We start from the raw sequence: 72089 nt of genomic DNA, 5'->3' as shown, positions 1-72089 counted from the left end.
CGTCGAACCAGAAACCCTATAACCCTATAACTCTTTAATCCTACATATAGCCTCACAACCCTCTGTAACCCCATGCACAGCCCTATTACCCCACGAACCTTCAACCCTACAACTCTATAACTCTTCAATACTATGTAGCCTCACAAACCTATGTAACCCCACAACCCTATTACCCATCGAACCTTCAACCCTACAACTCTATAACTCTTCAATACTATGTAGCCTCACAACCCTATGTAACCCCACAACCCTATCACCCATCGAACCTTCAACCCTATAACCCCAAAACACTTGTTCACTCAACAAATCTCGTTTTATTGCGACTCGAAACATGTGGGGTTTAAATCCCGCGTTAACCTCAAGTCCCCCTAACGCAACCCTGGTAACAATCACAGACTTAAATTACCGCGCGCAATTACTGCGTATAAATGATAACAAACATTTGGGGACCTCCCGCGCATCCTGCCACAAAATTAATATAATTTTATACGAAGGACAATCCAATTAATTGTAATCAGATCTGTCAGAATACAGGGAAACAAGATGCAATTTGTATTCAAGCCAAGGTTTGTCGGTGAACTACAAGATATCAGCCAGCACAAAACATTGATTAAAATAATTTGCTCCACAATTAGAGTCACAAAAACTGTATACCACAGTTGTTAACAAACGGTCATCTAGGAAACTGTGCCAAATACGCGCAAAAATAAGGAAGGGTGTGACAAGCGACAGCGGTTATCGCAGCTCATCTTACTAAGGCAATTATCCCTAGACAGAGATCAGCCCGAGAGGTGCTATTGACACTACAAGTCTTCAGTTAATTATAAAAATATTGAATCCAGAGCCGTAATTCCGCGTAATTTGATCATCTGTATTTTTTTATCTTAACTCGAGCATCGGAGGCATCGTAAAAAGTTATAAGCAGTCGCACTCTATCAGGCGATCCCAAGATAACCCTCACTTTTTTTCAAGTAACTTAGCCCCGTTTTCGGGCAGGCATACCTTCATTAGAAGCGTTTTTTCCTCCTTCGGGCATGTTCCACCGAATTTTTGGTACGTATTCTTATATATCGGATATGTTTTACTTTTTTCAAGGTCTTTTCCCTCTGATATTCGAGTACGTGTTTCCGAATTTAAACGGATAAATATTACGTGAGCTACAATCCCTTTCGGACGGAAAAAAGTTTTAAATTGAAAGAATAGAACAGATTTGTGAACAAGTTTCGTGTGATACCAAACCAAGAAACGAGTCTTATATAAGATATCAAACTTTTCTCGAATATATTCATGCTTTGCATGAAATTTTCCCAGACAATATTCTACTTTTACTCGTCACTTTCGTCGTGATTGAAAATGGAAGCCAATTTAACCGATTAACAGAACTTTTTAAATATAAATGGCAGTAATTTTAAATATAAACGAAAGCGATTTTAACATAACCGAGAGCGATTTGAAACGACTGAAAAGAATTCAAATTAAATATTAATGAAAGTGATTTGAAGCGATTAAACGGAAGCGATTTTAGGCGATTAAATGGCAGCGATTATAAATATATAAGGAAGCGCTTTAAGACAATTAAATGGAAGCGATTTTGAATAAGAAAGAAAACAATATTAGGCGATTAAATGAAAGCGATTTAAACACAAAAGGAAGCAATTTTAGGCGATTAAATGGAAGTACCTTTAAATAAAATATGGAGCGATTTTAGGCAATTAAATGGCAGCAATTTCATATATAAAAGGAAGCGATTAAATGGCAGCAATTTCAAGATAAAATTATTGTCCCGGGATGGCCCAGCGCAGAACTGAACGGCTGCTGACGTGACCACGGCCCCCACACTCCCTCCCCTTCACTTATTCCCCCATCACACTCCCTCCCCTTCACTTGTCGACCTTCATTAATTCTTTGCTTTATCCTGTTTGACCTTCACCACCACACACATATCTGTTGCATCCCTTCGTCTGGCATACGTGCGTGTAACGCAACGCTGACGCGTGTTCATTTTGCGTACAACGCAGCGCAGACGACGTATTAATCTTGCGCATAACGCAACGCTGACGACGCATTAATCTTGCGTACAACGCAACGCAGACGACGCATTAATCTTGCGTACAACGCAACGCAGACGACGTATTAATTTTGCGTACAACGCAACGCAGGCGACGTGTTAATTTTGCGTACAACGCAACGCAGGCGACGTATTAATTTTGCGCACAATGCAAAGCAAATGGCGTGTTAATCTTGCATACAACGCAACGCAGACGGTAGCATATCTATATCGCCTTCCCCCATGCAGTTAACTGTATATACGCGGCATATAATGACCGTTACGCAAATTACATCCGCTGCGTATAATGCGACACGAGTGTACAATGAACGCATTGCTTACAGTAAACCGCGATGCGTACAATGAAGGGGGTTGCTTAACATTAAGCATGAAGCGTAAAATGAAGCATATAGCGTACAATGAAGCATATAGCGTACAATGAAACGCGTATAGGGTACCATAATAAACTATGCTTACAGTTAGTTTAGCGCATACCGTCCAAGAAAGCCAGTTGTTCACAATATACGTACAATATAGGCGTCGCGTACAATATAGGCGTTGCGTACAATATAGGCGTTGCGTACAATATAGGCGTTGCGTACAATATAGGCGTTGCGTACAATATAGGCGTTGCGTACAATACAGGCGTTGCGTACAATATAGGCGTTGCGTACAATATAGGCGTTGCGTACAATACAGGCGTTGCGTACAATACAGGCGTTGCGTACAATATAGGCGTAGCGTACAATACAGGCGTTGCGTACAATATAAGCGTCGCGTACAATATAGGCGTTGTAAGCAATGAAGTTCCTGCGGTACAGTATAAAACGCTTTGTGCACGATAAAGTAATTTGCGTATAATATAACACATTGCGTACTATAAAACGCGTAGTGTGGACTGTGCAGAGCTAATTTAAATACCTTACCACAGAGACCCTACGAGGTATTCAACCTAATTAATTTTTATTTTATGAATTTTTTATGATTTTTTATGAATTTTATTCAGTCTCGCGTTTCACTTGCAGGCACATTACCATAGTTGGCCATATAAGAGTTGATTGAATAAAATAAAAGTCTACAAGCAATTTCAATATTTTTACGGATAAGGAACAAAAATAAGACTCGTTCTACAAATTAAATCACATTGAAATTAAAAAAAAACAGATTAAAATATTAAAAATAATAGATTAGTGGTAGATTAAAAAAACAGATTAAAAGTAAAAAAAATAATGAAGAGTTGGCGTTTCGAAGAAACTCAGCCCTGTTCGCTCTGGAGCTGCCATGCAGCGAGCAAACAATGTCTTTGAGTTAGCGTTTGTTGCCATCATGCTTGTGCAAACAACTTGTTTGCAGGCGTGACAATGCAGGCAAACTTGGAAATTTTGCATAACCTTTACCTTAAATCCTGTTAAGAATTAAGAGCGGCATAAGGGCGGTCAACGGTAGCCCGACAGTGACAATGAACGATGTTTAATTTCAGACTTAAAATCTACATTGCTTCAATTTGAGAAGTCCAAGGGTAAAGTTTTAGATACATGTAAAATGAAATACAAAATTCTTGAAGAACTAATAAGTTTATAACGAAATTTTGAGTTCATAGTGAACTGGTGAGTTTCTATCAAATAAGTTAAATGCATCCTATTAAGAACGCTGTGACCTCATAAGTTCCCAGTAAACTCGTCAGTTCATTGTAGCATATCAAATTAATTGTAAACAAGGAAGTTCATTGTACCCTATAAGGCCTATATGAAGGTTCATTGTAACCCAGCAAGTTCACTATAACCCAGCAAGTTAATTGTACCATCATTGTCATTGTAGCAGGTTCACTGTAACCCAGCAAGTTCATTGTACACTAGCAGGTTTATTGTAACCCAGCAAGCTCACTATAACCAGTAAGTTTATTGTATCAAATACGAAGCAATTGGTCCGACGTCATTTACTGCAGTGCGCGCGTTGCAGTGACGGTACAAACGACGTCTGAGAACTGCTGCAGCAGACGAGACGAAGGCGAGGCGAGAGAGACAAGACAAGACGGAGGAGACAAGAACAGCGTCTGAGAACTGCTGCAGCAGACGAGACGAAGGCGAGACGAGAGAGACAAGACAAGACGGAGGAGACAAGAACAGCGTCTGAGAACTGCTGCAGCAGACGAGACGAAGGAGACGAGGCGAGGACCAACAGAAATGAACACTGCAATCACTCGATGAAAAAATAACAATATTCGATTGTAAAGAAAGACACGAAAGCAGGTCTGATGAAACAAATGGAGTTTATGTCTTAAAGAGCGAAGAGAAAAAGTCTTTTGACTTCTGGGAAAAAATCAAAGGAATAACTGATGAAGGATATATAATGAGTTAAGGAATAATAAGATAGGTATGTTATGTTCAGGGTTACATAATGAGTTATGGATGAATGAGAATAAATAAGGGATAATTATAAAATGAGTTAAGAGGAGCAGGATTAAATTACGGATGTAGAATTTCTAAAACAAATATAACTCAGTACCCACTGCAGTGAGTGACAGAGAGCGCATTTTCTCGTCGACGAAAACGCGAAGTCACGGACAGACGGACGGACGGACATGACGAGCACAATAGCGCATTTTTTCCATAAATGAGAAAACTCGCTAAAAAAAGAAGGTAAATAAAATTTAATTCTTAATAGAGGTAATCGCAATAATTCCAGACGAAGAAGATTCAAGAAGGCAAAGATACAGGTGGTATTAATGGAAGGAATCCCAAGAATAACGGATAAAGAAGGCATAGAAGATAACGGTCGCGCGGCGGCACAAAACGGGAAGCGCAGGATGCGGATACACGTCGTGGCCGCCGACCTCCGCCGCTGCGGAAGTGATAGGCAGCGCAGGGGCGAACATTGCAGGGGAAGTGATAGAGGAAGAAGTGATAGAGGAAGAAGTGATAGAGGAAGAAGTGATAGAGGAAGAAGTGATAGAGGAAGAAGTGATAGAGGAAGAAGTGATAGAGGAAGANTTGATAACGCGAGGAGAAGTGATAGAGGAAGAAGAGGAAGGGAGCAAGTAATATGTTGATAACGCGAGGAGAAGTGATAGAGGAAGAAGAGGAAGGGAGCAAGTAATATGTTGATAACGCGAGGAGAAGTGATAGAGGAAGAAGAGGAAGGGAGCAAGTAATATGTTGATAACGCGAGGAGAAGTGATAGAGGAAGAAGAGGAAGGGAGCAAGCAATATGTTGATAACGCGAGGAGAAGTGATAGAGGAAGAAGAGGAAGGGAACAAAATATATTTTTTTAAAGTCGAGCTTTCGTAATATAAAAATACACAAATTGACGCCATGGATCGGGTAACTGACGTCCAATCATACAACTAACACAGTAAATAACTTCACACATGCATACGACACAACACCTAACGCAATCAACACTATACAACACTCCACACATTCAACACAACACAAAACAACACTCCAAACAACACAAAACAACACTCCACACAACACAACACAGGACCAGGCTGCCGCAATTGCTGCCCACGCGAGGCAGCGGCTCCATATGAGCGCGGCGCGGAAGTGCAGTTAACGGAGTGCAGCCTGCAGTTCCGGCCTGCCTATGCCTGCAGTTCCGGCCTGCCTATGCCTGCAGTTCCGGCCTGCCTATGCCTGCAGTTCCGGCCTGCCTATGCCTGAAGTTCCGGCCTGCCTATGCCTGAAGTTCCGGTCTGTCTATGCCTGAAGTTCCGGCGTGCCTATGCCTGAAGTTCCGGCCTGCCTATGCCTGAAGTTCCGGCCTGCCTATGCCTGAAGTTCCGGCCTGCCTATGCCTGAAGTTCCGGCGTGCATATGCCAGCAGTTCCGGCCTGCCTATGCCTGCAGTTCCGGCCTACGTTTCGCACGAATAAATTCTCACAATTCTCTCATTATCAGTACAGATGAAACTTCCACTAGTCCACCGAAAAAATATAACCCTTCAAACATCAAACTTTATTTATTTCCCTATAAACTTCCTTGAATTGAAATGAAGACGCAAATTCGTGAGTGTATTGACGAGTGTATAACACACTGACATAAATTATGGATCATGGTGACCAAAAACTGACACACTCTGCCCGTAGCAATGATACGCCTTTTAGAGTGGGTCACGATGACGCGCACATAAACAAGAAGTGCATCATGATTTGGACAAAATCTCGCTCACTTCTTTGAGTGCAGACAATCATCTTTGCAGCAGTCCACGCTCACTGCGCGCATGGAACAGACCACCGCAGCAGTCCACGCTCACTGCGCGCATGGAACAGACCACCGCAGCAGACCACGCTCACTGCGCGCATGGAACAGACCACAGAGCTGCGCGGCCTTTAGGCGCGAGATGAAGAATGCGCACGTGAAGCGCGCGCCTGAGACGTCCCGGCGCTGGAAAGGTCAAGGCTGCGCGCACGGCGCCTCATGCGCATTGTTTTTATGCGCGCAACTGTGACGGGCTCAACTGTGACGGGCTCAACTGTGACGGGCTCAACTGTGACGGGCTCAACTGTGACGGGCTCAACTGTGACGGGCTCAGCTGTGACGGGCTCAACTGTGACGGGCTCAACTGTGACGGGCTCAACTGTGACGGGCTCAACTGTGTGACGGGCTCAACTGTGACGGGCTCAACTGTGACGGGCTCAGCTGTGACGGGCTCAGCTGCGACTGCGACTAGCTAAACTGTAAGCCTATATCAAGATGTAAGAGTGAGCTACGCGCTACAGACGCGTGGGTTGCCACGTAATACCTTATGCAACGAATCGTTTGGGGAGTGAGTTAACTGACCCAACCTTTATGGGTTAAGTAACGAATAGTTAAATATTATGTAATAAATGTTTATGGATAATGAACAGTAATTACTTATATAAGAATATTAATGAGTTATATAACTAACATTAATGAAGTATGTAATGAACAGTAATAGGTATCTTAGGTGACAAACATTAATTAAGTCTCTCATGAAGAGTATAATGACTTGATGAATGAATAATGCTTTATCCAACTAACATTAATGAGGTATGTAATGGACAGTAATGACTCACGTAATGACCATTAATGAGTTATGTAATGAACATTAATGAGTTATGTACTGAACAGTTAGGACGGCACTGGTATCTATGGCGTCGTGGCACACCTCACCGACGCTGGGCCAGGCAAGGACGAGTGCCGTTGTAATGTGAAGGGAAATCCACCACAGGGAAATACCCCTTCTGTTATTTAGACGCCCACGGAATGGGACAAACGACGGAGGAACAACAAATAACGTCGTTTTCGACAGTGACAATCTTTATTTTTCCTGTTTGGATATCTTTTACAGAAAGCTTGCCAACTATACAAGATTTTCTTATTGATTGTAAGGATGAGGGGTTTAGTTGCCTAGTACATTGTTAAGGATGACTTGTGAGTATCTTGCTTAGAAAACCATTCGTCGTTAAAATATTTATCAGGATATGCAGCACCATTTTTTTACCCCTAATAAAATTCGAGTACCACCTAGGTTTGTGCCCAGGAATCGCTACACTCGGGCTTACAGTTATTCTGGGTATGCTTGGTAGAATTTAAATGAGCTTCTCCTTCCCGTTTTTATAGTTGCCTGAGAGTATGAGAAGAGTTGGCCGAGCCGAGTCATACCGAGCTTGCAAGCTGCCCAGATATACTGTCCCTCAAACCCTGAGCCGAAGAGGACATACAACAGCTAATTTACGCGCTCCCCGAGCCCTACGCGGCGCCTATTGCAGAGTTGGGCAACAAATTTTGTTAGGATAGACATGGTTGTGAGTCGAGGCGCAACAAGTTGAGTTCTCTGATGCTGCAGGGAGAACATTTGCTCTGGCACCTACATCAACCCGACATCGTCACCTCCACCACCGTCATCCCAATACTGCCACCTACATCACCATCAACCTGAACGGTCACTCCCACCACCATCAACCCTACACTGTTTAGCTTGTACTCTTTGTAATATGATATCCTAGCCAGACCCTTCTTCGCGGAAACTGGTCGCTTTCAGGTGGCCGAGGAATGGCCAACGGTCGGCTATAACTAATTGGATAGGCCGACCACTGGCCACGTATTATTCTTCGCCCCTCATTGACTTCGCCTTTACCATGCCACCCGTTGTGAACTGACAGTTGAGTAATTTACGACGTCTCTTTCCCCTCAAACATAGCACAACGTCTCCATTTGAGCAGCTAGTATGCCGGGTTTTCCCTTCGCGTATCAGCAGACTCGATCATAAATATTTTTTGGTAGAAAATATCTATAACAAGGAAGCTGATCAAAGAATGCCGAATATACCATTCAATTGACAATAAAAATTACAACCCGTTAATATCTCGAAAAAAGTGTAAAAGTCGCAGACATGATGAACAATAATATTCAAAGTTTCTTGAAATTTCCTCTCATTAAAACTCTTTTAATACAATGTTTACATATTTTTTATTACTGGTCGACGCTTATAAATAAATAGCTGGGTAAGTATGGAAAAATCCATATCGCCATCTCATTTGCGAGTGGAGTAAAGTCTATCCTAATTAGTGAAGAAACGCTTAAGGAAGAGCCGAGCCTTTTCGAAGCCTCTCGGTTTTCAATCAGGGCCTTAAGGCTCAGGTTGAGAACCACGAACCTTGAGGCAGGCTCGGCTGGTGCCCCATGGAATTTTGTCACTACGTTGACTCGTTTTAACTAGGCTCTAAAACCACCAGCCTTAGTTCCATTTCTCAAAACTTCCGCTCAACCCCGCATGCCCCCAAATGCAGAGGTCCCAATGGAAAATGGTCCATTGCTTCAATGGTCCATTGAAGCATTAAAAAAACATTCACATAAAGCTCCGAAAGATGAGGCAAGAAATGCCCTATTCAAGAGCTCTCTATTAATATTGGCGAGCGATAGAATTATCAAGGCAGTTACTAAAATCGTAAGGAAAATTGTGTAGGCATATTTCTAAGCATTTATATAGCCAGAAAATGAAATTACTAATGTGTTTATTCTAAGCATACGAACATCTATCACATTAATTATAAGTGTACACATATCACATTTTCTTGGTTGTAAGCGTACGAATATCGTATACGGTATTCTTAATTATAAGCGAACGTATGTCATCTCCTAAGGTGAAATATGGTTGAGACGTCTACTGTTGATCGCAGCCTGCGTGATGTAACGATAGGTATAACTTTTCAATATCCATAAAATATGTTTCCTGCTCTGGCAGGAAAATTGACGTCAGTTGGTAATTCTGACTACTAAAACTACAAATTGGAAAATTATTCATTGAAAGAAAAATAGAAGATCACCCATAAATTGATAATATTGAGAGATAGCAAAAGCTCAAGGTCTATTAACAATTAGATACCAACAGCTACCATTTAATGTCACTTACAGAAGCCCATTACCAATTATTACCACGCAATTGACTAGGCCGTGACCCACATTAGATCTTAATGTAGAGCGGACACAGCTATGAACATCACTCAACACTCGTGAACACCTGGGGCAATGAGCGCCACTTGGCTCGACCGCCGCCGAACCGGAGCGAACCAGCGAACCTAACGAAGCTCATCCTGCCAAACCATGGCGCCCATGAGCTGGGTAGCGGGGCCAGGGGGTGGGAGATGATCATACTGCTCTGTCATGCCTTGGTATTATGTCAGATTGTAGCATAAAGTGGTCATGTATTGTGTATGTGAGATGGTCAAGCCTCATTCTTATGTCTGAACGTTACACAAGGTGATTATACCAGTAAGTTATCTCATCAAGTAGTAGTTATGTCTCGTCTTTAGCTAGATGCTTCTGGTAGGTGTAGGTGACATGTGATCATGTCACAACTGTAGTTGCTCTGCCGGATTTGTTCGTGACAAGTCTCGAGTCGTTACGCCGTTACAAGAAACCGAACCGTCATTAATCCGAGAAATCGTAGGCAAATAACTACGAGAAACAGGGCTGTTACTCATAAAACACGTAAGGTTGTTTGTTACTCGGCGCAACAATAAAGTCGTAACTCTTGCGCTACAGTAGGGTTGATACTCCGAGAAACCGGGTGGTTGCTTCTCTGAAAAAAAACGTAGGTCGCTACAACGATAAAACCGTAGTATCATTACAACGAGAAATCGTATGATTGTTACTAAGAATTGAGACGATCGTTCAAGTGGAACATTTCGCGCTACATAAACAGGTGGAGACTAGGTGGTATTATCACGTCTTACCGCGGGACTGAAACCAATTACACACTCAACCGACAAAGACGTTCCTGGCTTCCGAATGACATATCTCCCAAACAAAGGCGGAATCCCTTGACAAAGGACCCACAGACTGACAGAGGAGTAATTAATTTACAAATTGACAGAATAATAGCATAATTTACTGCCATTAAGTCAGCGGACTGTACGGCGCACGCAGAAAAGTTGGTCGGGCCCCTCTTCACCGTGAGGATCAAGGCGGGCGTCAGCAATGCTTTCTTTGACGGAACTGCGGAGGAGGTTTATCCTTAAGACGGAAAGCTTACAGATTTTCGAGATATTAACAGGTGTTTAGAAAAGAAAAACGGCATCAAAAACATGCTGGAATAACTAACGGAAACACCGGCATGGGCCGTTCAAGACTGGCATCACTCCCGCCAGACCGGCAGCTAAAAATATAATTGTAAATTAAAAAAAAAAACTTGCTCAAGTTTATAGCAAAACTAACGATGAGGCGAATATGCTAGAGGACTTAGTAGCCTATGAAGTTAAATGTTTAAAGCTAATCTCGTCTTCATAGATGTGAAACCCCATAACGTGAAAAATCATGAATCATCATCATGGATGTGAAACCCCACCTCCACAGTTTACTCAACTCTCTACCCAGCAAACCTAACCTCGTTAGCTGCAACAAGGCGTTTGGTGAGGCAGATGAGGAGGTAGAGAGTGGCAGCAGGGTGGAGACCCGGAGTAAATGTGGAGATTACGCAATTCTGGAGTCACACATTCAATGAGGAAAAGACTTGATTCACTTAGCAGTGGCTGCGGGCTTGTGGCTCTATGGCATTTAGCATTTGTGCTACGCAGGCACCCCTAGCGTGATCGACCACCGATTGGAATGTGCGGATAGGAAAATAAATTGAAGTATTAAGTTAAGACCAGTAAGAAGGAAGCAAAGAGCAGCCAGCGGAAGAAGACGAAATGAAGAAGAGTCCGGAAATGGTGCGAGACGCCCGACGTTCCGAGCGAGCGCCGCGTTGGTGGCGCTCGCTGCACACAGGAAACGCACGCCCAGCGGCCCTGGCGGTGGCACGACCAGCGGTAGCAACATGTTCAATGATACCAGAAGATAGCCGTCCTCCCCAAATAGTCGCATGAACACTGATCATCAGCAGCAGAACCATTAGAAACATGACAAGCAGCAGAACCATTAGGAACATGACAAGCAGCAGAACCATTAGGAACATGACAAGCAGCAGAACCATCANGACCGCCTGCCTCGTCCTCCCCAAGGGGACCGCCTGCCTCGTCCTCCCCAAGGGGACCGCCTGCCTCGTCCTCCCCAAGGGGACCGCCTGCCTCGTCCTCCCCAAGGGGACCGCCTGCCTCGTCCTCCCCAAGGGGACCGCCTGCCTCGTCCTCCCCAAGGGGACCGCCTGCCTCGTCCTCCCCAAGGGGACCGCCTGCCTCGTCCTCCCCAAGGGGACCGCCTGCCTCGTCCTCCCCAAGGGGACCGCCTGCCTCGTCCTCCCCAAGGGGACCGCCTGCCTCGTCCTCCCCAAGGGGACCGCCTGCCTCGTCCTCCCCAAGGGGACCGCCTGCCTCGTCCTCCCCAAGGGGACCGCCTGCCTCGTCCTCCCCAAGGGGACCGCCTGCCTCGTCCTCCCCAAGGGGACCGCCTGCCTCGTCCTCCCCAAGGGGACCGCCTGCCTCGTCCTCCCCAAGGGGACCGCCTGCCTCGTCCTCCCCAAGGGGACCGCCTGCCTCGTCCTCCCCAAGGGGACCGCCTGCCTCGTCCTCCCCAAGGGGACCGCCTGCCTCGTCCTCCCCAAGGGGACCGCCTGCCTCGTCCTCCCCATGGGGAGTGGCCGCCGTTAGCAGGTGCAGGTGGTTGACCTTGCGCGGCCATCACCCGAAGTTCAGTTGACGCTCCAGAACATAAGACGAGGATGCACTCAGAGAAGTGAGCCACATTTTGTCCAAATGTTGATGCGCTTCTTGTCTTTCTGTATGTGAGTCATTGTGACCCACTCTAAAAGGCGTATCATTGCTACGGGCAGAAAGTGTGTCAGTTTTAGGACACCACGACCCATCATTTAATTTAGTGCATGGCGCGGTGCTGCAGCTCATTGCTGCCTCTAAGGCTTAGAGTTTCAGATTAATAGTTAGGCCTTCAATTTATTAAGTGATAATTGATTTAATTTAATTTGAAATTAGTAGTTTAATTTACAGGTTTCTAGCTGTAACTGTAGAACTACATACTTGTTAAGTGGTCGTTTAGCTTAGAGTCTAAGCTAAACGACCACTAATAAAGTATGTAGTTGTACAGTTACAGTTAGAAACCTGTAAACTAAACCACCAATCTCACATTAAAGTAAATCAATTATCATTTAATAGATTATAGGCATAACTATTAATCTAAAAGTAAAGTATAGGCATAACTATTAATCTAAAAGTAAAGTAAAACGAGCCTAGGAACATAGATTTTAGTTCCTAAATACAAATCTTTCCACTGAAAACTACTACAGTACCTAACAATTAAAATCATTACATTATATGAATATTTCATCGAAAATGTAATTGCTTTATTTAAATCTGGAAGTCGTTTCCTATCATTAGTGAATACATATCAATCATTTCGAGCGACATTTCACGGAACTTGCAGAGATATAAGTCACAACTATCGATGAGCTGTGCACCAGATCTAGAATGATGCTAGGTGCGTTCTTCTAGGACGACATCACCCACTACTATCATTGCGCGGTGCACTAGAATGATGCTAGATGTGTTCTTCTAGGAAGGCCTCACCCAACATGGCCGCTCTAGCCTCTAGGTTCCAGCACTCACGTCTTCTCAAAAGCGAGGCTCTAGCCAATTTTTGCGTCGCAAATATTACAAAATTAATTACAGATTCTTTATCCAGCGGCAAATTTACTATCAAGAACAAAAACCGCGAAATAAAGATTTACAGAAAATGTAAATACTGATGTGAAGTACAAAAATGTTACAAATAAGTTGTAAGCGTCAAACATGACTGAAGTGGTCAAAGAAAATTGAACGTTAAAAGAACTTACTTGGTTTGGTATTGGGCATCGTTGCTGCAGTTTATTACGTCACTATTTCAATGGAATATAACACTATATAGTAACAGGTAAGGTAACTATAACAAGCTTAGGCTAATATTTTTCCTTCTCATTTTATAATGCCACTGGAACTGAGAACAATTCAATTCAACAAGTGAGAAAAGAACAATTCATTCAACAGTCATTGCAATTTTGCAAAACAATAGAAAATGTTTCACTCATTAATTAAATTTTCTAAGATTTTTTGCCATTCAAAAACAAAGTTCATACATAGTGTTTCACTGTCTCAAGTTGCACATAATTTATCCAACTGTAGGGGATTTAAATTTTATAGGATTTCACCCGTTATTTGCGATTTTAGTTTACGTGAAATGTACAAGAGGCGGAATTTTTATGATGAGTGCTAAATTATACACAGCAAATATAATAATTGTGTTTGAATTTGTCACCATTGACGGCTTAGAATTAAAAAAAATTCCAAGTATTGCCAAAAATGAATTTACCAATTCCAATGCAAAATTTTACATACGCTTTCATCATTTCTTTGTCTCGTTAAAAAAAACACAAATCTTTTTAGTCTCTAATGGAACCAAGAATAATGACCGTGAAACAACATCTAGACATAAGAGTAAACGCAATCAACAATATTAAGAATACTCATCAAAAGGTGACCTTAGATTACTTTTTTTTCAAGTCATGACTGAAGTTTAAAGAAAACGAGACCAGTTCATCTTGCCAAGCTCGGCTTCTTTCTTGCTTTGGAACTTCGATGGCATTCGCCAACTCAGGCTTGACCTTATAACATTGACCGTAATTTTTCAAGTTAAGAAGGATAGGAAAGAATGTCGCCTACTTTCATATCTTCCAGTCTCATAAGATGTTCTCGACACAGACCGTTCACTATGCACTCAAAATTTCACAATACTACGCGAAGGATTTCCAAAAACGCTAACAAGGTTACAGCTACGAACTCAAGCTACTCATAAACTAATTAAAAGTTTTTGAATATCTTCGATGAATTAAAAAATATCTAATGAAGTCAGGCAAATCATGGTCATGCGGAGACCTCAGCGCACACACACACCCCTCACGATGCCTAGTAAGCAACTGACTGAACTATGCAATGTGGCGGAGCAGCGCCAGCGAATCTTCCATTGCAGGTACACGAGTATTGCGCTCCTCAGTGTGCGTTCGCACGTCGCCATGTACGTGTGTATGTGTGAACGTCAGCGCCGTGCATGAGCGTTTCCAGGCCGGCATGGCGCGGGCGGAGTTTGCGGGTCGTCCGCTTCCGTAAGTTTATCGAGGCAGTTCCGTGATGCTGGATCAGATCAACGTATACGAACTAAAATAGCAAGAGCATCCTTGTGCGACGCGCGCAAGGTGACTTGAAGTTCCCTGAACTTTCAAAGGCCAACATCACGGGGAAATCAGGAGAACGTTGCAGACAAAGAGAGTATTTTTGACTCTAAATTCGGACTGACGAGCAACAGTTATACTGTAAATAAATAACGCTTTCCGTGTGAATTCTAGATAAATATCAACGGGATACGATAAATACGAATATCTTTTTTAGAGTGTAAAATGTCGGTTCTAAATATACATAAAGCCGGATAGTTGACAAAATTTCTACTAAATACCATGAACGAAATTTATACTTGATATAAAAAACATCTCTCATGACCTTAGAACGAATAGCTGGACTGCATGAGAATGTATGATGTTATAAATTAAAATCAATAGTGCGGTCTCCGTCGGAAAAATGACTCGATCGTAACAAAACGAATCTTCTCATACGAACCAAAATAAATCCAACAAGTAAAACGTAAGAAATATACTATTAATGACCTTTCTTCTGCAAATTCGTGTCATGCATTAACAGTTAACAAATCATATGAACAGCCAGGAACACTTTTTACAAATCCTAGAATGGCTAACAGTGACAAAGTAATTTCATGAATCTAAACTCATCCGAAGCATCGAAATCACTATTAGAGTATCAAAGTTTCAACGAGACGCCATCTTATAACTTAAGTTTGGGGCTAACGGGTAACACGACGTTGTTTGAATAATGTTGAACTGAACTTTACAAAATTCTTTCAAAAGGAGCGACCTTTTAACGATGGGTTTCTTTACATTTTATGACAGAAGTTCATTTAAGATGGAAACTTATTATGAAACACGCCAAAAAATTATAAAAAAAATCATATGTTTTTCATTTAAATGACCACTTAGAAGAACCTGTGAGATTTTCTCCTGTTTTTCCGCCGATAGTCGGAAAATTAGTTCGCACGTCTTTTCGATAACAGAACCAAGCATGCACTTTTTGTGGTCATTAAATTTAACGAGCCATAAAATCTCCCGTGAATATTTTAATTATAAGGAATTTGTTGAGCGTTGCTGCTGAAGTAAACTCCGATTTTTCAATTTTTTTTTTTTTTTGCAATTCAAGCTCAGTTTAAGTCGACAAATATTCGATAATGATGGCTTATGAACAATTAAACTTTAAGCGATGAGTGGAAATATCGTAATGCGAGGTGCATGTGATGCATGTGAAGGTCATGTATGCCACAGCCTCCACATGCCGCATGGGTTAGAACCACAGCTTACTTCAATGCCAACATAGACTGCCACATCCTTGCAACATATTTTTATGTTGCAACTACGAACTACCGCAACATGCTTCCATGTTGTCACTACCGCAACATGCTTCCATGTTGGCAACACTGGCTTTACAGTTTGTCTTCACAGTTCCATGTTCGTTTCCTTTTCACCAGTTTCTGATTGTTCCAAACTTCTCAATTTTCTGTTGCGGCTGTTCTCGTTAATTTCAGCCACCAACATTTTCCTAATTATTACTAGTCTAAGACCTCGACCAGGTTCCTTTCCTTCATTTACTGCATTCCCTATTTTCTTCCTCTTCTTCTTTCGTCATTTCATTTTCATCCTTTTTTGACTGCACCATGTTTCTTTTTATCATTTACTGCATTCACTTTTGTGTTTACCACCTTTTTTACACCTACATTACGTTCCTCCTTTCTTCTGCGAAATGTTCTATCTCCTTCTGGTTTTTTACTATCGTTTTCTGATTCCAAAAGTTTGTTTTCGTATCTATTCTGTCTCCATGTCTCAGCTTCATGGCGCACGTTCCTGTCTCCATGTCTCAGCTCCATGGCGCACGTTCCTGTCTCCATGTCTCAGCTTCATGGCGCACGTTCCTGTCTCCATGTCTCAGCTCCATGGCGCGTGCAACAATCATGAAAATTCTCGGATTTTCCCCCGCTTTTTGATTTGTTTCTTGTCTTCCTGCACGGCAAGCAAGCCTGGCAAGAGTACAAATAAAACTTCTTATATGGCCTTCAAAATTTTTCCTGTGTGTCTGCGACGTTGGCATTTTTCCTTTATGATTTTTAATATCAATTATTATATTTATCCTGTTAACTATTCATTTCCACTATTAATAATAGTAATAAAAAATTTATATTGTTAACTTATGAAATTTCTTTAATATTTAAAAGTGGAATTTACATCATATTAAATCTTTCAGAGCGGTTTTTAAATACATCCCATAAAGAGTATATATATTTCCTTGGAAATTCTCTAGCGTTGCGCGGCGCCATGGTATGAGTCATGCAGCCATGTTATATATATAGAGGTTACATGACTACATGCAGGGTTCCATGCTAATGAGAATGGCACATGTTAATATGAGAGTCCCATGTTAATGAGAGAGTCACATGTTAATAAGAAAGTCACATGTTAATGAGAAGGTCAAATTTTAGTGAGGAGGTCACATGTTAACGAGAGGCACATGTTAACGAGAGGCACATGTTAATGAGAGATTCGCTTAATAATGAGAAGATCACGAGTAATTGAAAGGGTCACATGTTAATGAGAAGGTTACATATTAATGAGAAGTTCACATGTTGATTAGAGAGTCACATGTTAATGAGAATATCACATGTTATTGAGAAAGTCACATGTTAATGAGTTGGTCACATGTTAATGAGGAGGTCACATGTTACTGAAAAGGTAACATGTTACTGAAAAGGTAACATGTTAATGAGAAGATCACATGTTAATGAGAAGATCGCATGTTAATGAAAAGGTCATATGTTAATGATTTCACATGTTAATGAGAAGGTCACATGTCAATGAGAAGGTCACATGTTAATGAGATGGTAGTATGTTAATGAGGAGGTCACAGGGTAATGAGAAGATAACATGTTAAGGAGAGGGTCGCATGTTAATGAGAAGGTCACATGTTAAGGAGATGGTCACATGTTAATGAGAAGATCACATGTTAAGGAGAGGGTCGCATGTTAATGAGAAGGTCACATGTTAAGGAGAGGGTCACATGTTAATGAGAAGGTCACATCTGCTGGAATGCGACTGCGAAGGTGCACGCGCAACTATTTGTGCAGCTGAAATAAATTAAAATATTATTTAATATGAAAAAATATTTATATATATACAACAAAGTACACTCACAACAATATAAATATAAACAAATAAATATAACAAACATTCACAACGTGCATGAGGTATAACTCATTCTTGCTCAATCCACTGTAATTTATTCGGTATTAACAGGAAATATAATCTTGCGCAAATCTACAGGACCTAAGAAATTCCTTGCGATAAAACGTATGAAGTTTCCCGATAATAAATTACACGATGAATTAGGTCAATTATAAATATAATATTTGAATAATGAGAGGGGTTATCATTATTCAAATTATTGAATAAATAAGGCAATACAAATTGAAACAACATAAACCAGAGAAATATCTGGTTATAATGCTATATCGAAATCCAGCCGATGTAAATATTTCAACGTATTTAAATTTAATATCCCATAGCTTAATAAAACAATCAAATAAACAATACATTAATGCAGAGTGCGAAATTCACTATAGATAAACAATTCCTCTTAACATAGAATATTAAAAAAATTTTAGCGATGGATTGTACTATATTTAGTAGACCCCGTAACGTTAAGTCACTGAAATATTGAATATTAGTTACGTACTATTATAACTGTATTTATTTATTCTAACTATTTATTAACGTCGCATTAAAACTGCTCCTATATCTTTATTACGACAAAAATGCTCCAAAAATTCAAAAGATGTACATTTCTTATAGAAAATTTAATAAATTCAGTAGGTATACATTTTTTCTAATCAACCCCACCTTGTGTAAGAGAACAGAGGCTCTGATTTTTTATTCACCTCTAAATTACCCTTAAAAATTCGGCAGGAATTTCCTCGATCTCCAAATTGAGAGAAATTAATGAAGGTTTAGAGGAATTAATTGAGGTTTATTGTTCGAGGAATAGCGAGGCTGCAGGACCAGGCTGACTTCAGAGGAAAACTTGCCTAACTGCGTCAGCCGCTGAGCTGATACATGGAAACGAGACTACGCTGCTGTTGTCCTGACGTGTCAGCGCTGCTGTTGTCCTGACGTGTCAGCGCTGCNACGGCAGGGAATGTACAGGGACGGCAGGGAATGTACAGGGACGGCAGGGAATGTACAGGGACGGCAGGGAATGTACAGGGACGGCAGGGAATGTACAGGGACGGCAGGGAATGTACAGGGACGGCAGGGAATGTACAGGGACGGCAGGGAATGTACAGGGACGGCAGGGAATGTACAGGGACGGCAGGGAATGTACAGGGACGGCAGGGAATGTACAGGGACGGCAGGGAATGTACAGGGACGGCAGGGAATGTACAGGGACGGCAGGGAATGTACAGGGACGGCAGGGAATGTACAGGGACGGCAGGGAATGTACAGGGACGGCAGGGAATGTACAGGGACGGCAGGGAATGTACAGGGACGGCAGGGAATGTACAGGGACGGCAGGGAATGTACAGGGACGGCAGGGAATGTACAGGGACGGCAGGGAATGTACAGGGACGGCAGGGAATGTACAGGGACGGCAGGGAATGTACAGGGACGGCAGGGAATGTACAGGGACGGCAGGGAATGTACAGGGACGGCAGGGAATGTACAGGGACGGCAGGGAATGTACAGGGACGGCAGGGAATGTACAGGGACGGCAGGGAATGTACAGGGACGGCAGGGAATGTACAGGGACGGCAGGGAATGTACAGGGACGGCAGGGAATGTACAGGGACGGCAGGGAATGTACAGGGACGGCAGGGAATGTACAGGGACGGCAGGGAATGTACAGGGACGGCAGGGAATGTACAGGGACGGCAGGGAATGTACAGGGACGGCAGGGAATGTACAGGGACGGCAGGGAATGTACAGGGACGGCAGGGAATGTACAGGGACGGCAGGGAATGCGAAGGGTCGGATTCTGTCACCGTTTGACCGCCGCCAGGGCGACGCCACACCCGCCCCGGGCGCCTGACGGTTCCTCAAAGGGGCGACAAAAAGCGCCCACGTCACTGAAAAGAAATTAGCTGCCGGCGACGCTGAGAAATGCGCCGCTATAGCCGCTGAATAAAACCGAGACATGGAATAAAGTGAAGATCGAATTCAGCTGTTATTGTTATTTCAATATTTCCGTTCGTGACGCAAAAATTATAATTTTATTTTTTAAAGCATCTCAGACAGTTGAATGCACTGTCTATTAACTTCAGTTATCGAGAATGATACTATAACGTCGCCGCAGCACTTTATAAGTCACCGCTATACGAGAAATACGCCGCTATAGCCGCTGAATAAAACAGAGACATCGAATAAAGTGAAGATCGAATTCAGCTGTTATTATTATTTCAATATTTCACATCGCACGCAAGAATTCTTATTTTATTTTTTAAAGCATCCCAGACAGTTGAATGCACTGTCAATTACATATAACTTTAGTTACTGAAAATGCCACTATAATGTCGCCACAGCACTCAAGTCGCCGGCCTTCAATAGATCTTTTATAAAAACGATATTTTTTATTAAAAAAAAAAAAACAGAACCAATTTGTAGCGCGATCAAAAAAAGCTTCGGAGTCTTCATGTGCTTACGGAATTTTACAAATTATCTAAGTTCTAGGACCATTTTACATAAACAAGTATATTAGAAAAATCTCTATTCTAGGTCATTCTTCGCATTAAGCTGGAGATGAACAAGTCTAAATACGCGTGATGGTATCCAATACGAGTAATTGAACATAAAAAAGCTGGGGCTACAGTATCAAGCAATTTATTTCAACATTTTCTAATTTTTTCAATCATGTCTATTAATTTGGCTCCTCTGAACAATCAAATTTTCAATTACGCTATATTGAAAATTCAATTACGCCATCGTTCAATTATGCCATCTCCTACTATTATTTTCAAAATATAGCATTGAGAGACATATCATTGGATTTGTCAAGACCATATCTAGCGACTACAGATGCTTTTTTCTGATTTGTACTTGGTTTGGATTATATGCTGAAAAAACTATTGAGGGGAAATGGAAAAAGCCAAACAAAAAGTAATAATAAAAAAACTTCTATAGTCGATAGGCTTTCTTTTTATGAATCAAATGATATGTCTCTCGATGATGTAGCACAAAAATTGAAAACGGAGATGAGTTTCTTAAAGAGGAGATTTTTAAAGAACCCCCTTTTGTCTTTTTCTTTGCATTTCAGGTTATTTCCTTTTTTCAAAAAAATTCATACAATCAAATTTTTTTCTTTAAGTGATTTACACATGCTTGCAAAGTTTCAGAAAGATCGGTCATTTAGTTAAGGAGATAATTATAAGGGTAGACGCAAGCGCAGGATGCAAGCGCAGTCAATATTACAGTTGAATCAAGGATGCTAGGACAAGCAATGATAAAAAAATATAACTCAGTACTCACTGCAGTGAGTGACAGAGCGCGCATTTTCTCGTCGACAAAAACGTGAAGTCACGGACGGACGAACGGACGGACGGACGGACGGACATGGCGAGCACAATACTGCATTTTTTCCATAAATGAGAAAATGCGCTAAAAAGGAAGCAAGGGCATAAAATGTTTAAATTTAATTAAGGTTGTTTCAACACGGGTAGTTAATGGCAGTTTAAATTGACGAATTATCTGGCCATTAACTACCCGTGTTGAAACAAGCTTATTCTGCCTTCTGATACTAAATTTAATTAAGGATGCACTATCAAGTAATTGCTGTAGGTAGCTGAAGAGAAGCTGGTGCAGCGTGGAGGCTCAGAATTGCCGCAGGCACATGGAGAGTTCACGGCGGTCGGCCGGCGCTGGACCAGCGGTCGCGCGGGTTACACTCAATAAAATCTAATATACGAAATTTTAGAATAAGCTCGGAGATATCATTTGAAATGTCAAATGTTGTAAATTGTGTTTACCATGTTAAGTTGCTTGAGTCAATTAAAACGTGAAGTATGGTGAGAGAAATAAATCCAGCGTTATCCGGCAAGTTAGTAGAAAAAATTTATTAATACTGACAGTGATTCAAAAGTGATAAAAAATTTAGCATAGCTTCTGTTAGAAATAATTTGGCTTAAAAATTTAACGAAAGTTTAAATGGATGATTATCAAGAGCAAAACAAGCATTATTTCAGAAGTTCAAATAACTAAAAACGATAAACAAAAGTAAAACTGGCATTAAGAAGTTGCAAATAACTAAAAAAAATACAAGAACAGGAATAGAAACGAGTGGAAACTTCTGCCGAAAGCAGCTGACGGCAGCGGCTCCGCTTCTGAAGAAAGTCGGGCTGAGCAGCGCTGCTGGCGCAGGAAATGCCATGAGCAAGCGATGTTCCCGCGAGAATATCTGCCCGTTATACAGTGCAGTTACTGCAAATTATTTCGTAATTTCTGCTCTAACATACGAGTAGTATCGTTATTTCAGGGTAATTCGTATATAATTTCTGCCCTAACATAGTACTGTTATTTCAGGGTAATTCGCAATTTCTGCCCTTACATACTACCGTTATTTCAGGGTAATTCGTAATTTCTGCCCTAACCTAATACAGTTATTTCAGGGTAATTCATGACTGCCACCTTAACATAGCTGTTATTTCAGGTTAGTTCTTGGCGTCTGCGCGTATATAAGAACAGTTATTTAATGGTAATTCGCGATTTCTGCCCATTATTTCATTGCAGTTATTTCGGAGTAATTCGAAATTTCTGTCTCTAATATATGTGCAGTAATTTCTGAGTAATTCTTGACTTTTGGCCGTAATGAACGCGCTGTTATATCAGAGTAAATCTGAGGGTAATTCACGATATCCTTCTGGAATATCTGGGGGGTAATCGTAAGCCACGTGAATTTTAATTTGAGCTATTTTTTTATAACCAGGAAGTTCGAACTCGTCAGAAGATTAACATTTGACACCAAGATTTTTTACTATCAACAACCAACCAATGACTAACAAGGGATTTGCCGCTACGTGTATATATACTTAAGTGATAATGCGGCCACACTTTGACTTTGACCAGCCATCATCAGGCTTTGACCAGCCATCACCAGTCTTCAACCAGCCATCATCAGGCTTTGACCAGCCATCACCAGTCTTCAACCAGCCATCATCAGGCTTTGACCAGCCATCACCAGTCTTCAACTATCCATCATCAGGCTTTGACCAGCCATCACCAGTCTTCAACCAGCCATCATCAGGCTTTGTTTGTGGACAGGTTGGACTTCAATCCGTGACCTTTAGTGTAAAACACTCTGGCAAGATGCGAAGTGTTGCAGGATAGGAATTACCGAACGAGGTGGTCGTTTGTTTCGAGTTTTAATCGACAGAGAAACGATAACTTTGATCTATTCAATAACCTACGAGGGTAAACTCTTGATAATTCTAATAACATATCGCCCACGTGAGCTGAGATAATAATTACATTCCGATAGTTGATCCACGAAGAGTTAATGAAGCTAAAATGATGGTAAAACTGTTCCATCTGAACATGAGACAGCAACATCACGGTAAACTATCCCATCTGAACATGAGACAGCAACATCACGGTAAACTGTCCCATCTGAACACGAGACAGCAACATCACGGAAAACTATCCCATCTGAACACGAGACAGCAACATCACGGTAAACTGTTCCATCTGAACACGAGACAGCAACATCACGGTAAACTGTTCCATCTGAACACGAGACAGCAACATCACGGTAAACTGTCCCATCTGAACATGAGACAGCAACATCACGGTAAACTGTCCCATCTGAACATGAGACAGCAACATCACGGTAAACTGTCCCATCTGAACATGAGACAGCAACATCACGGTAAACTGTCCAGTCTAAACAAAAGGTTCATCGTTCAAGGTTGCAGTTCTGAGAACCATAGTCCTTGTATATTTTTCGCTGGAAAAACACCGAGGCAAGAAATCGCTGGACAAAAATTTCGAAATAAAATAGAGGGGAAGGAAAAAAACACAGATAAACGTCCTATTATGACACGAACTTGAAACCAATCTCATGAATAAATATAAACTATGAACGTGCCCACGTCTTTGAAATATAATATAAAATGGAGAATTAAGAGAAAATTTAACAATTTTTCGATATAAGACGTATTTTTGGCAAAAGTGCTGCAAAGGGTACGATCAAGAAAGAAGTTAAATTTATTTAAAAATAATTTTCGATCAACCGCTAGCACGAAACGTAAGTGCAGCACATCACGGGGAAAAATAAACGTAAAATCAACCCCAAAAATGACGCGGTATGATGTCAGCGCTTATCTCACGGAGATTTTTTCATAGACACAAGCGAAGAATGTAGGAGATGGGGTTGACTCTATGAGTCAACCCCAAACCCCCAAAAAAATCATTATTATCGGGAGGTAAGCCAATGTTTCCAAGAACTTCGCCTAAAAATATCTAATTTTCAAACAATGCGCTCAAGATTATGAGATAATTTATTATTTTTGCTTAAAAGACAAGCGTTGTCATTAATAATATTTAATTCCATATCAAAGTTCAGCGTCAAGACCTTAGGTCGCGACGATGATACAACGACAATTTGCAGTAAAAATTCCTCCATTTAACTGAAACAACGCAACAATCTTTAACACGAATCTTTAACAACGTTCTTTAACAATTCATTCATTCTTTAACTTTAAAGACACGCGACATTCATCACGTTAATGGTGATCATGATTGTTAAATACGATCATTTGAAAACAAATTCAAATTTTTCCGGGCAATCCGAAATTCATCACGCAATTAACAAAGTAGTTTAATCATCCCGATCGCAAATTTCAAATTTTTTCCTCATTTCGGCGAACACAACCAGACTTTGAGTTATACGCTCGTCACGACTATATAGACCCTGAAACGCACTTCTCTAGACACTATACGCACGTCTCTAGACACTATACGCACGTCTCTAGACCCTGTACGCACGTCTCTAGACCCTATACGCACGTCTCTAGACCCTGTACGCACGTCTCTAGACCCTATACGCACGTCTCTAGACCCTATACGCACGTCTCTAGACCATATACGCACGTCTCTTGACCCTATACGCACGTCTCTTGACCCTATACGCACGTCTCTTGACCCTATACGCACGTCTCTTGACCCTATACGCACGTCTCTTGACCCTATAAGCACGTCTCTAGACCCTGAAATACTAAGCCATGCCCCAGTATCCCAAATGTCTCCTCCGCGTACGTTTTCCCTGTCGCGGAATTTCGACAGTCCGCGCTGAAGGAAAACAGAAGCTTGGCCTTTAGTGTCCAGCAGCAGCGGGCAGCGATGCTGTCTATGGCTCCTGTTATTCTCACAGCCCGTTACTCAAGCGCCCGTTAAGCCAACGCCCGTTACGATTCTTCATGTAACGGTGTCCAAATGGCAAGGGTAGGTAACGGTGATGTAACGTGTCATAGACAGACACTACCAACACGAAAATCGCCGCAAAGAATGATTGAGATTTATCTATATGGAAAAGAGTAATAAGATAATGCTGGAAATTTGAAGAGGTAACAACCTTAAAAATACTGCAGCTGCAGCAACACCGCAGCAGGGCAAACAGCTGCAGCATTAATTAATTTGATTAATTGATTAAATTCCCTAATGTTTCCGATCCAATGTATCGGGAAGTTGATCAACTGCAAAAAAATATAACTCAGTACTCACTGCAGTGAGTGACTGAGAGCGCATTTTCTCGACGACGAAAACTTGAGGTCACGGACGGACAGACAGACAGACAGACGGACATGGCGAGCACAATAGTGCATTTTTTCCATAAATGAGAAAATGCGCTAAAAACGGAAATTCGAAACTTAAACTTGGTCGAATATCCGAAAGTTAACTCGAAGGATTGATTTGTATCAATCAATAATTATCGAACAAAACTAAATAGAAAGATCAGATGCCAGGTACCTGGCTACATGAATCTCATTTACATGCAGACTGAACAATAAAAGTATCACTATCAAGAAATCATTTACAAGTTTTAAATAATTGCCCTTATGTATAGTAAGTATAGTATATTATCTCCGGCGTAGAAGAATAGGCCTGGATAGGATTGTCGCTGATTCTTGTACTTTTCGTGACTTCTTCACAGATCTAAATAACAGTTCTTTCGATCAAATTTATGACTTAAATTCATTCATTCTTACAGACAATGAAATTCGATTAAAATATAAACAAGAGACCCGAGGCGCCGAGATTAAAAAACTGCGCTTTTCAGCGCCGCCAGGAAGCGAGGCTTAAAAATTAGGTCACTGGAGCTCGGCGTGACGACCTCGCGTGTAACACCAACGTGACCTCAGGTAACGGCGGCACTCGTGACCTCAGGTAACGGCGGCACTCGTGACCTCAGGTAACGGCGGCACTCGCGTGACGGCCGTGACAAGATAGCGCCGTACGGTGACATTAAGCGTCATCGAGGGACTGTTACGTAATCGTGATAACACACCCCCATCACCACTGTCACCACCACCATCACCACTGTCACCACCCCCATCACCACTGTCACCATCACCATCACCACTGCCACCACCACCATCATCACTGCCACCACAATCATCACCACCACCATCACCACCACCCCATGCGACAGCGTCGCTGGTTGTCATGACGACCGATGATGGCCGTAAACATCCGTGTTGATACCACTCGTTGTTTTTGTTGATGTTATCGTTGTTGTTGTTGTTATTTTCGTTGTTGCAGTTCTCTGTTGTTGGCATTGTTATTGGTGCTCAATGATTTGGGTCAATATCTTCTAACGAATATATTCGTTTCAGTTCCTATAGTTCGTTAGTCAACTTATTGCGTGGTAAAAACCGTACTTTTTAACTCTCAGAAGATTTCATTATCTCACATATTTAATAAGCGCTACATAAGTATGGTCTCGGTTATAAATGTTAATTGTTTCAAATTACAAGATTATTTATTTTTGTTGTGTTGGTTATAACATCATCCTTACGTAACTGTAGGAGCCTTCGTGTTATTGTTTTCGTCGTTCCAGTTGTTTAAATTGTGGATAGAAAACTGTATAGCTTATAACCTCATATTTTTTTCATCTCGATTACTTGCGATCTTTGTCATCATTTATGTCAATGACTGAATGGAATTTATATAAAAATTTTCATTTGTTATATACTTCTAATCATTTATTTTGGCCGTTATTTGCAGCTGATAAGAGTGGAAGTGTGTAATGTGGTTAAGTATGTCCTAAAAACGCGCTACCTTGCATTTTCTTATAACCTTTTACAGAAAACGTAGTTCCGGAATTGCTAGGGATGAGGACCAAGATATTCTGCGTAGAAAAACGGTATTTCCTACTACAAAATCAACTCATTAAAGACATTACTGGTATATCAGCTTATAAGAACAGTATAAATCATTATTTAAAGTGAGGAATGAGAATAAATAAATAAATACGGGAGCGTTAATGTAAATGAACTTCAATTATTGCAGAAATGCCGATGATGGTGCAGAGCCACCGAATATGCACCTATAAATTTTTACACTAGCAGGGGATAGACCGACATAACAGGAAACAGGCCGACATAACAGCGGCAGCGCCAGTACAAACAGCAACAACGGCAGCTACGGAAACGGCCTCAACGAATTTTCTTATAATTGTAATGGGGAAAAAACGGGCGACCTCGCGGCAAGGCCGAGTCAATTTGCGAGCAGCAACAAGAGCAGTTCTCGACTGTACAAGAGCAGTGAGACTCTCGACTGTACGTATAAATTCAAGAGTCTCACGAAATCTATATATTTAGTACTTATATTAACTTGGTATATTATTTATTTAGTACTATGTATTAGTAAAGGTTTGCAGAATTTCTTCTTTCAAACATGTTTCATCATTGAAGACCCGAGAATTTGTTTTATTCGCAATTTTCTTATTAGTTTTTTCGATATATCGAACAATATTTTTAGTTTAAACTGGCAAATCGAAAATCAGGTTACCAATGGACACTTTTATTTCGTTAACGACGTTATATCGAAAAAAACTAATAAGAAAATTGCGAATAAAACAAATTCTCTGGTCTTCAATGAAATACTATGTATTAATATATATATTCGGCAACTATATATTTAGTACATATACTGTAGTTACAGAACACACCTGAACAACTATATATACTAAATACATCGGAACAACTACATCGGAATACACATGAACAACTATATATACTAAATACACAGGGACAAATATATATACTAAATACACCTGAAAAACTATATATACAACATACACCTTCAGGAATAACTATATATACTAAATACACCTGAACAACTATATATACTATATAAATCACCAAAAAACAACCGATACTAATCCGACGAAATTAATTACCTCGAATAAATTAATGAACTAACCTCCTATAATTGAAATGACTTTATCATAAAAATTTTCCTATCAAGTAAAAGAGGCTATACCCTGAAATATGTCCCATATCCTCGTAATACTTTAGCCTCCGCCCTTCTCTCGCAGTTAACAACAACGAAACTCTGCAAATGATTCTCTCCCAAAAATAACAGCAACAACTTGGCACTATAACCTAATTTAACCTTCACAAAAATAAGAGTAACAAGTTGATACTTTAACCTCCCACAAAAAACAGCAGCAACTGCACACTTCAACCCCCACACAAATAACAGCAGCAACTGCACACTTCAACCCCCACACAAATAACAGCAGCAACTGCACACTTCAACTCCCACACAAATAACAGCAGCAACTGCACACTTCAACCCCCACACAAATAACAGCAGCAACTGCACACTTCAACTCCCACACAAATAACAGCAGCAACTGCACACTTCAACCCCCACACAAATAACAGCAGCAACTGCACACTTCAACCCCCACACAAATAACAGCAGCAACTGCACACTTCAACCCCCACACAAATAACAGCAGCAACTGCACACTTCAACNCCAACAACAACTGACATTTTTGACTCACCAACAACAACTGACATTTTCGACTCACCAACAACAACTGACATTTTTGACTCACCAACAACAACTGATATTTTCGACTCACCAACAACAACTGACATTTTCGACTCACCAACAACAACTGACATTTTCGACTCACCAACAACAACTGACATTTTTGACTCACCAACAACAACTGACATTTTTAATTCACCAACAACAACTGACATTTTTAATTCACCAACAACAGACTCACCACCATGACGCGCTTGCTTCGGCGAGTAATACTGATCGAGTTGACACAAATAGTCTTTTTTTATTAATAAAATAAAAAGCAGAGCAGCTCATTAATGGTCTAATGGGCGGCAACGAAGGCCGAGTCGAGGGCAGAATCAAGCTAACTCATTAGCGGTGAGAAATGACCGCCTGAGCTGATAAACGGCGGCAAATACATATAAAATAAACTCTTTTAAAATATATAAAAATCTGTCTGCCGATATTAATATATAAAATATGAATTAAATCTATTAATAAATTAAATAAATTAAATTTAAAAAATATATATATAAAAATCTGTCTGCTGATATTTATATTGCTTGAAAAAGAAAGAAAGAAAAAGATGAAGAAACAAGGAATTAAACGGAACTCTTGCTGACCTTAAAAACTGGAATTGAACGGCATGGGCAATATCTATAATGCGGGCAATAACGGTATCTATTACAACGGAATTGATATAACGATATATATATATATATATATATATATTATAGCTGAATGGGAAATATTTGAAATTTAGGAAATATCTAAATTGCCTCGCTAATGAAGATCAACAGTCAACGCCCGAAATTTACAAGCGATAATTCCTTTTTAACTACGATTAAAACTTCAACAGTGGCTAAGAATGTATGCAAATGTTATAGAATCACAATGTCATAATTCCATTATTTTGAAAGACCAATATCCAGCATTGTCTTTTATGAGATCTACTAACTTATGAGAATAATCAAGTTGTAAAAAATCAATCGTAAATCGTGCATTAATCATGATCTATAAGTCATAAATAGTTCAAAAATGCACACGTCGTCGCTTATTAATAAAAACAGTTATGCATTTTTTATATACAGCTCAATAAAATATTATAACACGTTATTTGAGGTATAATTGAACTTAAATCATATCGAACATCCTCGTAATAGTCATAAAAATGAGGTATTTCAATCTATGGGACAATATTACTAGTATAAATACAACATACATGTAACCAATTTGCCTACTCAAAGAAAGGAAATAATGAGCGACCCATTTCGAGTGTCGTTAATCCTCAAGGAAACTCTAGAGATACGTCAAGATAAGACTGATATATTAGGGCAAAATCAAGGCGCTCAAGGCAAGGGTCAAGGCAGACGAGCAAATGTCAATGCCGTCCATGCAAGCGATGACAGTTGGGGCAAAGAGGCGACAATCCAGGCAGATAAGCTACATTAAAGAAAGATCAATGACAGTAAAGGCAGTCAAGCTACAGTCAAGGCAGTTAAGCTACAGTCAAGGCAGTCAAGCTACAGTCAAGGCAGTCAAGCTACAGTCAAGGCAGTCAAGCTACAGTCAAGACAGTCAAGCTACAGTAAAGGCAGATAAGCTATAACCATCAAGGCAGTGAAGGCAGTCAAGCTACATTCAAGCTACAGTCAAGGCAGTCAAGCTACAGTCAAGGCAGTTAAGCTACAGTCAAGGCAGTCAAGCTACAGTCAAGCTACAGTCAAGGCAGATAAGCTCTAACCATCAAGGCAGTGAAGGCAGTCAAGCTACAGTCAAGGCAGTCAAGCTACAGTTAAGGCAGTCAAGCTACAGTCAAGGCAGTCAAGCTGCAGTCAAGGCATATAAGCTATAAACATCAAGGCAGTGAAGGCAGTCAAGCTACAGTCAAGGCAGTCAAGCTACAGTCAAGGCAGTCAAGCTACAGTCAAGGCAGTTAAGCTACAGTCAAGGCAGTCAAGCTACAGTCAAGCTACAGTCAAGGCAGATAAGCTCTAACCATCAAGGCAGTGAAGGCAGTCAAGCTACAGTCAAGGCAGTCAAGCTACAGTCAAGGCAGTCAAGCTACAGTCAAGGCAGTCAAGCTACAGTCAAGGCAGTCAAGCTACTGTCTCTTATACACATCTAGATGTGTATAAGAGACAGGTATAGATACAGTCGAGGCAGTCTAGATACAGTCGAGGCAGTATAGATACAGTCGAGGCAGTATAGATACAGTCGCGGCAATCTAGATACAGTCGCGGCAGTATAGATACAGTCGAGGCAGTCTAGATACAGTCGAGGCAGTATAGATACAGTTGAGGCAGTATAGATACAGTCGCGGCAGTCTAGATACAGTCGAGGCAGTCTAGATAGTCGAGGCAGTCTAGGTACAGTCGAGGCAATAATCTCAGCAGCAAATGGCACCTCACGTTTTGTACAGTTAGCGGAAACGGCCTCGTTTGGCTGAAATATTGAGCCTGGCGCGGCCACTGCTGCGATAAGCCGCGGCCTTGCAAACAATTACTGGCGAGCCAGCGTATCTAAATATACTTTAAATTCAACGAGTAACTATACTTGAATACTGAGTTCCTTATCGTGAAAGTGCTTATTCAAGTAATATAAATATATATTATCAAGTAATATAAAGATATATTATTAAGTAATATAAACATATATTACTTCAATGGTTCGTTTAAAAATATTTTACGCTAGTTATATGGTTATAGAAAACATTAATTAGTTACAATGAATTAAGTCGATGCAATTTTAATACATTTTTTTCTTTCTCTGCACTTGTGCAGAGAAACACTGAGATTTATTAACTCGGGCCAAAAATAAATTTTATAATCAGGCCATAACGTATTATGGTCCGACTTTTCACACACAGTTTTTCTTAAAAAAAATTTCGACCCTGAAACGAAGACGCTTTTAAATTATCCAGTAGAAAATTTTTTCTCAATTATGGAAAAAATTACAAATAACTTGAACGTGTTTATCCCTATTGGGATTGTATAGGTACAACTGTACTTAAAAACTCGGTGCTGTTAAAACGTAGACACGAAACAAAAAAATATTTCTGATTTTAAAATACTTAAAAAAATAAAGACACGAAATAAAAATATACTTCCTACATAAAAATACTTAAGAAATAAAGACACGAAATACAAAAATACTTCCGATTTTAAAATACTTAAAAAATAAAGACACAAAAATATACTTTCGACTTTTTAAGTAGCGAAGAGAAATGTTTCTGGGCAAACGAAACGCCCCCCCTCCCCTCCAGGCAGTGAGGGCCTTGCGTTGTGATGAGTACACGAGTGACCTTGACCCACCTACAGCACTAGGTCATTCTCGTGACCCACCTACAGCACCAGGTCATTCTCGTGACCCACCTACAGCACTAGGTCATTCTCGTGACCCACCTACAGCACCAGGTCACCCTCGTGACCCACCTACAGCACCAGGTCATCCTCGTGACCCACCTACAGCACTAGGTCATCCTCGTGACCCACCTACAGCACCAGGTCATCCTCGTGACCCACCTACAGCACCAGGTCATCCTCGTGACCCACCTACAGCACTAGGTCATCCACGTGACCCACCTACAGCACTAGGTCATCCTCGTGACCCACCTACAGCACCAGGTCATCCTCGTGACCCACCTACAGCACTAGGTCATCCCCGTGACCCACCTACTGCACCAGGTCATCCCCGTGACCCACCTACAGCACCAGGTCATCCTCGTGACCCACCACCACACCAAACAACCACCACCACCATACCAAACCGCCACCACCATACTAAACAACCACCACCATACTAAACAACCACCACCATACTAAACAACCACCACCATACTAAACAACCACCACCATACTAAACAACCACCACCATACTAAACCACCACCACCACACTAAACAACCACCACCATACTAAACAACCACCACCACCAATATGGCGCGGTCATTTATCGTCGGTCGGCCGTGCGCTAATGAACAGCTCCATATGCGTCTCGCAGACGATGTGAACTGCACTGCATTATTAAATGCCCGTCAAGAAAGACGGACGGCCGTACATACTCAGGGAAATGTGTGAGAGTTTGTCCAAATATCTATGCATTTTTTACCTTTCTGTCATTACGAGCCAGTTTATCTATTAACTTTATTAGCGGAGAGGCTTTAGAGTTATCAGTCTCAGCAAAGAGGCAGTGAAATCAAACATATTTGATCTACTGAACCATATTTGCAGTAAATAAACTAACTTTTGTGTAAAAGATAGTGGAAGCATTATTGGTTAAATATATGAATTATTATTGGGTAATGTATATTTACTTGAAGATGTCGAGTTTCATGTGATTGAACGAGTTAAACACTTATCGGAGTTGGCAATAGTTGACGTTTATTTAAATAACTTTTTACATTGCAGGGCTTCACTAAAATTTTCAGTTGATTCGATAAATATAATCCCGAGATGTAGTTTACCACTCTAACCTAGCGCAGAACTGAGCTACAAATTTTGCGAAGTTACTAAATAATGAAAAAATATTGTATAATTAAAACTAATAGATGCCAGACCACGAGCCACATTAGCAGCTGGACACAAGATCAAAACTAATTATTACCATTAATCATTTAGCGGTCACTGCACAAAACAGACGATTTATTATCATTGCTCCGTCCCTCTTTCTCTATAAGGAATAACATTAGTTCTTACGCGTATAGTCACAGTAAAAAAATGGCCCCTGCAAAAAAGCAGGAGTTCTCCAAGAGGCCTGTGTAGTTTATAAATTTTACTTCAAAGGAGGTTACAGACTTCATCATCATCTGGACTACATTAGAGTAATTGGACTAAGAACCACGACATTGTGTAATGGAACCAAGAAACTTCATCTCAAGATCATTGATGACTTCAACAGGCTTGGTGACACCCGTGACACCATCGTCAAACTCCGGACTATACGCAACAATGGACGCTGCAAAAAAGCGAGAGTTCTCCAAGAAGCCGATGTAGTCTGTAAATTTTGATGCAAAGAAGGTTGTAGACTTCTTCATTATTTGGACTACATTGGAGTAATTGGACTATCAACCACGACATTGAGACCGTCTCACCGGCCACCCACAGTCTGGAGGACAGACAACCCATCGAGAACCCATCATGCAGTGCTGGAGGAACCCACCAGCATCGTCATCATGCAGTGCTGGAGGAACCCACCAGCATCGTCATCATGCAGAGGTGCACAATATTAACTGATCAACGATTGTTTGAACACTTTCCATTTCAGATTGGACCCCAGTGATCTAGTTCCAAACGACCAGATTTGTGTAAACTTTGAGATAGTTTGCGGAGAGACTTTCTGGCTCGAAACTTCTATGTTGCATCCTATTTACATTTTACGCGTATCATGTACTTATGTTCAACAAAATTCATTTCATTATTTAATGCTTCTCTTAACTTGAAATTGAACGTTGTTGCATTAAAAACGTCGTTAAATATATTATTATTACTTGCTAAACCTGCCTTTTGATATACCAATGTCATCTAAAGAATTGTTCGACTCCTTGAAAATAGTAATGCATTCTCCAGTCATTTATTATACGCATATAAACAAAAAATCTGCAATCTGATACTAATAAAAAACGTGTGGCTATTCTAAACAATTACCGACGTAACCTCGCGAACGCCTCATCGTTGTTTGTGTTGCCAGCAGCTCTCTTCCTTTTAATATAATTTTAAGCATAAATTTCAGCTAAATCGTGCCAGGTTCGACAAGAGGCCTTCAAATTGCCATAGGAAAACTGCGGTCCGTCATCAGCATTGAAACGTTAATTAAAATCAGGAAAACGAGAGATGCGAGCTGGAGACGGGCCATACTTTCAGAACTCGCTAAGTGAACGTAAGTACTTACGCTCTATTTTCTTGTCTATGATTGGTGGATTTTGCTTGAAAGGCCGTCAATGATTGGCTCATGAACTTACGATCTCTCAACTTTTTTTGAAAGTATGGCCCCTGATTTACATTATCACGTAGTAGGCATGATATCGAGGGCATAAAATAAGTATACGATTTACATTGTCCGTGTAGTACACATAATATCGTGGATTGAAACAGAGTACATGATTAAAAATTTTCATGTCGTGAGCATGATACCGTAAGAGGAAATGTGAAATTTTAAGTTAAGTAGAGGAAAAACACAAGGAACAATTTAGGGGTATGAGTTACCATACTTTTAACTACGATAAAGAAATTGACGCAATGAGTAGAAGAGCTGAAAATCAGAATATCTGAAATTTCAATAATAATTAATCACCAGCAGCGTGTTACTGCAGCATCACTAACAGCTTCACTATCAGCAGCAGCATCACTAACAGCATCACCAGCAGCAGCAGCATCACTAACAGCATCAGCAGCATCACCAGCAGCAGCAGCATCATCAACAGCATCACCAGCAGCAGCATCATCACTAACAGCATCACCAGCAGCAGTAGCATCATTAACAGCATCAGCAGCATCACCAGCAGCAGCAGCAGCACAGGGTGTGGTTGGCAGAAGATGTCAAGGTTTCGCTGCCAACAAAAAAAAACACAAAAAAATTCCAGCAGCGGGTGGCGGCTGAAGTCAACTGCAGCACTAAAAAAGCTCACTGGCCTGGCACCGCGGATGACAACTTCTGCAATAAATTTAAATCATAAACTATTATTAATAATAAATTTCTGCAATAAATTTAATTCATGAACTATTAATAATAATAAATTTTGCAATAAGTTCAACTCATAAACCAAGATGCATGTGGTCAGCAATTAATGTCGTAATATTTTCTGGTTATCTTTTTATTTCAACGCACTTGATTAGTTATGTTTAGCCAACCGTAAAACAAAGTTCTTTTTTACATTTTTAATCCTATTCCTCACAAAGAGTATTCTTGCAACAAATATAAGGTTTATTTTGAAGTCTTGTCAGTTCAGATTGTCTGTACAGTTTTATCTGTACAGTTTTGTTATAAATAATAAAAAATACATCCGAAAAGTCAGAATTCTACTGCGCTGAAAATTAATACAGTACACTGAGCTTTATGTGCCTAAATATTGTGATTTAATGCATCCATCAATAACCACGCTACTCTTGACAAATGAAAAACTCTTACGTCAAATAATATTGTCTTCGACCAATCTGGCTTGGGCTGTTCAATTTTGAATCGGTATAAGTTTTTTTTTCAAGCATCATCTTTACCTTCTACCCAACACAACACATAACATAACAGTGATCTCGGCGCTGAAGCGTAGGCCTGATGCGGCCTGTCGCCGATTCTTTTCCTTTTCGTGCCTTGTTCACAGAAGATCTAATATCGTTTCATTTGACCGGATCTTTTCATGACTGGCGATAGTTTCAGGTAGCTACTAGACTTCCACCGGGTTCGATAAGGAGCTAGGCATTTCAAATCTGAACATATATTTTTCCATAGCTTTATTTAGTCTGTTCTTGAACGCGTTTATACTTGGAGCGTCAACGATGTCATCGGGGAGGCTGTTCCACATTTCGGTGATTCGAAGCGAGAAGAAAAAAGATGCGGCATCAACGAGTTGACCGAGTTAACGATAAATACGAAATTTGGTTAGGTTTTTAAATATCGCTCATTTTCACAGCCCAGTTCTTTCTTCAAAAACATTTCTGCAATCGAGCGAAAACCTATAGGGTGCCATCCGAACCACAAGCGCTGTGCGACAACGCAAGATTCTTTCTCATGATTTGAGTGAGTAACGGAGAGAGAATGAGAGAACAGAGAGAGAGATAGAAAGTGAGGATATGGAATAGAGAGAGAAAAGAAAGGAATCATGTATATAAAAGAGAGCTGAAAGCTCCCGCATAGAGGAAGAACAGCAACTGTGAAAAACAAAGAGAAAGGGAGGTAAAAGTGCCTAAATACAACAGCAACAGTACGCACAACAGCAACAGTACGCACAACAGCAACAGTACGCACAACAGCAACAGTACGCACAACAACAACAGTACGCAACAGTACGCACAACAGCAACAGTACGCACAACAGCAACAGTACGCACAACAGCAACAGTTCGCACAACAACAACAGTACGCACAACAGCAACAGTACGCACAACAGCAACAGTTCGCACGCCTATTTCCCGCTGGCCGCAACAATGGAGAGCCTCCATGCAAACTCTCACGACGCGCACCATCAATTATAACAATTGTGTCCATGACACCGACAATAATTCTAAAACAATGATAACCAAAAAATAACGGTCGAAAAAATGTACCAAACCAGCAATGACAATAAGTAATTCAACAATAATAGTTACGTCAGAAAGAATATCAAACACGGAAGCAATGATAATGTTCATGGGAATAACAACTGATGCGAACAACATATCTGCACAAGCTACAATATTAGCCGTATCAATAATGCTGATAAAATACAATATTAACCGCATCAATAATACCGATAAAAAAATAAGAGCAGACACATCAACAGCGATGACAATCGTCCACAACGCATCTGTTACGCACCGCAAATAAACATTTTTTTAAGATAGGTTGAGGCTTTCTATAGTCCACGTCGCTGTGAACTCTAGACATTTCCTTGCGTCTTTTTATTCTATTTATTCTGGATAAATATTTTTCAAACCCTAGAAAAACGCAAAGAAACTTTTACTCCTCATCCATTAAGAGTTTAAGAGCAAGTTTCATACAAAATCAAGGTAGATCTTACATAACTACATTTCATTACACGACACTTCATTACACTAGTACTACATTAATTATCATTGGTGGAGAGATTGGACGAACGCAATAACCACGGCAGAATACGCTCACTAAACGCAACTTTGTTAACGGAATTCCTACGGACTCAGAAGAGCTCGCATATGCAGGATTATATCAGCCTCCGGCGAAGGAGCTACAACCAAGCTCCTTTGTAATAAATTAGGCTCGTCTAGAGCAAGATTATAGTGTATAATTTACAAGAGATGAATGTGAAATTATTCAGTCTTGTTAAATTGAAAATTTTCAGAAAAAATTATTTGTTTGACAGAGAGCCAATGAAACTTTTATTTTTTCGCATGTGAGGTTTTAACATGAAATAAGACTTTATTAAGATAAAGTAAATTAAATTAATTTTCATTATGGAAGTGACCAGAGAGCATTCAAACATTTAAGATTTGAATTTATACAAACCACACGCAAGACAGAAACACAGACAAACAACACGCGAGACATAAACACAGACAAACAACACGCAAGACGGAAACACAGACAAACAACACGCAAGACTGAAACACAGACAAACAACACGCAAGACTGAAACACAGACAAACAACACGCAAGACTGAAACACAGACAAACAACACGCAAGACTGAAACACAGACAAACAACACGCAAGACTGAAACACAGGCAAACAACACGCAAGACTGAAACACAGGCAAACAACTCGCAATACAGAAACACATACAAACAACACGCAAGACAGAAATACAGACAAACAACAAGCGGATCACACAGGCTCAATCCCCGTCAGGCAAACAAGGAAGCCTTTGAGACAAGTTTTTGTTTGTGTGGAAATTGAAGGCCTACCGAGAGACCCACGCCAGCCGAGATTCATAGAGGAGAAAATGACGAGAAAAAAACAAGCATTGAGTTATGGGAGAAAACTGAGGGAAACTTTCGAGGGGAAATCTGAGGGTCTCATCAGGAGGGAAATCTATTTGAACATTTAGGATGATAAATTTTGGAAGACATTGGAGGGAAAAACTAGGGAATAACTAAAAGAGAAAATTTATGAAAGCAAACGGGTAATTGATTGACGGGATGCTGGAAGGTGGAAAAAAAGGTTGACTAGGAGGATGTTGAAGGAAAAATCTGAATGAACTTTAAAACATTTGAGGAGCTTGGGAAAGATAAAATCGCAAGAAGATTAGAGTAAAAAACTAAGGTAACTTTGAATAGTAATGTAAGGGAATAGGTCTGACTTTCTTAAATACATATGTTATTTCTATTCCGTAGCATACTTTTATGCTAAACTCGTAAACCTAAACAGAGGATAGTTGTCCACCCTAGGATTCTCATTTTTGTTTGTACTAACATGACGCACTTCACACTATAAATGGAGTATCAGAATAAGTAGCTCGGTACCCGGGCACCATTTAATACCTAAATACCAGGCACTCGGTATTTAGTGCATTTAGTACCTAAATACCAGGCACTCGGTATTTAGCGTATTTAATACCTAAATACCATGTCGACATTTAGTGTATTTAATACCTAAATACCAGGCACTCGGTATTTAGTGCATTTAATCCCTAAATACCAGGCACTCGGTATTTAGTGCATTTAATACCTAAATACCATGTCGACATTTAGTGCATTTAATACCTTAATACCAGGCACTCGGTATTTAGTGCATTTAATGCCTAAATACCAGGCACTCGGTATTTAGTGCATTTAATACCTTAATACCAGGCACTCGGTATTTAGTGTATTTAATACCTAAATACCAGGCACTCGGTATTTAGTGCATTTAATGCCTAAATACCAGGCACTCGGTATTTAGTGCATTTAATACCTTAATACCAGGCACTCGGTATTTAGTGTATTTAATACCTAAATACCAGGTACTCGGTATTTAGTGTATTTAATACCTAAATGCCAGGCACTCGGTATTTAGTGTATTTAATACCTAAATACCAGGCACTCGGTATTTAGTGTATTTAATACCTAAATACCAGGTACTCGGTATTTAGTGCCCGGGTCACAATATTACAGCCACGAGGCAGCGTGCGGGTGGCTGCAAGTCGCAGGTATATATAAGGTAAATTAGCCGTATTTTGAATTGAATGAATGGCACCCCAGAATTCAAATGGCACTCCAATAAGTGGCACACTAGAATTCATAACCACACAACAAAAATGGTGGAGCTTGCGACGCAGAGATCGGTTCGACAACCTCTCTCCTCCTAGGCCATATCATCACTGATCAGTAATCAATCAGGGATCATCACTTAGATATAATATTACATAATATTATATTAGATAATATTATCACTCAATATTACAGCCACATGGCAGCGTGCGGGCGGCAGCACAGGAAGATCAGCAAGTCGCAGGTATAAGGTAAACAGTACGTGCGAGCTCGAGGACGTGTGGTAGAAAAAAAACTTTGCTTAAATGCCAACACTCATCCGACTCTCAGTAGAGGCAGTAAATGATCGTTTGTATAAATATATATAAATATATTTATATAAATACCCTAAGGAAATATTTGTTATAAAATTGATTGAAGACATTATTTTAAATAATTTATTTTAAAATTGTTATATTTATCATATCATATACCTATATATCGATATGAAACGATTCGCATAGTAGATGCGTAGTGTTGCTTGAAAGCTATACATTAATATTAATATGTTAAATATATGATGTCTAGTGAAAAGTCGTAAATGTATAAAAGCATTATATACATACTGTTTTTACATACATGCTTGAAGTTCAAAGTTGTATATCTAACTTATAAATCCATAAAAATTCTATTCATGCGTGATGCGTGACACGAGATACTGAAATGACAAATAATAAAGACAAACTATATACAATTTAGAGTGAAAATTTATTTCATAATATTGAAGATATAGATAAACCAGTGCAAAAATATGCCCTGAACATGCGTGACAAATGAAACTGGCGTCTCCGCTTCTCCGTCTGCAGTTTAGAAATTTTGGGAAAAAAAACGTTCAAAACAGAAGCAATTTGGCAATAAAGGAGAAAATCTGAAAGTTTATATTTCATGATGGATTAAGCTTTCAATTAATACGACATGGGAGAAATGCATTGAAATTATATATCGTGAATAGAATTTGAATGCTGCTATGCGAATGAAGAATTCAAGTGCCGCAAACATTGAACGTAAAATATTCAGTTGAGTGACGAACGAAATTAAAATAATTATAGAAAATTTCGGCTCATTTGCCCATAGGATGCTCAGGAAGTCAAACTAGACTAATTGGCATATCAACACTTATAGCCAATTAGTCAAGAACTGGCTCAGAAAAAGTGAGCCTTTGTCCAAATAACATTGCACTTCTAGTCCTAGAGTGGACCATCCTGACTCACTTTTGACCGACGAAAGGAAGTATCAGTGGTACATGCAGAAAGTGTGTTACTATTATAACAATATGACCTATTCACATTTCTGAGTGAAACTAAACTAAACAAAACTAACTAAAGTTAACTCACCTGTAGACGACGACTTCAAATGCCTTCAGACGCTGTACCTAAACGGGGCTGAATTTTCTAGTATTCACTCGAATTATTCAGAGCCTTACGATGGTGACTAAATTCATATACTGGCTTGTAACAGATTCAGGAATTACAGGTGAGTGATTCCCAAGTGGCCGGAATCGCATTCATTTTTGAAAAGTAATTCACCCATCATATTTACTGTGGTCGCATTGTCGTATGTTGGTCAAGTCGTAAGTTATATCAATTATGATCAACCTATGCATAACTACGACTTTAGAATTATGGATATCTTAATGAACGAAAAAAATTCATTCATAATTGCAATTATCACTTTTCACACAGACACAATTATCACTTCTCCCACAGACAATGAGTCGAGGGAGAGAAAATGCACATTAGAGTCGATATTTCTTAGATACTTGACATGATAAATCCATTCAAATTTTCTTCTTCTTTCAAATAGTTTCACAACTACATAAATATTTCTCCCTAATATCAGGGTTTAGGTATTTTTTATTTCAAAAATTTCATTCTTACTCACCGAAATCATTCATAGTTCGAACTCACAATCTAACTTATTTTTTGTTCTGTAAACTCACTTCTAATTTGTCACCTGATAAACAAGAGAGCGTCAGTTAGGCAGCAACTCTAATTGTAACTTATCTACTTCAGTTACCAATTGTAACTTATCTACTTCAGTTACCAATTGTAACTTATCTACTTCAATTACGAAAGTTTTCGGAACTTTGACAGTCGACATTCCGGCAGAAACTCGACGACATTACGGCTGTTGTAAGCAAGGATCGCAGTGCAGCAAGAAAATAGTCTAATCAGTGACGTCATTAGATCTGCTTCAAGGGAGCTTGAGGCACCTAACTATTCTTAAGACTCTTATATAATTTTATGTTCATATATTAAAATTATAATTTTTGTCAAAAATACCGAACAATTCAATATATGGCCTAAATGTGTTGTTAATTATATAAACATACAGCACATTCCGTGTTAGTTGTTGCACTGGATTTAAGATGTTATATGTTAGTAAAATTAAACGTCCGTGCATTTATATATTTTACATCTTATAGGGACGAAATCATCCAGCATTTTCTGGTTCTGACGCATATAAGCTAGGAATAAAATTGGTAGTCACGCATAATTTTTCTCGTAAAAAATTAGAATACCTCAACCCATATTCCAATATATTATCTTGATCGGTCTTTGACGACGACGGTTTTCCTATAAGCGTTCCAGTTGAAGCCTTTTAGGCAACTAATGAAATAGAATAGCTGATTGAATGCCTACTTCATTAATGAAAAGTTATATGTTATTGAAATAAGGATTCCACTAAGCACGAGGCCAGGTTCCATAATTCCATAATTTCATAATTCATTAAGCATATTTTGCACTCGAAACCGCCTTCAAATGAGCGCTTATATAGGAGTGCGGGAAACAAGAAACGCCAGATAAATAAAATGGCATGCATAAGAAGGATAAATACATAATGCTCATCACCTATACCATGAATTCGAAAATGTTGAGTGTGGTATAAACGTAAAACATTCATTCTTCAGCTAGAGATGAGAAATTGGTGGTATATGGTAGGCGCAATATTAAGATTTTCGAAGGCTTATTATAGGTCGTTCATCCCATAACTACATTTGCTACCTACTTCATCGTGGATTTCATTTAAAAAATCATTTTCAAACTAAAGTAAACGAATGCGAGCTCGATATCCATACATTTTAGTCTCTTCACACCATCTGCAAAACTATTTTCTCTGGTGTTAAAACGATCTAAACTTACGTGAATCAAGTTCTATTTCAGAGGTAAAAACAACCTGTTTAATACCATGTTCAAGGTTGCAAATGCACATTTCTTTCATAGTGTTAATGAATAAATTTAGCGTTAATTGGTCCCTAAGGTTTAGCCTGTAGGTAGATAAGCGGTTTGACCCTTCGAAATTTTAGGTAAATTCGCCAGCCAGTAAAGACCAGTGCAGTTAGCAATTTGTAAACTTTCAGGTCCCAATATGAATCCATGAGCCCACATAATTTAAAATTATGCAGATCAGTGAAGTTTAAATTAAGGTTGAGGAAATGGCACAAGTGTGTGGCGGTTCTAACTTATAAGCCTTGGTCCCAATAACTTTGACCTTTTTGGCGAAAAACGGAAACCTACTCTTAAGTGTGTAATGCTTACACGTTGTATCTTCTACTAAAATTCCTTTCTCTCGCTGTATTTACATCATTTGACCCTTTTTGTACGTTCTTATTATACTAAAAACACAATAGCAGACAACGAACGGGTTTTATCACGTCAATGTTATATTCAAGTCATTGGAACAGCTCTGCTGAATTCACTTCCCATGGTAGCGTTGCGAAGCTCTAACAACCACACCTTACCGCACCACAGTCCGAGGGACACTGAGTCTCTTGACTCTGAGTCTTGCGTCTTCAGTCTTGACTTATGTTGGATGGCAACGACTGGAACGTGCATGCAGATTCCAGACAAGCGAATCTTGAATGATTCGTAACATCGAGAGACGCCCTGGCGACAACTGATGAGAAAATGCTATAAGCTACTTCAGTACTTGACTCGTATAAACTTACTTGCCGGCTAAACTATCAGTTGCTACTTGTAGCCGATAGTACTAGCGGGCGAAACTTGCCCCTTTGACATAAAGGTGGAGAGAAAAACAACTTTTCGATACATTAGTTTTCCAACTATTATTTTTTATGTTAACACCTTCCAAAGACGTCCCTTCCAAAAGATTTTTCAGCTAAACCATTTTTAAGCTGCCCCAGTAACATTCAAAATTTAAAAAATGTGAATTTAACCGTATTATTGAATTTAATATTAATTTTCGATTAGAAGCCTAGATTATTGTGGTGATACTTCAGAATAAATATAAAAAATTCGGTCATAAATCAATGGGAAAATATTGCACAAGTCAATGCTAAGGGCTTCTTTAGCCTTATTCCCATTTTAACCCAAACGCGAGCCCCAGCCCTATAAATTAAACTAAATTATATTAAATTAAAAAAAACGCCTATAGGTTGACCGAAGGATTTTGCCGTAGCGTGTGTTCCTGTGCAAATGTAGGCCTTTTAATTGGACTCAATAACTACATTAAAATCTTTTAATTGTCTTGCAGTTTATATCTTTGATTTCTATTCTATAAAAGTTTTTCATGAAGTATTTCGTATTGGGCAAATGGCATCAATCCCTTGAGTGAAACTGGATGCTGTAAAAATACAATTACAATTGCACCAAATTGTGAGGATATTAAGGTACGAAAATTTTATTCAACTACTAATTAGGATGCCGAAACAGTACTTCCGGCCCAAACTCTTTCTAGCTCCTTGTATCTTACACTTCAGCGCAACTTCACGTCTGCTGCCAAAAAGAATATCAAATTTAAATGAATTTAAATTGGATATAGAGCAATTTATGAGTTACAAAAAGTAATTCAAATTAGTAATCCATATATAAATTTGATCAATTATCTAAGTCGTTGACACATTTTAATGGCATTTAATGCGTCACGACGCATTTACAAAAATTAATGTGAAATGTGGACGCATTTAATGGTTCTTACATGATCGGAAACGTTCGATATTGAATTATAACAATTACACCCTGGATTAATACCGTGACCTCTCATTAAAAGTTTTCAGTGGGAAGATCGTTGATCTCCCAACGGATCCACGCTCCGCAGATCCCCCAAATCCAACCGTCAAGCTAAAAGTAATACGGCCTGTTACTCGTCTCCGTGTACTGTAAGAAGGGCAGTTTGCCCAGAGAAACATAAACAAAGCTAGAAATCATAACTGAGCGTACGCACGAATGACTGTGAACTCGGGAACAAAATTGATGTGCAATGAGCTGAAGGCAAGTGCAGACCGAGTGGTCTAATCTGCATAGAAAAAAACAGCGGTTGAAGATCTTGCTGCCTTCACTTATTTACCTGATTTTGAACTGTCTGATGCATTCATATTTAACAATGCCATCTGTTTCTAGTCTCGTTCCGGCACTAATGAAAATTACCGTAACACCATTGCCTGCAATCCAAAGCTGTGCAAATTGTTCCCATTAATAGTTAATTTTGAAGATGATAATATCCTGTCAAGCAAAACCATTGTCTAGTTAACTGCAACAACTTCCATCTCGCCTTCCCATGCTCTAATTTTCAGTACAATCACTTATGATTTACACATCATTTAACTTACAACTACAGAGTTTAGTTTGCTCATTTATATCAGTCACCTGAGTTCACTTTAGTACAAGATCCCTTTGATTAATTTCTTAGACCAGTTGTTTCATTATCCATTTGCCCTTATGGTTACCTCTCAATTCACAAGTAGACCACGAGTAAAGTATAGGCCCTGGGATTTCCAGCCTACAGAGAATGACTGCAACATTCAGGCAGATGATGTTGTGTCACGGTACGGGAGTGCAATTGTAAGACTAATTTAAAAAATTAGATGTAATTTGTAACAATTTATTCAGTTGTACAGCAATTTTGTGCAACATTACTTTAGACAAACGTGCCGTGAACGCGTGCAACTCGAAGTAAGCCTACATTTTCGTTAGTTATAAGACTACATTAGCTATATAATACGGCCCTGTCCGAAAGCTGTAAGCTTGCTCCGGCCAAAAAATTAAAATTTCTAATTTTTACGCTGATGATCAAATCAAGAAACGCAGAACAAATTCTGTTAGAGTTTAATACGAAAATTTGAAACCTATTTTAGATTTTTTTTGACGCCTGAGCCTCCAGGTTTCTGAGCAAAACCTTTTTTGCATCATTGAATGTACTAATATTAGGACCATATGCATATATTTCTCTCACGCGGCTTCATCTGTTCCCCTGACGCCGAGTTTTTTATATGTATATACTCTTATGGAATAGACTTAAGTAAGTGGGTGGTTTATACAAGGGGGGACCCAAAAAATACTAGATTGATTTTTTTTATTAATCCAAAATCTTCATTTGGAATTTGCTGTACAACTATACTTACTCGTGCAAAACTCAAATTGCATAGTATATCAATATCCATTCATTTCATTCTTGAATTAAAATTATCAATTCTATTGATATCAATTTTTTCCCCAATTCCAGGGCATATTTCCTCTTACCCTCGACAGCTGGAAATTAGTTTTGATTGTATCAAAAAAATATGAATTAACTTGATTCAATCAGCAGCAATTATAGTTAGCGCGAATAATATGAATAATTGATCAAAGGCTTGCGAATAGATTTAGATAAAATGGAGCTGCAGGCACGCCCCTTCTACCCCTTATAAGCAGTTGCACGTCGTGCTAAGTATTCGACAAATTTATTTAAATAATTAACCCGCAAAACTTCCACTAAAAACATATTTCATGTTCGATACTCGCATACACCTATAACTAACTAGGCGTAGTGAATTGCGCGTAATTAAAAAAAATATACGGAGCTTAACAGCCCAGTAAGCATTTATAACAATTATCAGCACATATTTACCATCAATGCGCATAATCAAGAGAACAGAAAGGGAACATTTCTGTTATAGTTTTTTCAGTTCCATACGCGTATAAGTATGAATTCTATTACCAAGGTACAATAAAATTCTGCACGACTTCTGATCCTTTATCGAAGAAACAAAGCAATGAAAAATAATAAGTCCAACATGATGGTGCTCCAAATATACTATGCATGTAAGATGCTATAGTCGAAAAGAAGCATCAAAGATTGACGAATCCCATAGCGAGGTGCAAGCTTGATTCGAGTTTTCAAAAATTAGTATATTTACTGCAAGGTGCGCTTGTATTCACAAAGTAAATAAAGTAACCAACGATAAATATCGTCTATTCCTCTTACCAAGGAATGAAATTAGTAGTAGTTTAACTTAATTAGTGTAGTTCAACTTGGCATCCAATATATGATGGGAACAAAAATCTAACAAAGCAGGACGGTGCGACTGTAAATGACTGAACGCTTTTATGCAATTCAGAGATGCTATCTCTAGGATATGGCATTGTGGGATCCGTTTTTAGTTAAGTTGGACACTCGAATTCATGCTTTGGATAGAACATATCTATTGCAATGTTTAATCTTTAACTAGCACGACTGTAGAGCGCCGGTGCGCTAAAAATAGAAGCGTAACATGCATCACGTTAAGACGTGCCAATCTATTGATTTCGACGTTTTTTGACACAGCGGGAAAGCTGTGTAGCGCACTGGCGGACGCAATAAACATCGACTGTAAATAAGTAATATTTAGGGCTCGTAACAATGTGATGCCCATAAATAACAAAACTCCACTAAAAAAAACTAAATTTAAGAATTCGTTTATGTCCTTTCTAAGTGAATAATTTCCACCGGAGACTAGGTTCAGGTCTAGAAAGTAGAAACATAACCATTCTATTTAATGGTTATAGAATATTATATGGTTAATGGGAATATCTCCGAATATGATTTACGCCACGTAAATGGGTCTCCAATCATACCTATTTTCTTTCTGTTAACGCCTACCAATATTGTAGTCACTAGAACTGCAGAAATAAAATTGTGGTCGTACAGTACTCGATTTCCTCTGGATCAATCCATCCCATCGCCATCGGGGTCTCGTATATATCTCTCTTCTCCTGTTGTAATTGCCATTCGACGCTACCTGCAACACAAGACACGTATCAGGTTTAGAAATTTAACTTCAAATTGCCAATTGTCGCCGAATCTATCAAGACACTGTCATGTCAGTATCAGATGAATCATTCTTGTTTTTATACACCGTGTTGCAAGGGATACACGAAATGATTTAAGAATTTCAATAACGGTTGAGGTAGCTGTAAATTTTTTGCGACAAAAAAAAAATTAGAAAACAGAGAGGCAACACACTTCCTAAAGGTAAACAAGAAATGGAAAAGAGTTCAAAATCAGAGATTTTCTAGTAGGTAGACAACGTATCAGTATTAACGAAACCGTGTCAGACTGGGCATCAGTGCGCAGTGGCGTGCCACAAGGAAGCGCTATCCGGCCTATTTTTTGTCGCCTTTATAAACGATCTTTCGGAAGTAGGGTCAAGCGTGTGCACCATTTATGCCGACGACACAAAGGTTTATAATACGATAAAGAAGCGTTAAACAAAGTGCAACTCCAAAATGATCTTGATCGGTTAGTTGTCTGGGCCGATACGTGGCAGCTGAGTTTTAATTTTGACAAGTGTAAAGGACTTCACCTCGGCAGGAACAATGAAAAGCAAGATTACAGTATGAAATGACATAGTTGCAATGTGAGAGTAGTGATTGAAGTCTACCGTGGCAAAAGATTCGAGAGTTCATGTCGAAAAGGAGCTGAAAGGCACGTTGGAACTTCTAGGCATATTGAAACGCAAATTATAAATAAAGACTGATCAGACGTAACGAGTTCCCAGATACAGAAGCGATGAAGCCTATATTTGTCGCTGTCGTGCACCCGAAACTAGAGTTTGGAAACGTGTGGTCACCGAAACTTGAAAAGGACAAAAAGTTAGTCGAGTGTTCAGAGACGTGCAACAAGTTAGTTAGATTAGTGGCCACATGTTTACTAGCGCTTCAGCTTTTTAGCTATCTCGCACCGAAAGTCATGATAAACATCACCAAAGAGGTGTAAGGTCTCAATTATCAAAAGTTTTTCAAATCAAAAATTGTTCATCACCCAAGAGGGGTGGAAGGTCTCATCTCAAAGAGACGTAGTGACATGGAGGGACAGGTGAAAAGCAACAGAAACGAAGACACTCGAACAAGAGGTCGCTTACACGGGACGTCGGCCGCCCGCAGAGAGACAGAAGGGAACTGTAAGGAATCCTACCTACATAATAACTTAACCCCACAACTGAGATTTGCAGTCAGATACTGCGAGTTCAGCAGTTGGGCGCTCAGGAACAATCCCCTAGGAGCGCGAAATCTCATAGGACTTCTGACGAGCACAGACAGGCGTCAGAAGTCCACCTTGAGAGGGACGCGCAACAAGGATAATTTCAGGCCTAAAGAGGATTAAAGAAGAAAGATTAAAGATTATGAAGCTTCCAAGCCTCCGTTATCGACGTCTGCGTGGTGACCTCATTGAAGTATACAAGTATACTCATGATTTAGTCCCCAGACGGATTACTAGAATTTGATAGAAGAATCAACACCAGGGGGCCACAGTTATACGCTAAAAAATATGCCACAGAGGCCACAGTTATAAGCTAAAATATGTTGGTTTTGGATGCCGTGCAAAAAAAAACTTTATAAAATATCACCTGCTCCACCCTCTCAGTTTCTTTTCTTGAAACATACATTAAAACTCAATTTCCGAGAGTTTGAGGCAAAAAAAAAAAACAGGAATTTGCCACAGGTGAAGCTGAAATCCAAGCATGAATGAGACTGAATGGAAGGTAAATTCTCAATAAATTCTGACCATGAGGATGAGGCAGAAACTCGAAGCAAGTCTGGGCGTTGACGATCAAGGCTCCGAACACAGGCGTCGCGGGGTAGATCCTCTTGAACATGTTCAACTCAAAACCAGGCCCCTTTTGGTCATCCTAAAAATGAACAATCAGTAGTAAACTCTGCTTGCAGCAACCATTTTGGTCATCATACGGATGAGCAATCAGTAGTAAATAATGCTTGCAGCAGCCATTTGGGTCATCATACGGAAAATTAATCTGAATCAGTAGTAAACTATGCCTGCCTCAGTCATATTGATCATCATACGAAAAAGTAATCAGTAGTAAACTATGCCTGCAGCAGCCATTTTGGTCATCCTACAGAGAGCAATCATTTATAAATTGGACCTGCTGCTGTGATACTCAATGCGATATAGAGTGCATGAAAAAAAGCATTTTGCCGCAAACGCAACACCGAAAGGGTGTTGCGTTTGCACACCCAAAGAAGCTCACAATTAAAACACGCGTGAACCATAAAACTCAAGAGAAGCGTTCGCTGAATATTGGATAGGACCTAAGGCATTATATACATACATTAACGGCAGAACTTATCAGACTCAATGAGATAAGAGTAACCTACGGAAGGAATTGACGAAGAGTTTAAAAAAAGTAGCGCCTAGAGAGGAGGTTAATCAGATCATAAAATGATTGTATGAATATTAACATTAAGGACACATTAAGGACACATTTGCTGACCTTATCTTCGTCGTGTTTGCCCACGTGAGCAAAGGTGAAGAAGGCTCCGCTGCGCTTGCATGGATCATAGAACTTCAGAAACTGCAAATAACACTAATAAGGAAAGGACATCACCAAAACATCACATCTTGTCATCCAGCGCATCAACACCAAGCGACTGACCTCACTTCATATGTAAATTTAGTATTCAAATGCCCATTTTTAATAAGAAATGACATAAGCTGAACTGGACTATCTCTTCATAAATATTTTTTATGACGTGTGCACAAAAGCTTTAAATTTTCCCCTTAGTGCACAAAAAGTTTCCTCCTTTAAATTTCCCTCTTAGTGTTTTCCCCTTTAAATCCCCCTTAGTGCACAAAAGCTTTAAGCAAGGAAGGCTGGTGCTGAGTTCAACAACCTAGTAAGAACTTGTTCTACGCAAAGCAACACCTGTGTTGGGTCTACATGAGTAAACACAAAGCACCACCTACGTTTGGTCTACATCAGTAAACACAAAGCACCACCTACGTTTGGTCTACATCAGTAAACACAANTTTAATACCTAAATACCAGGCACTCGGTATTTAGCGTATTTAATACCTAAATACCATGTCGACATTTAGTGTATTTAATACCTAAATACCAGGCACTCGGTATTTAGTGCATTTAATCCCTAAATACCAGGCACTCGGTATTTAGTGCATTTAATACCTAAATACCATGTCGACATTTAGTGCATTTAATACCTTAATACCAGGCACTCGGTATTTAGTGCATCTGTCTCTTATACACATCTAGATGTGTATAAGAGACAGACAGACAAACACCACCTATGTTTGGTCTACATCAGTAAACACAAAGCACCACCTATGTTTGGTCTACATCAGTAAACACAAAGCAACACCAGCGTTTGGTCTACATGAGTATCAGTAAACGCAAAGCAACACCTGGTCTACATGAGAAACACATAGCAACACGAGCGTTTGGTCTACACTCTACGTCATACAAAACTTTTATCTATTCAAGATTGAATACGTCAGGATTATCTCAAAGGCAAAAGTCTTCTGGTAACTCACACTGTATTGATGAATAATGATTTAAGTGTCGTAAATTACTTATTGTTAAGTAATAGAAGAGTATTAATGTTTTAGATAGTGTTGAAATAGAGATCATAGGTTGGCGGATGAAAAAGATTATTGGGTTAGTGGATTTGAGAAATATTTTGGCTCAAAATTAGCCATGATTTAACGTCTTTTTGTGTACCAAATTGAACGAAAGATGACCATGTACCTCATTTTAGACGAATATCTAAGGTGATATATGTGACATGTCGAATTTTAATACGAATGTTAGTTTTTATCAGTAAATTTGAACCTGGGCGCTGCCATGACACCACGGTGATTAATCCCTGCTTGCAAAGATCAATGAACGACTAGTAAGCCTCCACCCTAGCAGGCTGGACAAGAGACGCAAATCTAGACGGCTACGTACTACATTACAAACAAATGAAGTTAAAACAATGTTAGAAACGAGTTCAATCCGCTGAAAAATATTTTAATCAAGGAATTTTAACTTTAGATGACTGGAGAGGCAGATCGTCTAATGCATACACATTCGTCACCTTAGATATGGCATCACGTGTCATGTTCTCGTTCTCTTTTTTCTGGCGCGCGGTGATGACCACGCTTGCGGCCGTCACGTTCTCACCACACACCGCCATGCCGATGGTTCCTGAATGAGTGAATAACTCAAAATCACAATTGTACATACCCCTGCATCTGGATAGAGTAGAATATACTTAGAATATTCTTCAAAATACAACAGTCTATCCAAAATATAGAGTGATAATTTTTCTGGCGAAATAGTCATAAGATATTAACAGAACGAGTGATTAACCAAATATCTCAGAAGAAGAAAGTAACAGAACAGACTTCAATACAGAACTGCCATAGAAAAATATGCAATCCTGTACGACATCCTGATATACAGTGGGGAAAATAAGTATTTAGTCAGTCACCAATAGTGCAAGTTCTCCCACTTAAAAAGATGAGAGAGGCCTGTAATTGACTTGTGAAGTGGAGTAAATCACAGGTAGACCGAAGTCAAGGTATTGCAATAAACCTATACTTTGAGTTCTAATTAATTTTTGTTTGAGAACTTGTGGGGGAAGATATGCATGATACGCACCAGCGTCGCGAGACGAGTAAGTTGTTGTAGGTTGCCTTTGTTTATAATGAAACAATAGTTCTATATTTTTGATGAAGCAATCAAAGATCAGGAAGAACGAGTGTCACGAAAAATAAGTTCGACCTCATGAAGCGATGGTCATGATAAGAAACTTTTTACACTTTGAGAAATCAGTGGAATTTTGTCCCAATTGCGACGTTTTTCTTGCCCTTTTGTTAGTCATATTGTATCGGTTTGGCACGGCATTAGGGAGCATCGGCGCAACGTGCAGAATGTTGCAAAATTAGGACAATATGACCTATTCTTGTTTCCTTGTGTAGGCGCACACGCATCTGCAGATACCGCAGTGCAACCTTGCAGCCTTTGCATATACGATTACTAACATCCTTTCAATTTTTACTATAGACATTCAGTAAAGAAAAACAGCATTCCTTGGAAATAAAATCCATAAGAAGCACAATTAGGATTAATAACTTACCATTCGCCTTCCACGACGGATGTTGGAGGCGGAGGTTCGGTTTTAAGACGGGAATCGCGCCTTTAACCATACTTCCCACCACAGCCACGTTGCCCTGCTCTCTGCTCAGTGGAATAACTGTGAGCATAGTGCATGAAACTCGTGAGCATAGTGCATGAAACTCGTGAGCATAGTGCATGAAACTCGTGAGCATAGTGCATGAAACTCGTGAGCATAGTGCATGAAACTCGTGAGCATAGTGCATGAAACTCGCGAGCATAGTGCATGAAACTCGCGAGCATAGTGCATGAAACTCGCGAGCATAGTGCATGAAACTCGCGAGCATAGTGCATAAAACGCGTGTGGAGTCCAATTATGTGCTCACAGAATCCAATGTGGAGTCCAATTATAGCTGTGGGCACAGCGCATGAAAGTCATGCACTGGATTATTTTGCTAGAAGTGATGAGCATTGAGCCATGCTCACCTTTCGATAAGCGCTTCCAGATATCGCCGTGGTGGGGACAAAAAATTATCGTGAAAGAAGAGCACGGCTCTGACCCGATCTTCCCACGGCAGGCATCCGTCCCACGTTCCGTGGATTTCGGTAAGATTCTCCCCGGGCAAGATGATCTGCAGTATCAAGGAAAAATTTGCAATATGACTGAACAAACCATATAAATATTCACGTCAACTCATTTTATTTTCCAGCCTTTCAAATTAATACTGAGTAAGCCAGACGATGGCGATACAAGTGTTTGAAAATTGAACAATAAAAAAATTGTATTCAAAATACTGGTATTATGAAGCTGTCATTTCATTTCAATAAAACCTCCACAAAAACCAAACGAAAATTCAACTTGACAGCTCTATAAGGACTGCAGAAACCCCCTGAACTAGCTAGCAACTCCTCCAACAGCTTTCATCTTGAAGCTCGCGCTGAGCCCATCATTCATTCTGGTAATATATTCTGCCCTAGTTAAGTCCAACACAAACTATTAATAAATTAACCTTATCCGGTCAATCAGTTAAGTGGGTTTGTTGATGTAATTGCCCATATTGGTAGTGGCGAATATGGAACGGGGTTCCATATTCGTTAATATGTCTGCTTTTATGGCACTAAGGCCATAGTTAGTTCTACGACCATCACTGGCTCGCTGACCAGCCAGAACCATTTTATTGCGTAACACAACACTTTGGTCAAGCCAGGTACTCATTATCAACTAGAATTGGATGAATGTCTGAGTTGGCCATCAGCTGAGCATCCCCATAGAACCTGTCCTAAGTGGGGCTCGAACCCGGGTCGCTGGGTTTGATCGGTGTTGGTGCTCAGCATATTTTAACTTGCAGTGCGCAAGAATTTTTCAGTTTCAAATTTTTGTATAACTAGTTATAAACAATCCGTGATGTCGTGAGACCTCGATAGGTGAAATGGTAATTAGTGAGGTATTAGTGTAATCATTAATCAATTAGTCTCTGCAGGGCTTTCACGCATGATGATTAAACTGTCAAAAGATCTTAATCGACTTGACATTGTCAGAATGTCACTTACCCCCCGGTGAAATTTCAGAGGACGAAAAGTCACCCCAGTTAATTTTGGGAAACAAATCATGGCCAATTGATCTGTCAGCTCTAAGTCAGCATTAATTTGCACAAAGCTTGTGACCCCACGATTCGCCTGCTGAAAGTCTATGTCGTCGGCGCAGCGGGCACAACTTGATCTGGCCTTCTTGAGCATAGCTTTCACCATCAATTGCTCTTGCCGTAAGGATGGCACCAAACTTTTATCCACATCGGGCGGAGTTTCCGCTCCATGATTGGCAATACTGTTGTCAATATTATGAGCATCTGTGTTATCTGTTTCAAGGAGAAGCTTGAGAGTGCTTGAGGGAAGTTTGGGCAGTTTGGGCAGTTTGCGCAGTTGAGATATCCAGTTTGGGCAGTCGAGATATCCACAAACTGGGTAATCTACAGTTTGGTCGTGGATTAACCCTTCATCTGTATAAATGAAGTCCATTCCACATCGTACTTCTATAATAGAGCACGTTGGCGGCAGGAGTTTAGAATCTGCCAGCATTTTTTCTGCAGGAAAGTTATGATTAACATGAAGTCCTCATCATAAAAACTATCACTCAATTTTCAATGGAATTTGTTCATTTTGACAGAATATATAACCAAAATTTATAAGGCATCACAAACTTGGAAAGTATCAAAATCAGTTGTAAATAAAATTGCCTAAGAACAGTCAATTAATTTTGGCACTTGGCTAATACTCATGCCATCATATTTTAAAACGACAGAATCTTTCTATAGCAGAAATTATCACCAATAATTCAAGTTCTCACAAAGCATTAGTATCATGTCAAAATCATTAATAAAAAATTGTATTCACCAGCATCAAATTCGCACATGAAACTCAGCACCAGACAGAAGCTGGGCAATGATCGCCATGTCTCTGCCCATGACCAAAGCCGATTCTCCGTTTGAAGAACATTCTTGTATTCTCTCTCTTGTATTCTGATGTTATCTTTTTCAGGCTGCAGGTATAGTAAAACATATACATTTCTTTTGACAGGCCATTTAACCAAGCAAAAGTAAAACAACACCATACAATTTAACCAAGCAAAAGTAAAACAACACCATACAATTTAACCAAGCAAAAGTAAAACAACACATGATTAGGCGAGCCAAGTTTAAGCCATTTTTATCAATTGAGTCAAGTGTTAGATAAAATTTTCAAAGAGTTGTTTGCTGAAAATAGAGTACTATATATAGAAATATCACTGTATTCAATTATGCTTAAAAATTGTCAGGTTTGTATTTCAGTTGTTTCCGACTAGGAAGCAAAAATTAGGCAAAATTAAAAAAAACATGTTGATTCAACATGTTAAATTAATACCAAAGTTCAAATTACTTATAAACATAAAGTTTAGCTAGGCCAATCATAAAATTTATAAAAAAAATTTGTCTCAAAGTTAATTTCTCCAGCAATGATGACAAAAATTGCTCAAACAGGGCCCATGACTTTGGACAAAATTGGAAAACTCTCTAAATAGCTTTTGACATGAAGGAGATACCTGGTGGCAACTTTATCCAATTTAATTTCATTGTAATAGGTTCTGAATGACTGTAGAGCAACTTAAGGTACCTAGTAATTAATATAAAAGACAAGCTACCTAGTAATATATGTTACAATGTAACAATTTTTAATGGGCAGGGTTTTTTGTTATAAAGTCTTTTAATATATGGGAAATATCTTGTTGCAATGCAGTATCAATTTCAACATACAGAAAAAATTGAGTTAACATAATTTAATTTGATTAATTTAGGTGAAATGTTTCAAGAAAAGTTTATCTTCAGGAAAATTTACAAATTAATGACCTCGCAAGGTGGAGAAGGTATGGATATGAAATGCAAGTTTTTTCGTCGCTGAAGTTCTTTGATGCCAACAGAACGCCATAAGCGGCACAAGCGTTGGAGGCGGATCACTTCTTTTGCAGACAACGCACTCAGAATGCCCTGGAAGTAGCGATATCATTTGACACCATCTAAAATTGGTAGTATGGAATTGAGTAGTTGGTTTATGCCAACATGTTACAGCATCACAGAAAGCTTCTGATCCAAAATAGGACAAATTGATACTTATGTTATCAACATTCAGTTATAAAATTAGTAGTATAATTAACCTGATTAAATAATTAATAGAACACAATTGACTATATAAATTATTTTACCAGCTGTTTCCAATACTTCTGCCAAAAAACACATCCCTATTCCAACTATAGGAATTCCATCTATGTAAAATATAGTTTATGTTATAGAAACAAGAACTTTAACCAACATGCTGCATAGAACATGCAACACAAACATAGCAACATAGAAATATAACCTACCTGAGCAATTTCAGTATTGGTGCTCATGAGAACCCCAACTTTGGTTGCAAGAGATGGTAGATCAGATTCCGGCACCAACTCCAGACCCAGAGCAGCACTATTGAACTTCTGTGGGTCTTCCATGGTGATATCATAAAGTTCTAGGTTGTGAACTAAACTTTAGGACAAAGAATGACAATCAAATATGTTTTGCAACTAATAGATGTAGCCTTTTAATAGATTAACTATTTATTCTGTCTATATTGGGAGAAGAAAGTTTATTCATTGCACAGTATGCAAACAAATCTGTAATCTGGCTGAAAAAAAAAGGATTCACAGAGAGAAATGGGTAGGTCTGGATGACCCACTAAGATGAGTCAACCGCGTCTAAACAGCCATGCACATTTTTGATTCACTCACCCCATTTATGAGTCATACTGACCTATTATTGGGGTAGGAAAGTGCCACAACTTGCCTGTTGCTTTGCATATTAGAGCTAAAGCCCTAGAGCTTTCTACATCCCACTATACAGTGAAGAAGCAATAGTGCATTTGTCCAGAGCTTCAGGGCACTGACAGAGGCAGCTTTCAGTATGGAATTCAAGGAAAAAATTCTGGGCACTCTTAGCATCTCTAAGGCCATACCCAAATGGAACCAGGTTCTCCTCAAGGAGTTGCAAATAATTTGGCTAGCTAGCTTGGCAAAGTTTCCATCAAACAGGTGTTTTTTTTCTGGAGACTTAACTATTTTAATACCAATTTTGCAGCCAATGGAGAAATGATTCCCTGATCTGGTCCTTATGTCAAGATGGCTTGGGTAGACAGGCTTTAAATCCAAATGGCCAGATCAAAAAAAGATGGAGTAATGCATTGATAGTCTATGTAGGTGGAAAAGCTACCATAATTCAAGAGACATAACAGCAAGGCCTATATAGCTGCTTCTATGGATCTTTCAGTAATATTGACCTGCCTGTAGCATCCCACAGGAGAATGGGCATTGAAATCTCCAACAGCCACAAGTTTTTCGCCAATTTAAGGAAAATAAAAATTGGCTTCATAGGCCATATTATTACCTGGCTTATAAACGTTTCCAATAGCAATCCATCCTGGAGCTGTGTTGATTTTTATAGATAGGTATGTAAGATCTGAACCTCTTGGAAATGAAGGAATTTTAAACTGTTGTCGCTATACGTTTTTCTGAACAATTGCCATGCCACCCCTTAAAGCATTTTCTCAGTGTGACCACACTGCATAATAACCAACCTAAGAGGGCAAACCATCGTGCACTCTTATAACCAAGAAAATAAGCAACCAACAGGCACTCGTAACCAAGTCTTACAGAGACATACAACATCAAGCTTTTCCCTATATAGATAAAGCTTTATTTCAGACAGTTTCCCATGCATGCCATGACAGTTGTTTGCACAATTTCCTAGCCTAGCTTCCTCCCAAGAGAACAGGTCAGATGCCAAGGCTTCAGTGCAGCATGCTTTTTTTTTATTTAGGTGATTTTTTCAGCTTCTTTGTCTTTTTGAAATGTTTTTTTTTTATGTTGCAATTAGCCTAACTAACAATAACAGTATATGGATCATAATGGATGGCTAAAAAGGGCACTTATTGCCATCAAGAATGGCCAAGGTGGTGTTTACCACTTTGGGACTTTTGAGTAAACAATTATTGACAAGTACAGTATAATCATTATAGCTTTGTAAAGTTTGTATGGAGCAAGGTAACAAGCTAAATATTGCCCATTTATCAGGCTTCAATATACAAAAACACTTCAGGAATGCAGATCTTCTAAACATTGAAGAGTCACATAACAGATAGGCAGCTGATAGCACAGTGCACAAAACTATTAATAGATCTACTAGTTTTATGTTCTATAAATCAACCAGACTCTACCCTCTAAACACACCAACTAGTAGTAACTTAGTGACTGACTTCACTGTTGCTATTTGATTCAGACCAATAAACCAATATATAGTCAGACGGGGTAAGACAGGACCGAAATCACTAACAAGCATGTAGCATCTGTACCATGAATAAATAAAAAATCCTAAACCTATCACAAGGTGTAGTTATGCAATGGGCTTCAAAGCTACAACTCAGACTTTTTGCAAACAACAAAGTTTTCTATACAGATTAAAAAAAGTGAGCTGGTCCCATCTTACCCCATTGGGGTAAGATGGGACCAGGCTGGGATAAGACAGGACCAACTGGTAATTCTTATGTTACAAGGTTTTTAGTAAAAGTACAAATCCGATATTCAATATTATCCATCTAGAAACACATTATTTGATTAAACCACCACTTGTTACTGTTTTATGTTGCAGGAAGTCAACTCTAATAACAGTCACATTGGTGTTTTGTCACAAGAAAACTGTTAAGTATAGTAATAGTAGGTTGGCTTTGATTCATTGTAGAGCACTGCTAAATGCTACATGTATATTCCATTAGTGTCATTGTCTGAAAATTTATCACATTGGTAATAAAACCAATGGATAATAACTTAAGAGTCAGACATCATGCATTTTCTTGCTAACTGTATTTGTGGTGCACTTCTTCAAACATAGCCAATGCCCTCTCACAAAGTTGTGATAATAATTATTTTTTATGTTTCATACAATGATTTTTCCCCAAACCACTCTTGCACATGGTTCTGCAGCTCACTAGTGGGAAGAGATGTCCCTGTTTTCTCCATCCCCTTGATGCAATTTACAACAGTACACTAAATTTCTGTAATTAAAAAAGCTATCAAGTTAGAATAGTTATTTTAAGTAAAAGATAAAAATGTTGACCGAAATACTTCATGTATACTTATGCACAATGATATATTCATTCAAAAGCTTTTTTTGATAAACTATGGGGTAAAAGAGGACCATTTGTGGGGTAAGACAGGACCATTTGAGATAAGATAGGACCACTTGTGGATAAAACAGGATCATTTAGTGGTCCAGTCTTACCCCATGTCCAGTCCTTTTTTTACCCCATTTTAAAATAGATGTCAGGCAGTGATGGTAGCAGGTAGGAATGCCTAGTATGTCTCAAAAGTTGCTTGTTACTTGAGGTTACCTGCCTACATCCACAAACCAGGCCAAAAATTCTCTTGTAATGAGACAGAGCTTATTTCCCAAACAGGGTTAACTATTTTGTGACCCTTCTTGACATAGGTTTTCTTTAATAATAATAATTAATCAAAAATTCATTATTTGCAGAACAAAGTTGAAACAAACACTGAAATGACATGCAATGATTACTCTAACATATTCTTGTCAAATTAAATTCAGTGCAATTAGAATGCACGCCATGGGCCGGTCCTTTCTTACCCCATGAAGGCTGCGATCCTGTCTTACCCCATTTGACTATATACTAAACAAACTGAACAATAACCAAAAAACCTCAAACGTCATGAAACGAGACTCATGTCATGAGAAAAGCTAACACTGTTTGAAATAAACATCTGCACAATTTGAACATTTTATTTATATTCACTGCATTTAATTTTCTTATATATATATATTTTTTATATAATTGTAATTGTTTTATTTCTAGTTCTAAATCCACATTTAAAAATAGATTGAAATTAAATATTTCAATTAGAATACTCATATTAGGGTTAAAAATCTTTCTACTTGCCTAAAAGGTAAATACAATCTCAACCTCTCAATATATAAGCTAGCTAACACATTTCAATTGCATATTGTAATCAATTATTTTATTCAATATATAACAAATAGTCAAGTAGTTAAAGACTGCTTATAGCCTTATGTATAAGAATTAGCTAAGCTGCTACCTATGTACAATGTATTGCAACACTTGATGCCCCTCTACCAAAAAAAAAATCCATTGGAACCTAATACACACTTAAGGCAACAGGTTTATATTCCAATTTGTCATAGTAGCAATTTCCTTCACTTCCTCTACACTATCTGTCAGACTAGGATCAATTGGACCAAGAACCCCACAAACTCTCACATCAGACCCAAGCTGGTAGCAACAAATGGGCCATTTACCTATCATACTCAAAGTCACTTTGAGAAAATTGAACATTTGTTGCCCACCAAGCAAAGGTGATTCCAGAGTAGTTAATTGTCAATAAGGATTTGAATGCATAATCAGATAATTCAGATTAGTTACTAATGGTTTCAAAAGGCAAGTCCCAATAGGCTACAGGGTTGGCATTGATTAAATCAAACTGATTAATCATGTGATTAAATTATTTGATTTTTTATAAAAAATCCTGATTTTTTTATACATTTAAATATATTGAGTGGCAGTCTTTAATTTATTTTGAGGTATTGTTATTCATGGTTTAGTAAAAATGTACTATGACAAATTGGAATATAAACTTGTTGAATTTAGTGTGTATTAGGTTCCAATGAATTGTATGTTTTTGGTACAGAGGCATCAAGTGTTGCAATACATCGTACATAGCTAGCAGCTTAGCCAATTCTTATAAGGCTATAAGTAGTCTAACTATTTGACTATTTATTATATATTGATTACAATATAAATTTAAATGTGTTAGCTAACTTATACATGGTGAGGCAGAACCAATTGAGCAGTTTTGAGGCAAAATAAATGTGTAATGGAGGTACATAAAGAAGAAAGTTTATTTTCCTCAAACTTAGCATAACATACCATTCAAAATACTTGTGTTTTGAAAATAAAATCAGGAAGATGGTGTCTGTTAGCTGCATCACACTGTTGGAGTAGTTCTTGGAAGTTTCCTACAGCACGTTCACACATATGGCAAGGTATGGCCATAACCTCTGCTACAATAATCTGTTCCCTTGGCTGTGGTAGGGTGTGAGGGTGACTTCTGAAAACCCTCTCTTTTAGATGTCCCCAAAGAAAGAAATTGCAATTGCTCAAATTAGGTGACCTTGCAGGCCACTGTAAATCACCCCTCAGAGACACCAGACATCCGGGAAACATATGTTTCAAAACATTGAGTGACATTTGGGCTGTGTGAGCTGTAGCCTCATCCTGCTGGAACCACACGTCTCCCAATGCTTCATTTTCAACAATGTTTTCCATCCTGGGCTGCAAGAAATTTTGCAACATTGCAGCATAGCGTTCGGAATTGACTGTCATGGTTACTCCCTCCTCCGAGAAAAATTTCAACAGTGTGTTGCAGCTAACGGCCACCATCTTCCAGATATTATTTTCAAAACATAAGTATTCTAAATGATATGTTATGCTAAACTCGAGGAAAATAAACTTTCTTCTTTATGTACCTCTGTTACTCTTTCATTTTGCATCAAAACTGCTCAATCGGTTCTGCCCACACTGTATATTGAGAGATTGAGATTGGATTGACCTTTTAGGCAATTAGAAAGATTATCCACCCTAAATTATGAGTATTTTCCTTGGCCATTATTGAAGGCAATAAGCACCCTTTTTAGCCATATATTTTTACCCATATACTATTATTGTTAGTAGGCTATTTGCAACATGAAAAATAACATTTCAAAAAGAGAAAAAAGTTGAAAAAAAATCAAATAAATAAATAAAATCATGAAAAAAATCAGTGATTTTTTATTTTTTTTTTTAAATAAAAAAAAATCAACCCTGATAGGCTAATACTTGTTTTAGCCAGGCCTAATGAATCCTTCAGATATATTAAAGTATTAGGACCCTGTGCCATTACCAAATTACCAGAATGGTCTGACCAGATCCAGCACTATGCCAGGTAGCATAACTTAGGTGCTTTATTTGATTTTGAACGCCTTTCCAAGAGTGAGGGTTGGACAGTGGACACTCAGTGTCAGTGGGCCCACTAGTTTCACAATCTGTGTGCTTTTGACTGGTGACACCTACAAAAGAGATAGCATCATTGCATGAATGAGATTTGTGTCTCAAATGCATACGTGAATAATGTGATTATAAGTTGTAAATGCACCAATTGTGTTAAGTGCCATATTTTACAGTTAAAGCATAGATTAGAGTCCTCAGACATCAGGCTTACTATGCATGGGTAATGAGAGTATGAGACTATGCGCATAGAACAATCACAGTGCATCTCACTGCATCATAGTGGCAAATTTATTTTTTAGAAACCAGCTTACTTTTAACTCATATTACTCAGTTAACACTGTTTTAGTCTGTTCAGTGTTCAATATCTATACATGTTAAAATTGTTAATAGTTTGTTTTGCTGCTGCAGCTGCTGCCTGCTGGTGGCATCCATGATAGACTGATAGTAATACAAAGGAAGAAAGTCTAGTAGTCTACTAAAGTGGAAAGAAAAGTTTTTGCCTGCATGGTTCATGGATTCATGGGACATCATTGGACATGAAATGATGGAACAGATTGAAACATTAAAACTGAGGCAATCAGGAGTTCAGGAGTCAGGACAGAACATGATGCTGGATAATTGATATCCTGTCAAGTACCAAAGATGTACACTGACAAATATTACCTAGAATTATCTTCATTATATTCTCAATGGCATGGTGACATGACTGACATCACTGACATGGGCAAATAAATTCAAATTCAGTGATGTCCAAACTCCAAAGCCCAAAATTCAAAATTTCCAATCTCTACAGTGAGTCTACACAAATGGAAACTGAGGCGAGGTGGTAATTTAGGATGATGTCGTCATGTTGCCAACTTTCCAGTGACACAAACTTAGGCCTTAGGGTAAACGCGGTATATTCCGACATCGTAGGTAATTCCGTCACCTCTCTAGTTTTTCCTTTATATTAAGCTTTGTTTTAGTTCCATGCGTTCGTTGATGGTTGAAATGGTGACGTGGACGTCATACATTTACGTGTCGAAATACTGCAAAAACACTAGGTCATGGCCATCTAGTGGGAAAATATTGAGATCCAAAGAGAGACAATGCATGCCACCTGGTGAGATCATTGAAAAATGTGTCAAATTTGACAGTTGACCATGCTCTACCAAATAGTGAATAACTGTTTTTATAGGAAGAATATTATGGTTTGAGACTTTTAAATACGTCTGTGAATATATTAGGAATCCTTTAAGTATACTTGTATTCGCTGATTTCAAGTCGTAAATAAATTAATAGATGATTAANGCCGACCGCCAAAAATGGATTTCAGATTCGTAATCTACACCCCAAAAAACATATAATTAAAAAAAAAAACACCCTTTTTTTTGGATGTAGTTAATCTGCAATAATACCGGACATTCCAAATTACAAATAACAGTCCAATGAATATACTCAGTCCAAGTCCGACATAACATATGAAAAATGAATGCAACAGAAGTTTCGTCATTTTCGCCCATCAATGATCCTTCCTCAAGTCTCTATTGAACCAGAGGCCGTCCGTGGATTAGGTACCAAACCTTTAACCAGCTGCTAGACAGCTTGAGTCTTTCATACCATGATAACCGGTGAATGACGTACTATATCGACGGCCAAGAGTCAGTCCTGGCCTTTGAACTTGCTTCACAGAAAAAAATACAATAAAAAAAAACTTTAACAAAAACTAACAAATCTCGAAGGGAGAAAGCCAATCGTGTTGATAGATGGGTTTAGTTTTCAAATAGTAAACTTTACTCTTAAGTGTGAAGATTTCGTTTGCAAATATCAATATTAAATATTAATATTGATAACTGTGATACTATCACATTGCGATAATATTGATATTTGTGATACATCACAATACTATTACATTGTGATACTATGCACTATCACAATGAACGCAAGTACGCAACTGACACGCAGTTTTAAAATTTTGGGCAGATGGTTCTCGGTAGATTTTTACTACGCTATAATCAATCGTGAAAACATATTTATATATACTGGTTCTGTGTAATGTTTAAAATATCAAATTAAGTTGCAGGTACTTTCGAGAATGTTTGTAGAGAAAAAATGTAATTTCATCATTAGAGCATCAGGGGCTTAACAAACATAAAATAATGAAATATACATGAATAATATCCAGAGTATCATTAATACTTTATATTGTCACAGGTCCATATTTCACGGTTCTAAATGGATCCGTCTGATCTACTGTTCCGTTGTAGATAAACCTGAGGGTTTTTGGTTCGTTAATAAATTGTCCGAATAACAGATTAAATATTCATTGTCCAGGGAAGGTTAATGACAAGACGTGTATCTAAGCGGGGTGCGCAGCCGTAGACCAGCAAATTAACGCTCAAATCAGCCCTGGAGCCAACATCAACCATCTAAAATTCTAAATGCTGTAGATATTGTCATCCTGGCACCTAAGCAGCTGTAGTCAATTGACCTATCTCACCACACGAACTTTAAACCAACACTGCTTCAGCNGTTGATGTTATTACTGACTATTACGTCACCTTCTGTGACGTCACTATTCGCGGGTCACCGCGTATATAAGCTGAGAAAGCGCACTGTTAGTCAGTCGTAGGTCGTCAGTCGTAGACGAGCAGTCTCAGTCTTAGGCAGACAGCCTTCAGCTGCAGTCATGCAGTTGACTCTAGACTCCGGCACTCATTCTAACAAGCAGTGTCGTTATATTCCTTCTCCGAAAGTACTGCACATACTGTGCTTTCATCCTGTAACTTCTATCAAGTGTATCCGCAAACCTATCTTTAATACTTACGCTTAGATACACGTCTTGTCATTAACCTTCCCTGGACAATGAATATTTAATCTGTTATTCGGACAATTTATTAACGAACCAAAAACCCTCAGGTTTATCTACAACGGAACAGTAGATCAGACGGATCCATTTAGAACCGTGAAATATGGACCTGTGACAGTGGCGCCCGAACAGGGACACGCTGATACTTGTTGTAGCTTTTCGTGATCATATCTCTCCCTTCCCCCCTTGGAAATTGACGCTCCTGTGTCGGCACTACATACTGGTGATTCTCACCACTTACGTTGGCTAACTTGACACAAGACTCTCAGGGTCCGTGGTATATATACCAATACGTTTTTGAGAACAAGTCGAAAGGAGTTACTCGTTGTTAATACAGTATGACTTCAATGAAGCAAGCACGAATGCTAAATTACTGAACGAGTATGACACACAACTCATCTCTTACCGTCGGAACAAGACATCGAATTATATTCCAATTACATTGCGAAATGTCGAACTTAATTTAACATGATTAATTATCTAATCAATCAATATAATGTACGCTTTAGTGCAGCTTTCGCATACATTCGAACACTCATGTTGGAATTATTAGTACACAGTAGGAAATAATTAGCAATTGAATTGACAAATCAGCTAAAAATGAGACAGTTCAAAACAAAATGAAGCGTTCCTGCGTCAACCTGCTAATTTCAAACTTCTGAAATATTACAGGTGGTTGTTAAACAATATGATTGTATCAGATCATTAGACATCCGCAGTGCTTAATTCAAATACAATGAAATATTTGAACAACAAAATCTCATTAACGTCAAACATCGTTCGATTAAGAGGCAAAACGAAGATACACACATGAGCAATTGTTACAATAAAATTGTTAAATGTCAACTACGGTTCGTCCATTTGAATGATCTCAGTGACATGAGAATGAAATTAATCTCTTCGATAACCATTATATCATGATATGTATTGCATTTAGCAAGTCTCACCAAGCAAGAATGATAAGAACCGTATTATTGCTATGTGTTTTAATTAGATCGCTAGTCTCATTAAAGATCTCATTAATGCCATCTCTGAGCTGAAAGTCATTCTCGCTTACATAGAGATTTCGAACATGTTTTGCACAAGGTCAGCAAATCCTGCTTGCCGCGTCATTAAATTCTTAGTGCTTATAGCGAAAAATTATCGGTGAATTGAGGTTGAGTTTTTTACGTTAAGCACGAGATCAAATGTCGGCATGAATTCAAGTTATTATGAAATCATTTGAATAGAAAATTCCACACGACATGATCAAACGTCGGAAAATTAAGTTAGCTTATAAATTTGCGCATACATCGTAAACACAGATATATTAATAAGCAACTCAAGAAAAATCACCATTTTATACTAAAGTGCACATAATTTGATTCGTGATGCATTAAAAGAAGAAATTCTCGACCAATCAAAGGGAGAAAAAAAATTATATACTGACTTTCTTCGATAGATCGTTCAGCATATATGCAACGTTAACTTAATGCAATTGAAATGCCAGTCTTTGACGGCTGAATCTACTCATGACTACAATATTTGTTACAGTTTAATCAAATTGATTAAATCTACCGTTTGAAACCACATGGATGTCTCAATACATCAACACGTTACTTTTACAGATAATGCAATTGATTCGAAACATACGTTATCTTATTGAGGAAATGGTAGAAAATTACAGAGTAGAACATTATATTCCATTCAACAATTTCAAAAGACACTTCTCTATCAACGTTGCACAACCGAAGATGATATTGTTACAAAAACAATAGGCGGAAATTATGTAATTATTTAGCGTTACCTAGATATTAGGATAACACATTAACACAAAGAAAAAATTTCCCGCTGGAATCAGTGTTCGGTGCATTTAACGTGCATCAATTTTATCGGTATATATACTCGACCATATTGCACAGATATTTGCTGCAAGCAAAAATTGAATAATAGGAAACGCACTTACAGTCTCGCTCAGAAACTGCAAGGCCAGCAAGTCGTTCCCACAACAGTTCCACACTGTTGCGATAAACACCATGTGTGTTTATCGCAACAGTGTGGAACTGTTGAGCGCAACAGACCATGAGCGATAAAAAAAATCTGCAACATCGCACTGATGTTGACGACACATCGCACGGATGTTGATCGCAACACTGAAATTGAAATCCGTAGTCGATAACAAGTTATGAACAGACCGAGGCCAAAAGGTCCTCGAGTGTTAAAGTGTGAGAATGTCGTGGACGTGAGAACGTCTTACTTTATCATTCCTCATTGAGTAATAATAAAAAAATATTATTATCATTGATCTATTATCGAGTGTGAACAGTTGTAACACACTTTTTTTTATCGATAATCTTATTATTATTAGGTCTCATAGCTATAAAGTGAATACTATTATAATTGAGCGATATTACGCCAATCATCAAGCAAGAAAAAAAAATTCTATCTCGCGTGTAAATCGTCGTTAAGTTGACAATAACAATAGTATGTTATTATAACTCATTTATCGCATAACAAGTTTCTTTTTATATAGAAGAACTTTGCCAATTGAATCGCGATTTATGAAACGATTGTCAGTCTTCACTGCTTATTGCGATCGTTTGTTTGATCGTGGCTTTGATCATGAATTCGATCAAGCTATGGACTATTATTCACTTGCTGAGGCAGATGCTCTCATCAGTGGAGATTATAGTTTAGTGGATACTGAAGTTGAATTCGATCGAACCGCATAAGCACGTATGCTATTGCCTCGATTTTTCACTCAACACGTTTCCATGTACTCAAGTATGCACGTAATCGTTATTTAAGAAAAAATATTCACTATTGAATTCTTAAACTTTCGTGCATTCAATTACTAGCATTCTCAATTGAATATTGATCATTAAATGCTTTAGCTTGATTACTTGAATTTATACAAAACAATTTTTTATGCTCTAGATGTTGTAAGTTTGAACAACGTGAATTTTTGCACGATTATAAGTCATCTCAATAACAGTCTTACTGACATCTTAATTTCTGCATGCGTGATAGCGTGCAGTAGTCAAGCTATTATCTATTACCTCTCGTTATGTTCGGTAAGATAACCAACGTTTAACAGTATGAATCATGAAAACATCTTTGCACTCTATTGCATACAATGCAATATTTTGAATACGTGCAATATTGCATAACGGAATATTAGCTTTCAACGTGACAGTCTCGTTGTGAGGATCAGAGATTCTATGCACTTTTACTCCTGTGAGAAATTTAGTAGCATGACACATTAATATGTTTGCATTAATGGAATTAATATATTATCAATTCTAATACATTAAATACAATAACGTGACCACCTTCTCTCAGAACGGGTAACAAGTGAGTAATTGCAAGAAGTCGCTCGTGTGATCGCCTCGCTCTGCGGCTCCCTTGGACCTAGCTGTTGTTTACGCAACAACGGAGCTCAAGCTCCGGCGCCAAGCTCTCACCTCTGAACCCTGTGTCTGTGCGTCTATCACGCACATAGCTTGACGTACACGTTATTAAGTACCATTGGTACATCGAGAGCTTTTAAATCGTGCTCTCATTTTTATATTACCGTTAAACACGTGTAATTTATTCACGTGTACCACGTTTCATGAATTAAATACTGATTTTATATGATGCAATTTATATGATGACAGCGTTTATGTGGTTTCGTTTCTACGTAAATCATCATTCGCTTTTGACATATCAACAATTGAACAGAGTAATTGAACATTCTCATAGTTCATTAAAAGCTTCAGTGATTAAGAATGACGATCGTAATTGAATGAACGATTAGTTCAGGAACTAACTTGATAACTTAGTATCTTAGTTGCGTATACATTATACGATCTCGTCACACGATTCTGAGACTTGCATTGACGTTAGTTATAAAACCAGCCCGTTGATAACAACGTTTTTAGCCATGCTAAATTTTAATTTAAACATCACAGTTTGTCTCTAGTGATTATCACATCATCATCATCAAATTCTTCAAATTAAGCTAGGTAAATTGGTGTACGTACATTGAGTTATCACCATATAAGTCAATTAATGTCAATTGATGACTTACTCGAGAACAAATTCTGACCGCCAATCATGTTTTAAAACATGAACAGTGCTTACGTGCTAGCATATGGTTTGAAACATGTAAACATTTATGACGTCAGTGTTGACTGCTAGCATAATCTAATATGAAAAGAGCGAGTATATGTAACTCCAAAAAGGCTATCAACATCATTTTATATAACCGGATTATTAAATCTCAGGTATTAACAGCTCATTAATTATCAGTATCAACAGCGTTAATGCCGGATTATTTGCAGAATTCGTCAATTCTTTAATTAAGGCTGTAACAGCATGAAGTTCATTAGTGAGAATTGGCTTTATCGTTTGAGGGACTCGTCGTGCTAAATTATTAATTCAACATCGGCCTCTAACCTCACAGGATTTATTTTTCCGACTCATATTTCTATGAGTCAATGACCTTATTTTGCATATGAAAGACGTTGTCTTTTTATCAGTAATGATTTAATTATATCGGCCGGAAACGTTTTTCTCGGTGAGCGTGACTAGTGCTCACTGACATACACACGATGGTAGTCAATCATCGCAGTACGCTCGTATCCTACCGATCCAACCAATTTGCACTCTGATTATTAACGCTCGTCATGTGTATTCACACATGAACATTGCTACGTGTTATAAATACAACATCGCACAAGAAAAATAGATGCAAGTCTATTGAGCGTTTAATTTAGCAAAATTATCAGTTAAATGGTCATTAGGAAATTAAATATTCGGGAATCGTTACTGATTTCCCATGACTCACAAAATACCTATGACATTGCGAACCAGATATTATTACCTGTGGGTTAACAAACAATAATAATTAAATCTAATATGAATATTTCATTATTAGAATACCCAACTCCAGTCCAGCGACTCTTGAGGTGTCGCGACAGTTGGTATTGTTGTTGCCTCTTCTTCACTTTTATTATTTGCGCAAAATTTGCGATGACCGAGATCACCGCTCGATGCATCTTGAACTTCTTCACGGGCGCGTATAAATATACGTCGTTCGTTACTCGTGCTGTTGATGTTGCTTCGCTCATTGATGTGATGTTCTAGCTTTTGTTCAATGTTGTTCGACGGCTCTACCGGGATCCTGGGATTTAGTCGTCTTTGATTTCTTGAAAAGCAAATCAGAAAGTCGACGCTGCTATGCATGAAGACGCCGCTACTGATATATGAAGCTGCTGCTGCGTCTTCAAAGATGCAAAGGACTCGAAGTCGCTGCTGCTGATACTCGAAGTTGCTGCTGCTGATACTTGAAGTTGCTGCTGCTGATACTTGAAGTTGCTGCTGCTGATACTTGTTGTAGCTTTTCGTGATCATATCTCTCTATTCACTTCCTGCACTGGAACATTGTAGTTCACTTGACTTCTATAGTCTGCGCTGGTGTATCTTCTAGTAGATGATCTTTTTTCTTCCCTATCAGCTCTTGATACACTCTCTGACGAAGACATTTTCACTGCACTTCACTTCAGTTCACTTCGCTGGCAATTTTAATTGTTATTACGCACTCGGGCGCCACTGTCACAAATCCATATACTGTCACGGTTCCGAATACATGGCATACAAGGTAATAACAATGGAACAGGGAAGGATGATGACACAGTTTATGTAAGCGTAGCGTATTAACGATAGGTTTACGGATACACTTGATAGAAGTTACAGGATGGAAGCACAGTATGTGCAGCACTTTCGGAGAAGGAATATAACGACACTGCGTGCTAGAATGAGTGCCGGAGTCTAGAGTCAACTGCATGACTGCAGCTGAAGGCTGCCTGCCTAAGACTGAGACTGCTCGTCTACGACTGACTACCTACGACTGACTAGTGACTAACAGTGCGCTTTCTCAGCTTATATACGCGGTGACCCGCGAGTAGTGACGTCACAGAAGGTGACGTAATAGTCAGTAATGACATCAATCCGGGACAAAAGGAAAAGAATCGGCAACAGGCCACATCAGGCCTACAATACAGCGCCGAGATCACTATGTTATGTTAGGTCCCAAGGAATACGTATGCCATGTTTCATTGAGCTGTGTTTATTATTTTTTAGATATATCATAGTCACTGCAAATTTTTAAACCGGCCGCTGAAATGCCGGTAGTTTCTCTGTTTGGTCGCATAACTAACGAATGAAGGGAAGTCGAAAAAAATTTTAGCACCTAAACATCACCGTTGGGTTGTTAGGAATATAAAATCGAGGTTTCGTTCAAATCTTTTTATTTAGTTTAGTTAAAAGCTATTCCTCGGTCACAGAAAATTTTAGCCCGTATGCCGTAGCCGTTTAACTCGCGAACAAAGGAGAAATCGGCAAAAATTGTCATAAACTACGCTTCAATCGAACTCATTAATGGATACGTGTGCCATTAATCTTTGCTTTATTATTCACTCTTCTCCTTGAACTATTTTCAACGTTTAATCCTACTCAAATTTAGGGAAAGTGCATGAAGGAACCACGAAAGGAGGTAATTACGAGCACAACGCATCACTTCCACAATTCAGCTTCTCTTTTATATTAATTCACTATAATTAATAGTATATATTTCAACAACGCAAACTCTGAGATTACCCATACAAATAATTTATTTATAACGACAACGGACATCAAAAAATAATAATCTTGACATTATTCAAAATGCTTGTGATATACGTCACAGCGGATGAAATATCAAGTCTACAAGTCACCACTACATGGAAGTTGAACCCAACACACACGGTTCTTGGTGCAGAGCTCTTTGCAATACTGTAGGGCATACAGTATTGTGACAAACCAGAGATTTTTTAGAATCAGTTCATTTTTAACTTCCTCATTTACCCAAGATTTAATCCAGTTTCTTATGTATGATAAGGCTGGTATCCAGGATACTTTACTGGTCTACTTATGGGATTC

The 72089-nt window shown here is 38.9% G+C and overlaps 1 protein-coding gene across 2 annotated transcripts; it reads right to left on the bottom strand.

Annotated features, from left to right (window-relative positions):
* Positions 1-46516: 46516 nt before the first annotated feature.
* On the bottom strand, positions 46517-56858 carry LOC108667170. 2 transcript variants are annotated; one of them, XM_018154159.2, is made up of 10 exons: positions 56562-56858; positions 56050-56187; positions 55061-55205; positions 54221-54750; positions 53156-53301; positions 52692-52792; positions 51648-51757; positions 50045-50125; positions 49321-49444; positions 46517-47554 (listed from the first exon to the last, which is right to left on the bottom strand). In XM_018154159.2, exons 1-10 carry the CDS (start codon positions 56682-56684, stop codon positions 47430-47432), a joined length of 1623 nt encoding a protein of 540 aa, XP_018009648.1. In that variant the 5' UTR covers positions 56685-56858; the 3' UTR covers positions 46517-47429. The 2 variants fall into 2 exon arrangements, with proteins under 2 accessions (XP_018009648.1, XP_018009649.1); XM_018154160.2 differs by having other exon boundaries at positions 49321-49432.
* Between the last annotated feature and the right edge of the window lie 15231 nt (positions 56859-72089).

The sequence above is a fragment of the Hyalella azteca genome, unplaced genomic scaffold, assembly GCF_000764305.2.
Source record: "Hyalella azteca isolate HAZT.00-mixed unplaced genomic scaffold, Hazt_2.0.2 contig3527, whole genome shotgun sequence".
NCBI lineage: Eukaryota > Metazoa > Arthropoda > Malacostraca > Amphipoda > Hyalellidae > Hyalella > Hyalella azteca.
The sequence above is the reverse complement of the archived record's forward strand: the minus strand, read 5'-3'. Positions and strand labels throughout refer to the sequence as shown.

What these genes read in the sequence shown, in the direction of transcription:
- LOC108667170 (XM_018154159.2), bottom strand. Translation starts at nt 56,684, where the DNA reads ATGGAAGACCCACAGAAGTTCAATAGTGCTGCTCTGGGTCTGGAGTTG. An exon ending in CCAATACTGAAATTGCTCAG is followed by an intron (nt 56,188 to 56,561) that starts GTAGGTTATATT and finishes CGCTACTTCCAG; the next exon opens with GGCATTCTGAGTGCGTTGTC. An exon ending in GCAAACACGACGAAGATAAG is followed by an intron (nt 49,445 to 50,044) that starts GTCAGCAAATGT and finishes GTTCATTTTTAG; the next exon opens with GATGACCAAAAGGGGCCTGG.